The sequence below is a fragment of the Diadema antillarum genome, unplaced genomic scaffold, assembly GCF_040938485.1.
Source record: "Diadema antillarum isolate AM-2024a unplaced genomic scaffold, OU_Dant_1.0 scf00000212, whole genome shotgun sequence".
Taxonomy (NCBI): domain Eukaryota; kingdom Metazoa; phylum Echinodermata; class Echinoidea; order Diadematoida; family Diadematidae; genus Diadema; species Diadema antillarum.
The window spans coordinates 1,108,326-1,180,414 of record NW_027271101.1 but is presented as its reverse complement, the minus strand read 5'-3'; the positions used below and the strand labels follow the sequence as shown (position 1 = coordinate 1,180,414).

General features: G+C 38.1%; 3 protein-coding genes and 1 non-coding gene across 4 annotated transcripts in view; all 4 read left to right on the top strand.

Moving 5' to 3' along the window:
- Window positions 1–1,190, top strand: part of LOC139724396 (uncharacterized) — a 2,257-nt gene extending 1,067 nt beyond the window's left edge. The window contains exon 3 of the mRNA XM_071635540.1: window positions 1,109–1,190. Within this exon, the coding sequence (XP_071491641.1) occupies window positions 1,109–1,190 (82 nt within the window). The remainder of the gene's footprint in view (window positions 1–1,108) is intronic.
- Window positions 1,191–12,363: 11,173 nt separating this feature from the next.
- On the top strand, window positions 12,364–39,199 carry LOC139724394 (alkaline phosphatase-like). Its single transcript, XM_071635539.1, has 9 exons — window positions 12,364–12,552; window positions 27,314–27,574; window positions 30,596–30,770; window positions 31,729–31,898; window positions 33,194–33,395; window positions 36,321–36,461; window positions 36,768–36,959; window positions 37,838–37,975; window positions 39,012–39,199. Exons 1-9 carry the CDS (start codon window positions 12,364–12,366, stop codon window positions 39,197–39,199), a joined length of 1,656 nt encoding a protein of 551 aa, XP_071491640.1.
- A 4,748-nt stretch (window positions 39,200–43,947) lies between these two features.
- Window positions 43,948–63,292, top strand: LOC139724405 (alkaline phosphatase-like). Its single transcript, XM_071635550.1, has 9 exons — window positions 43,948–44,217; window positions 47,730–47,953; window positions 51,154–51,328; window positions 52,453–52,625; window positions 59,238–59,433; window positions 60,519–60,653; window positions 61,128–61,319; window positions 62,067–62,207; window positions 62,821–63,292. Exons 1-9 carry the CDS (start codon window positions 44,154–44,156, stop codon window positions 63,111–63,113), a joined length of 1,593 nt encoding a protein of 530 aa, XP_071491651.1. The 5' UTR covers window positions 43,948–44,153; the 3' UTR covers window positions 63,114–63,292.
- Window positions 63,293–71,393: 8,101 nt separating this feature from the next.
- Window positions 71,394–71,467, top strand: Trnar-ucu (transfer RNA arginine (anticodon UCU)). The gene has a single exon. It is a non-coding gene; the product is annotated as a tRNA-Arg (tRNA).
- Window positions 71,468–72,089: the final 622 nt, after the last annotated feature.

The window sequence follows — 72,089 nt, the reverse complement described above, 5'->3', positions numbered from 1 at the left end:
CTCCACCCACAAACATAACCCTGACTATTATTCTAATCTTCACATTAAAAACTATACCTAAAACCCCAATCACAGCCCTTATCTATGATACTCACGTCAAACCCAGCCATGTTCAGAGAGGTTGCACTGCCCTTCATCAATAAGATGCAACCTCCTGCTGGGTTCCACATGCTGGAGAAAGGGACCAATATTTTTACTTGCACAGACACTCTCGCTTTTATTGTACATAAGAGAGACATGTACAACCTTGTCACTTTGGCACCTCCATTGGTACATGACACGATTTTCATCCAGGTATAGCTTCCTTGGAGCTGCGAATGGGATTACTGCAACAAGTAACAAGTAACCCTATAACCGTAAGTTCTTGGAGAAAATAGACAAATTGTTGCAGGAGCGAATGTCGTGTCACCTTCTCACGTGTACATTTGCAAGGGTAGGGCTACACAACGGTTACTTACTCTCTAAAAAAAATCGAGTGAAAATATTCACTCTTAAAAGAGTGAATACATAAAAGAGTGAATTTAGAGTGAAATTGGAGTGAATGTTGAGTGAAAATGTTCGTTTTCACTCGTTTTGGAGTGACCTCAGGCATCTCTCCAAAATCTTCGAGTGATCCTTGAGGTCACTCCAAAATGAGTGAAAATGAACATTTACACTCATAATTCACTCCAATTTCACTCTAAATTCACTCTTTTTTGTATTCACTCTTTTAAGAGTGAATATTTTCACTCGATTTTTTTTTAGAGAGTAAGTCTATGCATGTATTGGTGTTAATTAAACGAAGTTACTGTAGAGATCGCACGTGTTCAATTTCGATTTCAATTTTAATTTCGTGTTCAAGAGCAATTTTACCTCAATGTTCTCTTTAAGTTGCAAAAATTACGGAATGTTAAGTATTTGAGTTCTAGAAGCGCACAGATGAAATTTAAACAAACTTGACCTGGCTTGCCAAGACTTGATTTAGCAGCAATTAATATTTCGCAGTAGGAATCGACGGCCAAAGTGTGTAGTAATACTCATGCTATTAAAAGCAAACATAAAAGCATTCACATATAAAACAAAGATACCATAATCATGTATGATTATTATGTTCCCTCTATCTTTCCAGACTTGTTGAACTTATCTTCGGATTCATCTTGCTCTACATCTCATACCAGCGACCCGGGTCCTCTCCAGCGACGAGGACATGATCACAATTCCTTTCTAGATTCATGATTTTAATGAACAAGGGTATGCATGCAGAGGATTCTTCCAATAAACTGAGGTTCTGAGCAGGGATAACCTCGTTAAGTCGCAGAAGGAGTGCATGTCATTGCTGTTTTCGTTGTCACTTCCCATGTGTGGCAATGTCTTCTTTGCAAACATTCATCTTTCCGAACCTTTTTGCAGTTGATCTTTGTTGCATCTATTGACGTTGCTTTGTTTCGATGCGTGTTTTCGCTTCATCTTCTTTTTGTCTCCCTTCGGCTCTGTCTGTAACTCACGGTACTGATTCTACCCTAAAGGAATCGAATCAAGTTTTTTTTTTTTCAATCTGCTAATATTACTTGCAGAATTAAGTGATGAAAATACACGTAGCTTTATCATTTTCATATTCCTATGTATCATTTCCAAAAATCCTATATTGACTTTTCAATGCAATGCAAGAAACGAGAAATGAACAATTCATATTCAGCCTCTGATGTGTCAAAATAGTTCAAAGCTCGAGATATCTGTTTTGTTCAGATGCTAAGTTATCAATATCTGTTATGTGTTAAATGATGTCTAATTGAGAGGAAATAAAATTTGCTGTTTCGGTTTTGTTGAACTATGACTTTAACATGTTGTTACGTAGGGAATTTTGTGGAGTGCTAATTTCGTGCAATCAAGCGTGCTTTCAACAATTTATATACCAAACATTTTTTTTTCTTTCAATGACTGATTTGTAGAAAAATCAATTTAAGTAGCACTTTAAAGTAGCACTGCCTGCTGCGCTTCCATCTGGAAGCAGAATGAACTCTAAGACGTTTTAGTGTGAATTATAATTATGCCCTTTCTATAACCCTTGACTAGTTATAAGCACACCATAGGCCTAAAGAGAAAATGATAATCAAACCAAAGGATTTCTTCTTTAAATTCCATGAAAGAGTTGTACGCCTCCATGTTTGACATATATCATAATTATAGTCAGTATAAATAGTCGTGATGAAGACAATCCCTTCTGATCTTGGTTTAGAACTTAAAACAAAGTTTGAAGTGAAACAAGTACACTACGGTCATAATCACTCGACCCAGACAGTCACTGCGATGTGTTTACATGGAGTGATATACGAAACTTTGTGCATTTCCAAAGACTCCTATTTTAGACTGCTTCTAAAAGTCGACTTTAACATCTTCACATCTGTTTTTCTCAAGTCAGCGTTCTTGTTTTTCCAACTGTCCAAGGTTTGGAGATGAAGCAACTTTTGACCCTGTGAAGTCTATATCCCAAATAACCATCCATTCTTACATTTCTTCAAAGAACCAAGAACTTAATTACTGTGCTTGGAAACGAGAATAGATCAGAATCTGTTTTTGCTATATAAAATATCATATTTCGCCATCATGTCTAACAACTTTTTACACACCAGTTTGGATGCAAACGATTCTCATATATCTTTATCATTATTCCTGTAAGACCATCATTACCATCCTCGTCTTAGCAGATATTACTGGTATAATTTCATAATTGATTTATTGACTATCACCTTCATGTCCTTGTAATTGTTCTTGGCAATATCGTTGTACCATCATTGTTGTCAGCATGATGATTTTGTGGTAATGACAAGAATGAAAATATTGATGAATAGTGGCAGTGATAACTATATTTATCATCACTGGAGTAATCATCTCCTTTTTTCATTATTTATTTTACGTAATTTACCATTCATATATTGCAAATTATACAGGTATATAAAGTGATCTAATCCCTGATGACTTCAACATTCGTCTTTGGTTCTAATAACTTTCAGACCATTCATTGCACATTATATCATAGGACAAAATTTTGCCAGGGATAAAAAGAACTAGATGTGTACTATTGATGTTTGATACTCATGAAAACGGCATCTACAATGTATATATTGTTTTGCATTGTATTTTAAATTATTGTATTGTGTATCAGCAGATTTCTTTTTTTTTTTCTGAACACTTGCTGTCGTTGTAGATACTTATGTGTTATGCTGACTCCATCTGGATAAATACAAAACACTGTAGCAATAAGATTCCTTGTATATTAGTTGTTTATTTATTACTTTGTTTGTATCGATAGCAGGAATAAAACCAAGCCAGTCGAAACACTGTGGTTTGATTTGATTTGATTTATTTGATTTGATTTCTGCATCTTTCACAAAATAAGTGTAACATTACAAGGAAATCTTCCAGTTATTATACACTGAAAGTTATTATGTGTATAATCATACAATACAAGACACTATTAATGGTACGATTGCAAAATTATCAATTATTAGATCGAATTATGCCACAGAAATAGTTTCCACCGTACCAAGTGCCTAAAGTTGACTGTCGCAGACGTTGCCCCACTTTATTTACTAAAGAACGCCAATGTCTCAGTCCTCTCAGGGTGCAATCTCGCACTATGTTTAAGGGATTCAGGCAGACAACCAGTGTGGCAGGTTTGTCTGATTTCGACAAAGCCAAGACAGTTACTTTATTTCAGAGGTTTTTCCCTAGAAGTTATACTTATTCATAACCACACATATACAAATCATGTTGTTATGTCATCATCTTACAAGTCGACACTATTCTTTACGCAAAAGGAAGACCTATTACTAACCTGGTTTGAGGCGATCAGTTTGTATTTCCCCCTGAAATTCATCGATGTCAGGTCAGTATACATGGACTATAGTAATCACATGGAAGGTAAATAATCATGCAGTTGTGCTTTATTCTGATTTATTTAAAGGGATAGTACAGTTTTGGTTGAGATGAGAATTAGGCTTTTCAATTTCCACAAGATACCAAGAAAACACTTATGATATAGTACAGAGCCTGCCATTTTAAGAGGAATTCAAAGTTTATTTGATGAAAATCGGGTTTGGAATAACTGAAACATCCAAAAACAAAGTAAAACAAAGCAATCATTACAAAGTGTGGGTCCCACACTTTACTAGAATCATTCTTTTTTGGATATCTCAGCCATTTCAAAACCAATTTTTATCAAATAAACGTTGAATTCCTCATAAAATTGCATGCTCTTTCATATTTTCTCTCTATCTCACCTAAAAATGTTAGAAACCGGAAATTTGGGTCTCAACCACAACTGTACGATCCCTTTAATGTCATAAACACATGGATCACTGTAGAATTGCAAGGTGATGATATAACTTCATTCGCTTTTCATATGACATTGTGCTTACGGGTAATATCAATTTTTTGAGAGCATCAACAACCATTCAATCTCAGTTTCAATTCAATTCAAGTAAAATTCTGTTTACATTATCACATTTCCAATATCATTGTGTCCAATATCTCGTTTCAGGTCTTATTTTGATGAAACATCTTCCATTTTTCATGTTTTCCCTTAAGATGAAAGAAAAAGAGAAGATCTTCTGAACCAAAGCCACAATGATTTGAGTTCTGAAGGTCAGTCCGCCCCATATTTTGCTGCCAGATTCAATCACTGAAAGACGAAGACTTAATAGCTTTCCACTCTATTGCACGCGTTGAACTGCACGGTGATTAGATAATGGGTTGACGTCAACAGGTACGGTCAATATTGGTAAATGATGCAGGCTACCCTTACACCGCGACCTCAATTAAGTCAGTAATATCATACTCCTCTACCCCATCTGATGCTTCGCAAAACCTGTAGGGCTGCTAGGATACCATGTGATTATATTTATTCTATCACTGGTGGACACTTTTTCTTTTTAGCAAATTGATCAAAATGCGTCCATGGCAAGGTGAAGGCGAATGGACGATTTATTTTCATGGGATTCAGTTTGAACGAGGCTAAAAAAAAAATCAGAGAAGGTTAATCAGTGCTTGCATTGAATACGATCAATCTCTTATTGATAAGGCCATATGTATTACGGTAAGTAGACCTAATCTATAATTAAGATATGCATCAATCAATTTCTATCTCCTTCTTTGTTCTTTCTTAGGGGGAGTCAACGAATGAAGAGTGCCCATCAATTCATTTTTTTTTTCGCACACAAACGTACGCATACACACACACATACGCACACACACGCACTCATGTCTGTGCAAGCAAAGCCATTCTACGTGGTCAAGGCTGTCAACAAGGTATATTATGGAGTGAAAAACGTAAAACACAAAGTCAAATAACGCACTGTATAAATACTGGCAAAATATGCAAAGGGGCACACATAATTTTTGACATTTCTTTTGAGACAATACAATTGCCTAACTGTGCATGGTAGAATTTTATCCTCAAATGAGTTCTTCCCAACGTCCATACTGATTTAAAGGAGACCTCCGGAAGATTTTCAGACTTTTACATTTGAACAACTATAAATTAGTTATACCGAGTACAGTTTCAGAATTTATAATGATTAGGTTGGTGAATAACAATGTTTTCAAAATTTACAACAAATTGCAGTGAACGAGGATGATGACATGGCAGCCTCACAATAAGAATGCACGAGTTGGGGCTCAAGGAAGCAGAACAAAAGAAGAAGGCATGCATAGATTCTTCGCAGGTGAACTTGTTGAGCAAATGGTATTGTAATGGAATTACACTGCTACATTCCTGAAATATGTGAGGCTCTATGTCATCAACACTGTTCAGTGTAATTTGTTCAAGATTTCCAGAGTATTGTTTCTCTGCTCAAGGAGCACAATAAATTTGACAAGTCTATACGTGGAGCTGTCAAATTATGAAAATCGTTGGGAATGCCCCTTAAGGGATTAAAAAACAGCACACTGATCACTGGAGACGAATTAGGATGTAAAGTGGAAATTCAATTGCGCTTTCAAGCATTCAATCTTATTTCAATTTCAATTTTATTTTCGTATTTCTCGATGGAAAATACATAAAATATAACAAAATGTAATAATACAGAATGTCCAGCTTGGATATATACAAAAAAAGAAAGAAATAGAAATACAAACATAGTACATAGCGATCGATGTGTCATTTTCAATCAAAGTAAAAGAATGCTATAGAGAAACACGTTGGAGCCTACTAAAAGTAAAGCTTGTTGAGTGTAGACCCCAACAAAAGCCTAGTGTGGAGAACAAGATGAGGAGCACGGGTACAACTAAAGACCAAACTAAAGTATAAACAAGAGAGAATGACTATTAATACTCGGGGGTACAGAAGATTCTTCTCACATAATTTCATGTGTATGATAAAATGAGAACAAGTAACCACACACTGCACAATAGCAGTTGCTTGAATAGCAAATTTGGCATGGGAGTGATAATGTGAATGCGACATAATTTTAGGGTTTAAACATTCCGGCTTCCATTGACACGGGGAAAGAGTCACAAAATGGAAGACATGAATCAACAATTCTTATATGTGATATACCAGCCTGCTGCAATGCGGCATGAAAAAGGAAAGAAAGAAGGGGAAGCTGCATATGACGCTATGCGACGCGACAGAAGGTTTTTACTAGAAGTGGAGGAAAACACCAATGTGCAGAAATTTGAGAGAGCATGCAACTTACCCGGAGGTGTTAATCTAACACCATAAATGAGCAGGGGAAATTTAACACCAGCTCGGTGTTTCATATTTAACACTGGACTTTTTGCAGTGTTGGTGTGGGTGTGTATATGAGACTAAACAACAAATAATAGAAAAAGGTGCATGAATCTGAGTATATGCAGAATGTGTGTGTGAATGGGTAGAAGGGAAGGATGAGTGTGTGTGTAGGGGGGGGGGGGGGGGGCGAGGAGATGACAACGAAATCCAAAGCTATATAGCGATGAGGGAGTGGGGAGTAAAAGTTAATGTAGTATGTGTGTGGGTGTGTGTGCGTGTATGTGTTTGTTTATACACACGCCACCTGTGCACGTGAAACCACATAAATGTATACGATATCCTACTACCAGGTAACGGTCAAACATCGGTACAACAAACAAAATTATTTCTGAAAGCAAGAGATTATCAAGCAAATGGGTGAAGATATGAGACATGAGTTTTCCTTCAATTTGTCTGCCCTCTGCAGAAATGAAATTTATGAGTTATCTACATTTTATTTAAGAGATTATTATCAAGAATATTTCTGTTGACCAAAATCCCCTGCATGCTTCCCAACAAACAGCACACGAAACACCGCGTGTGATTAACATAATTCAAATAACTGTCAGCCAGGAAAATACTAATCCTCGATCATCACTCTTTTGGGCTACGCCACTGTTTTTGATCTTGTTCCAAAATGAATACTGCTTCATAACTTTTGAACAGATTGTCCGATTTTGCTCAAACTCTCACTGATGTGTTCTACTAATATTGCAGCATTCACTCAACCCACATGTCTTTGAAGGTGAACTTGTCCTTTAAGCAGGAGAAACAAGGTGCAGACAAAGAAAAAAAAATAATACAGCAGATTTGTATTACAGTATCATTATTGAACAAATATGTGACGGAATAAGATCTGAATATACTTTTACGATACTCAACAATAACAGATACATGACCACAAAAGATAAAAATCACGTACATAAGCGAATAAGAATTTTAGTACAAATATAAATTTTACGCATGAGTGAACACATTCGTGTCTGTCTTCCAAGGCACAAAAGTAAAATAAGAATTTCACATGTAGTGATTCATTTGCAAATGCCCTTCAAGATAGCAATGATAACAAAAGACAAATTCAACATAATGAAAGACATAAATGAATAACAAAAATAGGTTTTCGTACTATTGTATCTCTTTACATCCTCAAACAAGAACAAAGTCGGAAACTTCAAAAGAAGGAAAGTAAGAATTTTCTGTCAACTCAAATTCAAATGTCATACGGAGTAAGATGGAAATGGCGTAAAATGGACAGTTTTATTTCATTCTATGATTTAAGGATTGAAGAATTCATGAGATAAATTCAAGGACCAGTTATCATTTTCAATGTGCTTAACTCAAAATAACATTTCAAATTTATACAATTTTTGTCAATATTGCCTCTTCTGTAATGTCAGCTGTACTTGGATTTGACAGAAGATTCTTCTTTTTCTCCGTTATTTTTCTGTTTTTTTAATCTTTGGGGCCACAAAGACATTATAGAGATCATTGGGTGAATTCATTTTCCAAATTAATTTGTGCAGTGTACATCTATAACCATCATTCAAACCACAGCTCAGATTGTTTCCACGCTGGAACTCTCATGCAAAAGAACTAACTGAACAGAAAATATTTTTTTTTCTTTTTCATCATTTTCCTCCTTATATCCCGTGAAAACTTTCAGTACAGTGAATAGAGTATGTACTTACGTAATCAGTCTAACCTGTGTATGTCGACCACTCACTTGACACACAAAAGATGGTCTTTACAGTCAGGTGGCCACTACAGATACTTAATTCCATCATATGGAATAATAATGAATATTTGCCGCAGTCATCATTCTGTCTCGTAAATGTAATATTTCAGAGAACTTGACATTTTTCAAAACCTAATTGTATTATTAGAAAATAAATGAGAGAGAAAAACTGAGTATATGTATCACTTTTAGTTTCACTGTAGATTAATGGCTGGCCTGAAATACGCACGGCCTTGATTTGATATGATAGTACCGGTAATCAATTAATGCTTGTAATCAATTAATACCGGTAGTCAATTAATACAGGGCTCAATTTGGAGTCTGTTACTTAAATACACATATTCAGTTATTGTCCATGGGGTAACAAGTATGTGTTTTGCTGACTGCGTTAGAAAGATACCCAGTATACGAGATATTTAAGAACATATTACCTTGGGAGTGTGTAATGGGTTCCGTAAACGGTAAAGCAGGATGGGATTTTACGGCATAGATTATTGGTTTCCAATGCAGTAATCCGAGAAAAAACAAAAACGTATTTTTGTTTTCTAAAGGATGAAGCTCCACAGCATTCCTTCAAACATGTTTTACATTTTTATATATTTCTATTTTCAACAAAGAATATATGAGTGTACAAAACATAATATATCATGTTAAAACATGAAATATAGCTATCTTAATTTATCGAACTATTATACAGACACACGATAAATTGTGAAGCCTATAGATGCATAATATTTACTGAAACATGTGTAATGTCATGTCATGCCATGTTAGCTTAGAACTGACTAGGACCAGCTTTGATACGTTGTACTTTTCGAGAGGGAATTTATTTTGTATATAAGACAGTTGACAAGGTTTAAAACGTGTGCATTAAACATGATAATGTTTCTCACAAAATTCTTCTACGTAAATATCACTATTAAAAAGCAAAGTATAAGACTCTCGCCTATTCATTATTACTAAGAATGCAGCAGTTGACAAACATTTGCCTTTTAAAAACTTTTATCTTAATATTACAAGATTGATCAGAACTATAAAAAAATCAACAACAACATTGAACTGGACAGAAGAGCGGTTGTAGATCAGTAGATAAGACTAGGGATATTAATCACGAGGTCGCTGGTTCGAATCCCCTGGATACAGCGGATGTTACCCCAGGCAAGACAATCCATCAGTACAGTAAAGCGGAAAGCCCTTCCACCTCCACCGCCCCCCCCCCCCCCCAATGTTCTTGTCCTACGCTGGCCACAAACGAAACACAAAGTAGAGTAATAGATTGATATCAATATGTTTCCTACATGGACGTAACATTGTCCGTTAGATAAATGATGCAGGAAGACGCTCATCATGAATAATATGCTGAAGACTTTATAAGTAAGGTAGATTTTTCATTCACGTCCAATTTGCATTTCACATTTTCAGCGTGATTTATACAGGTCATTTGTCATGTCATGTCGTGTTAGCTTCAGAACTGACTCGACTGAGCTGTGATACATTAAACTATTAGAGATGGAAATTTACACACCTCAGACAGTAACTATATTGACAAGGTTTAAAACGTGTGAAATGAGCATTATATGTTTCTCTAACTATTCTACCACGTATAAGCATCAGTAAGCAAAGTATAAGACTCTCGCCTATACATTATTACTATAAATGCAGTTGACAAACATTTTTAATACTTTTATCTGAATCTTTAAAAAATAGATCAGAACTAAAATAAAAACAATAACAGTGAACTTGGCAGTGGAGTAGTTGTAGCTCAGTGGATAATACAGGCATAATTTACCATTTGCAGATGAAACAAAAACCCAGCTTTAGTGCTTCAAAATAGTTCTAAAATGTGAGTTAGGGATAGAAACAACCAATGCATAAATTTGAATGACTATGATTAATGTTAATATATTGTTTAATATATACAAAATGTGAGCAATAGTTATAATGAAAATGCTTCCAGACTAACTTAAACCGTCTATATAGTGATGGTTAAGTTTTAAAAGATAGCGATATCTCCTAACAGTTTATTGTTTAGGCTTTATTGCAGATTTTTTACGAGGTAGGATGCTTTGTGATACAACTGACCTACACATCAAATGTAACACTCAAACATTTCTCAAATCATATCTCCCAATGGTAGACTGTACCTTTAATCAAGAGTTTTCTTTGACCGAGTCCCCTTGATACAGCGGGTGTTACCCTAGGCAAGGTAATCCATCAGTAAAGCCAAGCGGAAAACCCTTCCAACTCCCCCCCCCCCCCACCCATATTCTTGTCTTACGCGTGCCACAAACGAAACACAAAGTAGAGTAATAGATCGCTATCCAATGTTTTCTGTATGGATATAACAGTCATTGTCCGTTAGATAAATGATGCGGGAATTTTCAGTCCTCAATACATCATATTCAATGTGTTCAAAAGAGATTAACAATCCCTTTATGATCTTGTTGGCCCAACAATGTGTGAATTGGCTGGATGAGACTCTTTGTCTGCCGACATTGTAAGTTCTCATCTCCTGCTTGTAATGTGCGCCTTGAAGTTTTCTCCTGTCTCTCTCGAGCGGACAACACCAAGTGGTATATCTTTCTAATTTTTTAGAATTTGTAAACTCGTCCTGAATATTATGGTGAAGACTTTATAAATGAAGCAGAATTTTTCATTCACGTAATTCTAATTGCATTTCATATTTTCTGCGTGATACAGGTCATTGTATAACTAGAATTAATTCTCTAGATTCTCAGATTATTCATTTTTATCTCACCTCATCTTCAAGTAGTAATACACGAAGAGTTTGATCGAAAAAAACGGATTAAGCGCCATTTATAAACATTCTAAAGCAAGTCCATCATCGGATAGAGCAAAACAATCTTTCCGATGATACCTTTACTTCTTTTAAAACGCCTAATATAATTATTCCAGAAGTTATGATTAATGATATCCTATATTTTCGTTTTATTTTCCTTGTTTTTTTAAGCAGTTTTGATCGCAAATAATATCTCAGATGGCAAAAAGGAGCACATTCGCTTTGCAATTACACTTTTTATGTAAACAGTAAGATCAGATAAACAGACGAAGGATTCATGAAATATAAGAAATCATGTCTAAAGGGAAAGTTTTGTGTAGATTTTCCTTTGCAGCAACGAAACAGCTTCACATTCTTAAAATGAAATTTTTAAAATCATGTAGTAAACTTTGCACCAAACTATTGTACAGTTTTGATTACTTTTTTTCTAGTGTTCGTGGGTTTTTTTGCAAATAGAATAGAGGAATCAATAACATATCAAAATATCAGATGTCAAATATAAAATTATTACACATCACATCAAAGAGTTTTTGTGTAATCGCCTTTCCAGGTCTTTTCCCTCGCTGCTTGAGACAAGATGGCGGATGCAGTTGGCTACCAAGGCAGCGGTGAGATTTTTGTCAGCCATGCTAATTTGACGAAATCTAATAATTCCAGTCTCGCCCCCAGTGATATATGTTTGGCTGGAGCGTATTGCGCTGTATTTGTTCTTGGGGTTGCAGGGAACACCGTGACGTTACTGGCTATCGCACTGTCGAGGAAACTCCAGACTAGAACCTCCATCCTCATCATCAGCCTCAGCCTGAGTGATCTACTGGTGTCCACTGTTCAGCCGATTCAGGTCAACATGTTGCTAAGAAGAATTAACTTGCCACTTCATGATGCGATTTGCCAACTGACAGCTGCTCTTGACATAATTTCTATCGGGAGCAGCATCATTACCGTCGCCTTGATCGCTGTCAATCGCTGCGTGCTCATTATCAAGCCACTACAGACATTTAACCGCATCTTTTCGGCCAGACACCTCGTTGCTATGTCCCTTTCCTGGAGGGACCCGCTCTGCACCGAGTACTCAGCGTGATGCCCTACGTGTCCCTGCCCCTGGTGCTCGACAGTTGCCTGAACCCATTCATCTACGGCTGGAAGCATCCTCACTTCAGGGTGGTCATCGCCTGCATGTTGCGGTGGCGTTGGCGTGATATCCCGGAGCCCTCCCGACTGCTGGCACGATTCCTCGCCCGTAACAATGGTGGCATACAGACGTCTCAGGCAAATAGCGTGGCAACGGGATGCGAATCACAGAGCCAAAATGCCACCATTGAGACCAACAATTGATAAAATGCATGTGTCTCCAAAGTATATGTATATTGTCTTTAATAGTTGTATTTTTTCATGGTATTGAACAGGGAGTTTTGCTGTATCATTGATATTGAGTCTAACTGTTATTGAACAACTAAGCAGAATTCATCTTATATCGGTAAAACTTAAGCACTATGAAGCACTTTCAAAGGCGATACTCTGTTAAACTGGTTATTATATCCCGGATAGTTTCCGTTTCAGTTTCAGTAGGTTTTATTTCTCCACTTGTAAGTAACAGAAAATAAGTATAACAATATCAAACATATTATTCTCAGGTCATGAAAATATAAATAAGATTTCACATAACAAGTATGTAATCACGTGAAATAATACATTAATTTGATTACACATCTTTAAGAGCACATGTGGGGGAGACCGTTATCAACAAGCGAATGGCTTGACTTGGACAACGGTCTCTGAACCTATATGCCTTGTAACTAAAGGACTGAATATTGTGGAGAGTGTGTCAGATTCAGCCGAGTTTCATAATATGTGGTTTTGAATAAGAGATTGTTGGCCTACTTAAAGTGGATCAGTGGAAGTTAGAGTGGATCATTATTGTCCAAAATAGAATGGTGATTTGACACGGCGGAAGATATCACTGGTCTTTATCATTAAGACCAGGCGTCCACTCGGGCGCGGACAAGACGCGGAAAGTAAATTTAGTAATTCCACACTCATTCGGCATCCTCTCCGCACGTTCTTGAAATAGTCCGTTCACTGTTCTAAACATGTTCGGGCGTTTCCGCGCCTTCGGAAACGTCCGAAGTATTCCGGAGTATTTCGCGCTCTTCCGGAGTGATTCCTAGGATACTCCTAGGAATGTCCCAGGACAAGCCGAAACCCGAACAACCGACAACCCGAAGGCTGCGATTAGCATATTCCGGGGTATTTCGCGCTCTCCCGGAGTGATTCCTATGATACTCTGGTTATGTCCCAGGACAAACCGATTCGCACAATATTTCTACGTCTGATGCGGACAGCATGCCGAAATGACAGAATTTGCTTCCGCTTCCGCAACCCTTCCTATAGGCTTGTCCTAGTGGACGTCAGCACTAATGTCATACTGCCATCGCGCCAGCAAACGCCGTATTTCAAGATAAGCGCTGTTTATTCGTTGAAGTAGATTACTCGCTTACTTTTATCAAAAAGTAAAGCTGTCTTTGTTGTTATAAATATGCACTGAAAGGAAATAAAGCACTCATCTCACGTGTGATAGGTTGGCCACATGGTTCGGAATATCAATATATTACGTTCGGCAGTGTTCGGAGCGGCGCTGCTTGTTTTCTACAGAATGACATGTGTCAATATGCCTGTAAATGTGTAAAAACTATTAATCGCTAAGACGTTGAATGAGTTATCATGCAATATTCAGGCTACAATCGTTTCATATTGGATGTGTATTTTCCTCTAGTCGAATGCTAATGTTCTTTTATCCGGAACGCCAGAACGGTCATGTAGAGCAGATTGTATACCATTATGAAACTGTGCACATCACAGTGGATCAATTAAAAACAAACGTCTTTAAATTTTGCTCTCTAAGGTCTGTACTGATGTTCAAACTGATTAAAAAAATGTTTCTAGAAGTATTTTGCAAATCACGTCTGTCTAAATAGATATCATCATGCCATGGGCTTATAACGATCACTTAAAACATACTTTTTTGAATGACGTTCCTGTACATGATTATGTGTAAGTTATCCCTACTGGACGTCGAGCATTTTAAAGCTTTTAACGATCACTCATAACGTACTTTTCTTTCAATGATGTTTCTGTACATAATTATGCGTAAGTTATCCTTACTGGACGTCAAGCTTTTTATAGCTTATGGGGATCCACACAGAATGTATAATAACATTATCATGTACAAACTGTGTGCATGTTTGTGTATAATATATGTATAGGCCTTCATGCATCTTTTTAATAAATCAAATCAAAATCATATCAAACATACACTGCGCGTTACTGTTGTGCGTACTTTGGTGGAAGAAAGCTATCTATGTCTGGATGAAGTGCACATGATGTAGCTACAAAAACAAACAAACACACACACACACACACACACACACACACACACACACACACTTAAAACAACACTCTTGAAACCACAATCCAAGAGTTCCACTGTTCCAGTTCCGTTGTCAAAACAGTAATGCCAATTTCAATACATCTGGCATTGCCTATTGGTAGACTTTACCCATCCCTGGAAAAGAACTTTGACACCAAGTATTCGTCCAGTACGGTCGAAGATTGAAGTTCAAAAGACTGGAGTGGACAATGGATAGTGCAAGGAGGGTTTTCTATGCGTATTGCGTAAGAATGCCATCACAGTTTAGTGTCAAGGCTTTCTATACTTTCACTCCGCATTTTAAGCAGGGCAGGCATTAACTCAAAATGCAATTCAGTATAAAGTGTAACTTATAGCCTTACCCATATACATTAAACGCATACAAAGCAGTGCTCAAAATTTTCTTCTCGAGGTACACCTCACTGTTAACAAAATCAGTTCACATTATTTTGTTCATTGAATACACTTTCATGCCTGACATAACTTTTATATTCCTATAACACTGGTCATTCTCCCATGAACTCTTTGTTGACACCTTACTGTTAACAAAAGTTAAACAAACTCCTTTCACGTTATTTTGTTCGTTGATCATGTACTGGTAATGCCTGACATCTTTTTTTTTTTCTATTTCCTCGCTGTCAACAAAATCAGTTCACATTATTTTGTTCGTTGTACATGTACATGCTGTTCATGCCTGATATAATTTTCTTTTTCCTAACATTGATTCAAATTGTTTTGTTCGTTGAATGAGATTAAGGCTTTGACACATAATTTTTGTTCAAAACTCACATTACGAATAAGGGTATACAAACAATCGGTAGAATGTAATTTACTTTCACTCATTCGAGCATCCTTAAGGACTGTAATAGGGTACGGAAATGCCCAAGTAGACACCAGCACAGCCGTCGTAAGATTGTGTGTGTGTGTGTGTGTGTGGGTGTGTGTGTGGGTGTGGGTGTGCAGTGACGGATCCAGAGGGGGCGCACCGGGCGCGTGCCCCTCTTTATCAATGTTGTTAGAATAAAAGTAATAAAGAGAAAAAAATGAGATAAAACCCGGAAGCAGCACCAGTAATATTGCTTGCACCGCCCCCCCTCCCTTTACGGAATCCCTGGATCCACCCCTGGTGTGTGTGTGTGTGTGTGAGAGTGTCTGCGTGTGTGTGTATGTGTGTGTTAAATGGTTTTGGCATTTTATGAACATATTTGTCGTTGCAAGTAAGACTTAGGGAGTAAAATCATTGGGTTGTTGGGCTGGTGGAAACAGAAGCCGAGTTCACACGTACAAAATAGCGGGATGACGATCGCGCTCCATATCTTGAGATTTTTTGCGAGCGTCCACACGTACCAAATTAGCGGGATAGCGATCGTGCTCGGAATCTCGAGTTTTTTGCAAGCGTCCACACGTACTGAAGTATCCCGCTAATTGCCGATAGAGATAAGGGGGGTTCACACGTACACCAATTAGCGGGATACAAATCTCGAGATGTGCATCGCCATCGGTATCTCGAGTTTTTTGCACGTGTGGACAGAAAAAACCCCGATAATCAGCGGGATAAGCATCGCGATGCTAATCCCAAGAAATCTTGCGCTAGTTCATCAATTAGCTTATCCTGCTAATTATCGGGGTTTTTTTTCTGTCCACACGTGCAAAAAACTCGAGATACCGATCGCGATACAAATCTCGAGATTTGTATCCCGCTAATTGGTGTACGTGTGAACCCCCCTTGACAGTAATGGGGAAAGCTCATTTTTTGAAAACGTATAAGGCTTTGCCTAAACTTAATTATATTCCTTCATCTTTAGTTGTTCCGAAGTTGGTATTTATAATGGATGAGATTTATAAATTTTGTTTTGAATTCATATGGAGTTAAGGACCGAACTAAAAGAGCGACTTGTTTGCAGAATTACGGTGCATCGTGGTGGCATGAGGAATTCTGAATTATTTGTGAAAGCCCAAAGGGTTATGTGGTTAAAATAACAATGCCTATTTCTGTACTATGTTGAAAGGAAGATGGATTGGAAAATATACTTTGAGTTTTGGTTCAGCATAAAAGGGGAGGAGTTAATGTTTCTGTGTAATTATGATGTAAAATAATTGTTTTAAAGGTGCCTCCATTTTACTTAGAAGGTCTGAAGGCATAGCAAGATACGGAGAGAAATAGAATTTTTTTGGAAGGCAAAATCAATCAATTTTTTTTTTTATAATAAAGAGTACATTTTTCAAAGGTAAAATCATTTCTTATGAAGATTTATTTGTCAAGACTCCTGAAGAAGGCGTATTATTTAGGACGTCGACAATTTTCGTTGAATAAACTCATGCTTAATTGGTCAAAATGCATTGCCAGTTTGTCTCTTCATATTTATAATTACACGCACACACACACACACACACACACACACATATATATATATATATATATATATATATATATATGTGTGTGTGTAATATTTAATCATATATATATATATATAATTATACGTATTATGTATATCGATAAAGATGTGTGTGTGTGTGTGCGTGTGTGTGCGTAATATGTCTCTCTCTATTATATATGCATATACATGCCATTTGGACTTTCGTGTTGCTGTGTTTTGATTTGTTTACCCTAGATATTGCCCTGACCATAATGACCATAATGACGGGGCAACCTCGAACGTCAATTACACCGGTCTATCATGATTAGGAAATGACGTACGCTATACCATGCACATGGTGGGACCAAAACGCCATGCAGTACTACAGAATTGTAGTGTGATCCAAGGTTGAGTTAACTGCAATTTTGCAATGATAAGCTCTGGTTCGTTAGTATCAGGTTATTCCTATGTCAGGGGCGGGAGGATATTACCCTTGATGTATTTCAGTTACAAGTCGAAGGAATTTGTATTTTTCATTTCTCAATATGACACTTTTTGTGGAATTCTAGAAACAGTGAAAATTTGATCAGAATCGGACTAAAAGTAATGAAAATTTTAAGGATTCGCTTATTTTTGCATAACAGTTCTAGAACAGTCGATATGAATGTTTATATGATTGAGCTGGTGCTGTCATCACCTCGCAATTTTCCATTGATCGTCTACAAAAAAAGGACAAAAATTCAATTATTCTATCATTTAAGTGTGAAAGGTAATGCTATTCCCCGTTGAACAAAGTATGAACAACTTTGAAACAATGATGAGTCATATACTAAGATTTGAGACTAGGACATTATTGCGTTTGAACGAAAAGCGGGGAAATTTCAAAATGTTATATATAAACTATATGGCAAGTATGGCAAGAAAGGGGATGACATAATCACTTCACTATTTTGTATGAATATTCATATTGACTGTTCAAGAACTGTTCCGTGAAAAATTGGCTTAACTTCATCATTTCATAACTTCCTTAATTTTTATTGTTTTGTTGAGAAACTGACTACCTTTCAACTGATCCAGAATTCCCATTGAACTATAGCTCCACGGGGAAAAAAAGAGGAAAATAATAAGTACAAATCCTCGAAAAAACGACAACACAGATATAACTGTATCACACGACCAGCTCGTTCATTATCACGAAGGTCGCTCGAATCATTTCTTTGGATATGACATTCGAACACGTAAATTTATAGTATTTCAGAATACTCCACAACCCATGCACGTATTTATTCAAGGGAAATAGATAGCGAAATCATGAGGATGGTTTTTCTGTTTGTGTGTTTCCATCCACAACCATCCGGACGCATCACAATGAGAATGTGACAGGATAATTATAGCCATTAGTCTCCTCCCACAAATCCCACAAATATTCAATGTGACTTGCCCAAAACTTCCCCGAATTTCTACTTCTTTCTTTCCTTTTCTTCTATTGCAAAGCGCGTAATGTTCCAGATATCTCTTTATTATCTAATGTTAATCCATATTCATGTGTAAAATTATAAAATTCACACCCTCAATTTCGAATAGGTACATTCATGTTCTCTAGGAATTTTCTTCAACTGCAGACACACAGTTTGTTTTGTATGTATGTATGTATGTATGTATGTATGTTTGTTTGTTTGTGTTTTTATTTGATGTGTGACATACCAGTTATGAACAATTGAGGAGGAGGGTCGGGAGAGTGGCTATTGACATTAAGATAATCAGATAGAAATTATATTTTAATTCTTCGTAAATATTTACTTCTGTGATAGCCTGACCAATGTCTAATCTTATATATCTCATAGCTTTCATTCCAAGGTCAACGTGATATCATGAAATGATTATTCAGCAATTGCTATATCTTTGTTTTCCTCCAACGAGATCAACTCTTAAGGAGCAAATACAATCAAATCTAAGACCAAAGTGCAGCTCTAATTAGAAATTAATAGATCACAATATGTCACCTTATCATGGAATGGTCTGATATTTGATTGCTTGACTATTGGCTTCGCAATCTCGCTGATCAGTTTGGGGGAGAACAACGCGTTTTAACGCCGTCCAACAACAGCTCTGAAGTTGAATTTAATTCATTTTTTTTTCAAAAGAGCTAGTAATCGACGATGAAGTCTCTTCAGTGTTGGAAGATTTTGATGATCGTTGAAATATCATGCATCTTGGCAGTGGCACGTGGCCAAAGTAAGTATTTTTCGAGGGGCTAGGGGCAGCTCATGACGAGCGTAAACGACTTTTAAACGCCATGTTCAGGTATATATAAAGGTAGGCCCTATGTATTCGTGCAAATCGTCAGAACGCCAGATAGATCATTTTCTTTAAATAACATTAACAACGAAATCCGTTTTTCTTGTTCATTTTTTAATTTGTAGACTTATCAGAGGAAGTCTAATTCGAAGGATACGAGAAATCCAAGGAAGCGTGTTGTAAAAAAGAAATTATACTAAAAACATTTAAATATCGTATCTTCAAGCTATTTGCTTATTTGATGACAACCTCCTGCATTCAAATCCAACAATACATACCAATGTAGTCAGATAGCTGTTTTTCCACTGTCTTGAGTAGCTCCCTATCGACTTTTTTTCCATTTCTTCAATCTGTTAACAGTCCATTGTACACGTAAATTTCAGTTATGTTCAGATGTACACATTGCATGCCTTTTTGTGTTTGAAAAAAAAATGACTGTTTATCATTTCATTTGTAATAATGTATTCAGTGCAGAAGATTCTGAACAGCTTGAATCGAATTGTATTGAATGGAACCTAGAACCTCGTTGGTTGTGAAGATGAGCTGTTGTAATGTGTAATCTCTCTGTGATTTTGTGTGTCATTTCTGTGTCAATCGGAGCAATGAAGCGATGTGGCTGCTACGTAATGGAGGTCGATATATCTTTTAGCAAGCATTCAAGTGCAAAACTATATCATTATTATGATGTGTTCATGGAGCCATAACAAAACAACAACAACAACAACAACAACAAAACCCACCGTAATTTCAATGAACACTTCGCATACTCGTTTGATGACTTACAATAAGCCCTGATCACCGGTTAGCAATATGACAATGAAATTGATATAGGGAGATTCCCGTCAGAGCTTCCCTTCTTTTTGGTCCCTTTTTGGTAGTTTTCCTTGAACCTTACAGAAGTCTAGATTTAACTTATTGCAATACCTAACAGTTTTTATTCTGTAACCTAACCCCCCCCCCCCCCGCACGCCGATTCATGCCAAGAGGAAATTCTGTAATGAAAACACTTTGGTGTGAATTAAACCTCTTGTGGTGGAAACGATATTGGTAAATACCCTTCAAAACCCCCTTTTTAGTCGAAAGGTTATGGTAAAAATATTTCCCTAAAGTGATAAGAGGTTTAATCATCCGTTCATCCAGCACGACAATGAAAAATCTATTCCAATGTTTGAGTATCCATTGAATACGTTCTGCTCTGTTACGCATGGACGAATGTACAAGGAGAATGAAAATTATAGTACGCATAGTTGGTTTGTGGCAGTGATGAGAATAGCCTTCTCTGTCATTACGCATGCGTATTAGGGTCTCCACGCTATATAGATAGATGAATCCAACTTCAGAGCACTGTAACTTATGGGCCCAAATTCACGAAGGTGGTACAAATGAAACCATGGTTTAAACCACGGACAAAAACCATGGAGCGCCAAGTGTCGCACGGAATATTTCGTTACGAAATTGGTCATTTCGTTAACGAAATTATCATATCGTGGACGAAATGTTCATTTAGTTACAAAATTTTGTCATTTCGTTACAAAATAATCATTTCATCGACGAAATGACTGATTTCGTAACGACTTATTCCATGCTTCACTTGGCGCTCCATGGTTTTTGTCCATGGTTTAAACCATGGTTTCATTTGTACCACCTTCGTGAATTCGGGCTTTAGTGTCCGTAACTGGGGGGGGGGGGGGGGGGAGGGGGCCTCCCAGAGAAGAATAAAAGCACTTTTGATGAGTTATGAAATGAGTTAGTTGTGTTGTTATGTCGGTGCATACATTGTCATTGTCTTTTGTTAGGCTTACTTAAAGACCACAGTTAGAAATTACCATAAAAAACAGTACCCACACCGAATTGGTCCTGTTTACCTTTGGGAGCAGTGATCTAAAAAAAGTTAAAGATATCATATTTGATGCATATGTGTAGGTCTGTTGTAACACAAAACATCCTACCATTATAAAATTTTCGCAATAAAAGCCTAATATTTAAGGAGATATCAGCATTTTTCTCAATAAACCATACCTGTAGACGGTTAAGTCTGGAAACATTTTTATTATACTCTTGTTCACATTTTGTGTATTTAACAATATTCAACACGATTATATGGATTCATATTTTTACACTGGTTGTTTCTACCCCAAACTCACATTTTAGAACTATTTTAAAGCACTAATGCTTGGTTTTAATTTCATCTACAATTTTAATGGTAAATTATGTCTTTAACGGATCCTAGCGTTTCCAACGGATAGTCAGTTAGCGCGGTGTTTGATGTGTATGAAGAATTAAGAAAGAAAATCCGTTATGCATTTCTATATCATATGTGTATTGGGACCTATACCTGGTGCACTCCAGGAGTTTTGTCAGATTTTTCCCCCTGACAAAACTATTAAAAGCTACAGAAATCCTCGCATCTGATTGGCCGAGAGCAAATAATTATTTGTCCGACAACTTTGTCGTAGGAAAACGCTTCATGAAAATCCTAATTTCCCCTTGTCATGCTTGTGTCATATTCCTGCATGTGTAGTGCGTCCTCATCTTTGAATGTCACTGTCAATGTAGCCGTACCGAAGGTCACAAGTAGCGTTGGTAAAGTCCCCTGAGTAATGAAAAAGGTGCCTTCAGTGGCAAGAAGAAGGGATAAAAAGACATTTACATCAGCCTCTCTTCTCTCTAGATTCAAGGTCGTTAACTTTAACAATTATGGCTCCATTTGAGCGAAGAAATCTTCCTAGTTGAGCAATGATTTGTGTTTGTTTGGATCCACAGCATCATGATTCTAAATACTTCCTTCCTGTTTTCTGTATATTAAAAACAACAAACACAACCCAGAATCCAAGTTGAATGACACAATTCCGCCAGTACCTCATTCTTCCGCTTTCAGAAATAAACTCTTGCATAGTCAAAAAAAAATACCCAGTATGTTTGGCTTCCTGATATTATTTGCATATAACAAATTAATGTCATTGCAAACTCATTTCTATTCTGACACACACACACACACACAAAAAAAAAAATGTTTGTCTTTATTATTGATTTTTTTTTGTGGTGGTGGTGGTGGAATAGGAAGTTGTTTGCCAAATTTTGATAAATCAAATAATATCCCAACAGAAGAAAAAAAAAAAAGAATCTTCCCTCCACTTTACTCGTTTTCCTTCTCAAGCCATTGTATTGAACAGTATGTTATAAACTGTTCTCTAGATGGATTCTTTTTCTATTTTTTTTTCTGTTTTTCGCGTCACTTTCACAATGACACTGTACGATGACACTCTACATGGTTTTTGAAACAATTTAGCTCTGGTTGTTTTTTTTTTAAGAAGCAATAAACATTACAGTAATTGTTTTTGTTTGTTTAATAGATACTTTATTTTCTGCAAATCAATAAATCAATCAGCAAATCAATTATATAAGTCACATAATCATGAACATGTGGGAAATATACAAAGTAATTCAAAACAGAGTCGTTTGACTTGCATAAATAACGATATAAAAGGAAATTAATGATTAATATACAGTATGCATGTCTATGCCGCGGGGATTTACAACAACAATTATAATTAAGAAGCGATTATGCAGAGGGCCGCCATTGTAAGCATAGCTTGAAAAGATGGCCGGCCCGAGGAAAAGTTAGGAACGTATTAGATTCGTAACAATACAATACAATACAAATTCCTGCTGCGAAGATAGCAGGGAAATAAACTCTGATTTGTGATGGTGGTGAATGTGCGTGCATTCAAGTGCTTGAAAGTGCACAAGGGCAGATAGGCTAGATTATAGAATAATAAAATTGGTTTGCTGGAAGAGGGAACGATATGCGATGTTGCTATTGGGAGACCAACATTAATCATGTAAATTATTTGTTTCTAGTTCGTATTTGAAGTATACTGTAATAAAATGTGCTTCTTTAAGTTTGCTTTGAATGAAAACAAGGAGGCACATTGTTTCAACTCCTCGGGAAGAGTGTTCCATGTATCCGGACCGTGATGTCTGATCGACTTTTGAGCAAGTAGAAGCTTTGGATTACTTAAATGAAAATCATGGGAACGACGGGTTGGGTATGAGTGAATATGGTCATTGGTTACTAAGGCATTATGAAAAAATGGTGATAAGTTTCGAGTGTGTTTGTACATAAATATGGCAGTTAGGTATAAATGTTTATCATGGGCCTTGAGAGTTTTTAGGCGATAAAATATGGGATCAGTGTGAGCCAAGAAATTTGAGTGTGTGCATATACGAAGAGCCTTTTTCTGGAGAATAAAAATTGTGTTCAATTTAGTTTTGCTACAGTTGCCCCATACAATATTGCAGTACATTACATATGGTAAGAATGAAGTGTTATATAACATTATTAAAGTTTGATCATTAATTAAGTACTTTATTCTCCTTAAAACACCAGTTGCTTTAGATATTGCTGTTGTAACATTCTGGACATGAGTATTCCAAGTTAGATTGCTATCTAGGGTCACTCCTAGAAACTTGGTTGAATGTTTCTCAGCAATGTTTGTATCATCAATAGAAATACTTTTAGGAAGGGTGGGTTGGGATTGAAGAGTATGAAAGTGTATAAAACATGTCTTATCAATATTCAATGAAAGCTTGTTACTTCTAAACCATTTCGAGATGTTGCTTAATTCCATATTTAGTGTATCAACCAGTGTTGCAATGTCCTTGTGGGAGTAAAAAAATGTTAGTGTCGTCAGCAAATAAGATGAAATTCAAACGAGGAGAGGAATTGATAATGTCATTAATGTAAATCAAAAAAGTAGGGGCCCGAGGATAGATCCCTGAGGGACACCACATGACACGTTAGAATATAATGAGTGACTGGATTTAAATGCAACATATTGTTTGCGATGACTTAGATAACTTCTGAACCACGACAAAGTAATCCCTCTCACGCCATAATTATGTAATTTTTCAAGTAAAATGTCATGATCAATAGTGTCAAATGCCTTACTAAGATCCATAAAAACTCCAATTTTGTGCTCCTTTTTAGTAAGCGCATCAATAATATTGTCGACAGGTTTGATTATAGCATAATCGGTAGAAAATCCTTTTCTAAAACCAAACTGATTCGCATTTAATATTTCATTTTCAATAAACGAGTAGAGACGCTTGTAAACTATTTTTTCTAAAATTTTCAACAGTACAGGTAACAATGAAATGGGTCTATAATTTTTCATCATTGATGGATCTTCTCTTTTATAGATGGGGATAACTTTGGCGATTTTAAAAGAGTCTGGATACTTGTCGTTAAGTAGGGATAGATTGAATATAATGGTTGAGAGGGGCTACATGCTAGGGGGTAGATTATTTTTTTCAACAAATTCACCCTGAAATTATCAGGCCCACAGGATTTAATACATTTCAGAGATCGAACAGTATCAATAATTTCAGATTCATTAATTGGAGTAAAACACAAAGAATTTTGATTACTTTCAGGTAAATATTCCTAATAATTTTTGATATCATTTATGGGAATAGATGCTGCTAAAGAAGGATCAACATTAACAAAAAAATTGTTTAAAATATTTGCAATTTGGTGAGGATTGGTAATGACATTATCATTATGGGTAATACTATCAGGACATTCCTTAGGTTTCTTTTTGAGTATTTCATTAACATTCCGCCAAAGAGCACTTTTATCATCCTTGTTAGATTCGAGTTTATTTGAAATATATGATTTACATGAAACTCGAATTAAGGTAGTTAATTTGTTTCTATATGTTTTATACCTTTTCACGTTTTCAGGAATGGGTTTTCTCAGAGATATTTTATAAAGACGGTTTCGAGTAAGAATGGAATGTATAAGACCTTGGGTAATCCAGGGTTGCCGAGCTCTTTTTCCTTCCATTTCTTTTGGGAGTTAAAGGAATATGTTTATCATAATAATCTAATAGTTTTTGTAAAAAACATTTCATAAGAAGAATTGACATCTTGGAGTTCAAAGACGTCATTCCATTGTTCTTCGAATAAATCTTGATTCAATGAATCAATATTTTGTGGTGTTTCGTTTCTATGCATTTTCAAGTATTGTTTGGGTTGGCGGCGTATTGGGGTTGTTACAGATTTTTCGTAAATCATAAAGATCGGTAGGTGATCGGATATATCTAAATAAAGAATGCTGTTCGTGCAGGTTTCAGTAATAACATTAGACAATATATTATCTATTCATGTTTTACTATGGGTGGTGGTGTTTATTCTGGTGGGTTTATTAATGTGGGGATGCAGTGAGTTGGAAAGTAATATGTCATGGAAATGGGTGGGTTGTAATAAATCTATATTGTAATCTCCCATCAAAAAAAAAAATGATTTTCTCTCTCCAAGAATTTCATTAGCACATTCGTCGAAGTTGTCAAAAAAAGATTGAAAGTCATTTTGTGGAGGACGGTAAATAATACCAACCAACTATAATATTTTTCTCATTATCATTTAAGATTTCAATAAATAAACTTTCTGCCCCCTGAATATGCAAATCAGTTCGAATTTTAAATTCAATTTGATTATTAACATACATGGCAACCCCACCTCCTATGCCACGCTTTCTGTCATTACGAATAAAATTGTAATTTTCAATGCCAAATAGGTCCGGGGAATTGGTGTGCAACCATAATAGTCAAATACTTTGCAACCAAGGTCTTCTTTTTCGAGGTTTTCCTGACAAAGCAACAGCAAACACATACACTGCAAAAAGTCCGGTGTTAAATAGTGAACACCGAGCTGGTGTTAAATTTTCGGTGCTCATTTATGGTGTTAAATTAACACCTCCGGGTGTCATTTCCAAATATAAAACTGTTTTTTGAAGAGTTTCTTAGTAACTGCACTTCTTGTCGATTTTTAATTTAAACAAGACGATCAAGAATTTTACATTAAAATACTAGATTTTTGAAAAAATGTGAAAATAAATTTACACCACAGTAACACCAGCTGGTGTGGTCTCTTATTGAAGCTGGACGGGTGTTAAACCATTGATATTAACACCAACAAATATCAAATCAACACCATGTGGTGTCATTTTTTAATTAACACCAGTACAGTGTCAAAATATCACCAGGTACAGTGTCAAATTAACACTACGAAGTGTCAAGTGAACACTTTTCAACACCATCACAGTGCATTTTCTACACCTGTGGCTGTGGTCCTCTATTAACACTTGATCGGTGTTAAATTTAACACCCATGGTGTTAAATCTAACACCGATGTTTTTACAGTGTAGGACCTAGGTTATGCTTCACTTTAAGATAGACAGTGAGCTTAGCTTACTACAAGGTTTCAGGGAAATTTTCCATGACTTTTTATTATTAGTACACAGCTGAAACAGTTCAATTGGAATGAAACAAAATAATTTAGTAAACATTGTAGTGAGTGCCGCCAAAAATATGCATTGCTGAACTCATTATTGCCCATCAGGGACCATGCGATATACATATTCATGGGAGCCCTCCCGCCCCCCCCCAAAAAAAAATAATAATAATGATAACAATAATACAAACAAACTAACAACTAACTTAATCCTGGTTACGATGTTGATTTTGACCTCCTCATTTTAATTCAATTGAATCATTATTCAATTTGAATATGCTTCATTTACATCCAACTAAAACAAACTGTAATACAAAGTACAAATTTGTCAATTTTCGTTGAATAATTTGAAAGCAATATAGGCCAGAAGGTATAATACATTACGGATGATTATGATATATAACGAGAAAACAATGGAAACTTTACAATGGTAAAAAAGAATAAGTAAAGCGATGTACAAGAGTGATCTACTTAAAAGCGGAGATTGTAAGACATGGAACACTCAGAAAAAACAACAACTAACCAACAACATATCAACAACATGAAATCATATGCAAAATGTAATCTAATTGCGTACCGTTAAAGCATATGATGCTAATGATAATATAGAGCATACTTACATCGTAGACATGCAGTACTGTACTTATTTTAGTGTACAAGAATAAACCTCATCACCAATCTCCCCATCAAAGTGCCCGACTTCTGGAACGCTCAGGCTCGGGCGAGCATCGACCAGGCTCTCGACATCCAGCCCAACACGAACCAGGCCAAGAACGTGATCGTGTTCATCGGCGACGGTCTGGACGTGTCCACCCTGGTGGCGGCCAGGATTCGACAGGGGCAGCTAGTCGGTGGCGACGGGGAGGGGAATATGCTTCCGTGGGACAAGTTCAGCCACAGCGGCCTGACCAAGGTAATGATGAGGCGCTGGAGGAGGATTTAAGGAAGATGAGAAAAAGAAAAGAGGAGGCAGACGGTGGTAAGAGGAGGGAGATTCATTTGATTTGATTTGATTTGATTGAATATGATTTAATCTAATTTTATTTGATTTCATTTTATTTAAATCAATTTAATTTAATTTAACTTAATTTCATTTCGTTTGAATTTACATATCCAAATGATGAAAAAATACAAAGTATAACAGTAGTCATTATTTTAAGTACAGACAGGTGCAAAGGTATATAGGGATAGTAGAATGAATTCGACACAAATACATACACGGGGTAACAAACAGCCATATTATATGAATAATCGAGAGCATCTACACCTGCATATACAAGCAGTACATACACATGGTAAGAGAAGAAAGACTTTATTTCATTTTTTCACTTCATTTCATGTAAATCTACATATTCAAATGATTCGAAATCATTACAAAACTTTAACAATAATCACTTGTACAAGCAGGTGAAAAGGCATAAAGGCACTGATAGGGATAGAACAATAAAGTTGATTCGAATACCTACATGATATAAACATCAAACAACCATATCATTTAAATAATTATGCCTATCTAAACCTACAAATACATGTAATACATACACATGATAAGAGGAGGGTGACTTCATTTCATTTCATATATTTTACATATGCAAATAATATAAATTATTACAAAGTACCATTGTATGATAATAATCATTGTGCCATCAGGTAAAAAGTCATACAGGGATAGTAGAATAAAGTGGCTTTCCTATTCATAATTATCCTTCACAGGTCCCCCCCCCCCATGGTCCTCAACCGGGATCATCACTGACCCTCCTCTAGCCTTTTGTCTGTCCACCCTCCTGCTTTAATCCCCCTCCCTTTATATCTGTTGGGCTCCTTGCCAATGACCTCCAACCCTTCCCATTCTGTTAGGATCGAAAGCTCAGGCCCCTTTCGACTCCATTTTAGTCACCACTATTGGATAAGCAGTGTTCAGCAGCCTTTTTTGTTTTTTTTTTTTGGCTGCACTGAAAATATCGTAAGATAGATTTGATTAATATCTACACTTGTGCATATTACGAGAGATTAAGAGTCCACACCACAGAGAAGCAAAGAAAGACAAGAGGAGGTGTAATAATATACTCACTATGCCTATTAAACTCAAAACAACCTCTCCCCTTTTTACACAGAACGTTTTCATCGACGCATTCCAATACAAACGCTTCGATGATCAGCGAGATGATGATAATGATGATGATGATGATGATGATGATGATGATGATGATGATGATGATGGTGATCATCATCATCATCATCGGTGGCGACGGGGAGGGGAATATGCTTCCGTGGGACAAGTTCAGCCACAGCGGCCTGACCAAGGTAATGATGAGGCGCTGGAGGAGGATTTAAGGAAGATGAGAAAAAGAAAAGAGGAGGCAGACGGTGGTAAGAGGAGGGAGATTCATTTGATTTGATTTGATTTGATTGAATATGATTTAATCTAATTTTATTTGATTTCATTTTATTTAAATCAATTTAATTTAATTTAACTTAATTTCATTTCGTTTGAATTTACATATCCAAATGATGAAAAAATACAAAGTATAACAGTAGTCATTATTTTAAGTACAGACAGGTGCAAAGGTATATAGGGATAGTAGAATGAATTCGACACAAATACATACACGGGGTAACAAACAGCCATATTATATGAATAATCGAGAGCATCTACACCTGCATATACAAGCAGTACATACACATGGTAAGAGAAGAAAGACTTTATTTCATTTTTTCACTTCATTTCATGTAAATCTACATATTCAAATGATTCGAAATCATTACAAAACTTTAACAATAATCACTTGTACAAGCAGGTGAAAAGGCATAAAGGCACTGATAGGGATAGAACAATAAAGTTGATTCGAATACCTACATGATATAAACATCAAACAACCATATCATTTAAATAATTATGCCTATCTAAACCTACAAATACATGTAATACATACACATGATAAGAGGAGGGTGACTTCATTTCATTTCATATATTTTACATATGCAAATAATATAAATTATTACAAAGTACCATTGTATGATAATAATCATTGTGCCATCAGGTAAAAAGTCATACAGGGATAGTAGAATAAAGTGGCTTTCCTATTCATAATTATCCTTCACAGGTCCCCCCCCCCCCCCCCCATGGTCCTCAACCGGGATCATCACTGACCCTCCTCTAGCCTTTTGTCTGTCCACCCTCCTGCTTTAATCCCCCTCCCTTTATATCTGTTGGGCTCCTTGCCAATGACCTCCAACCCTTCCCATTCTGTTAGGATCGAAAGCTCAGGCCCCTTTCGACTCCATTTTAGTCACCACTATTGGATAAGCAGTGTTCAGCAGCCTTTTTTGTTTTTTTTTTTTGGCTGCACTGAAAATATCGTAAGATAGATTTGATTAATATCTACACTTGTGCATATTACGAGAGATTAAGAGTCCACACCACAGAGAAGCAAAGAAAGACAAGAGGAGGTGTAATAATATACTCACTATGCCTATTAAACTCAAAACAACCTCTCCCCTTTTTACACAGAACGTTTCATCGACGCATTCCAATACAAACGCTTCGATGATCAGCGAGATGATGATAATGATGATGATGATGATGGTGATGATGGTGATCATCATCATCATCATCATCATCATCATCATCATCAGTCATCACAACACCATTTGTCAGTCTATTTTGTAAACACACAATCATTATGGTAACCGATCCTTCACATCATCATCTCACTGTTTGGAATTCATTATCCCCATACAATAATTATTATGAATGATTTAATCTTTCCTTGATTTCTTTTTTTTTTTTCAAGAATCCTCTGAAAACCCACCTGTTAAGCCATTAATGATTGCATAGTTTATGTCAAGCGCAATATCGAATTAGTGATGATATTATGTGTTCTATAAATATGAATCATTATCATCACTACATTTCGTGTTCATTGCCCTGCAGACATACTCGACCGATCAGCAAGCTGCCGACTCGGCCAGCACTGCCACCGCCATCTTCGCCGGAGTGAAGACCAAGAACGGCGTGGTCGGTCTCGACGACAACGCCGACCGCGGATCCTGTCAGACGACCGCCGGCAGCGAGGTGTTGTCCAACCTTTATATGGCGCGAAACCAAGGTAAGCAGATCTACTTTTTTAGATATACTTCTGTCGAGGATCGCTGGACCTGTTATGCCTTTCTGTCCGTTGTATTGTCTTCCTGTCAAGTTAGTCTTGTCTCATTCTGTCTTGTCTCTTCGTCTCCCTTTATTTGTTTCGTCGTCCCATTCTCGTTTAACAATGTTTAATGTTTAGTCGCGTGTGTATGTGTGTCTGTCTATTCACTCTCTCTTCTTAGGGGGCTTCCAGACATTTTTTTAGACTTTTTCCCCGACACTTTTTTCTTTTGTGCATCAGCTTATTTTTCTATTTGACATTCTGTAGCGGAGGGGCCCACATTCTACAAGCTTTGTCTTTTTAGTGGGTCCCTCCATTTTTCAAAGTTTGTGTATTGTTATTTCGTCTTTATCACTTCAGTTCTCATGACAACGTATTAGTACTACAAGGTTCCACAATCATATTCTTCTCAGTTTACTTAGTTTTTCTTAAGTAACCTTAATCTCTGTTACCAAGGAAAGTGAAATGTCTATGTTCTTTTCGAAAAATGAAATAAATTTGAATTGAATTGAAGCCCTCATTCAGCTCTGAGGAGAAGCAGTGTCATGATGATAATTATGACTGTTTACATTTATACAGATAATGATAAGAGGTGATGAAATGATAATGAATGCTTATTTTTAGTAGTAATTGCACATATAAGAAAAGCAACAGTAGTAATGATACAACATTGGCCATTATGAATACACAGACGTGCAAAATACAATACCATGCAAAAACATAGATTATATACAGTGTAGGCCTACGTGTCTTTTGTGTGTATTATGTAAATGTGCACGGTTTGCGCTTTTCCACCATGACGTGATTTGAACTCTAATCTAATGCTGTCATCAAATAACGTTTTCTGTGTGTGTTCGTGATATTGCTGACTTAACTCTTGATCAAAGTGCATCGTGTGGTCACCTTATTTCAACCGAAGGAAAAGCTACCGGTTTCGTCACAACAGACAGCGTAACTGGTGCTACGACTGCCGCCCTCTACGCTCACTCACCCGATAGGAATTGGCAATGTGACGCCGACATTCCGCGAACGCAGACCGACTGCGAAGACATCGCCCTTCAACTCATTCAGAATAATGCCGACATCAACGTAAATCAGAAAATCTTGACTCAAATGTTCATGCCCCCTTTAACTGAATGATTGTCTGAATGACAGACTAAAAACATACGTAATTATTAACCATACCCACTATCATACACAGCGGGGAGGAGGGAGGGGTACTGCTCCCAGCAGGAAATTTTCAGACTAAAGTGTGCCTTTAACTCACGAATGCTTGTTTTCAAAACATATTTCTACATGATTTTTTGAAGACGTCTTTCTCGTAGAGGGACTTGTATTCTACATACACTTGCAGCTCCTCCAATGCATTTCCCATTTAACCCATTAGTGACAGAACCGCCCGAAACCGCCTGTCAGTCTTTTTTAATAGTCTTAAGCTTTCATTTTTCTTTTTCATTTTTGCGGTCGGCTACACGTCACTTCCGGTTGACTGGAGTGAAAACAAACAGCTTGCAAGCGCTAAGCCTGCATAATGCGCATACTGCATGCTGTGCATGTGCGACGCCATGCGTTGCTATAATTTATGTGCAACTCTACGCAGACATGGGGACTGTTTTTCATTATTCATTTTGTCATTTGTACCATCATTCATGAGATACATGCACCATGTCTTGCCAGCAATATTCTAATAATCTGGATCCTGTCGATCGATCGGTCCCGGTACGATTTGCCAAGTTGAAGGCAGTCGGACTGGACCTGTGCCCGTATGAAATCGCGGCAGGACTCTGGATCAACGACCCGACAAAATGGCCAGATGTGCACTAGAACCTCTTTGAGTAGGCCCTACCCCGATATCTACGCTTACTTAGTACATGTACCTCATAGAAACTTCAGGTAGGTCTATTAGTACTGTAGTAGGCTTAGAGTAGGGCCTAATTTAGGGTAGGCCTATAGGGCCTAATCCTGCCGCCCGCCGCACAGCTACATACAGCTTGCGCTAGCGCTATCCTCGCGGGGCGCCCCGGCAGAAAACACGTACAGCGTTACCACTCCAGGCTCACGCGACTGTTTGTTTTCACTCCACCGCTATCCATGACCCCGTGACACGCAAAATACCCGGATGTCCGACCATGAGAATAGATTATATAACTATCGAATTTGAAAGAGGTCGAAGGTCAACAAAAAAATGTGTGAATTACTTCCCTAACACACCATTCTCTTGGTAAAGTCTCAATAGGCTTTGAAATAAACATAACTTATGATAATAAAAAATAGACATGCAGTGAGCTATTTTGAATGAAATGGTGCTGTACTTTCAAGGGAACCTTAGGTCATTATAATAATCATATACAGAATCTTCAGTTCCCAAAGGGTTGATTTTGCAGGTGATTCTGGGCGGAGGCAGGCAAGATTTTCTGCCCACGTCCTTGGAGGATCCTGAATATTACGACGTCATGGGCCGGAGGGAGGACCGAGCTGATCTGATTAGCCAATGGCAGGACATGAAGGGCGCCACCAATAGTCGATATGTGTGGGATTACGACAGCTTCCAAGCAGTCGAGCCCTCTTCCACCGATTTCCTCCTTGGTGAGCTCCTCTTCTACGTCTCCTCCTCCTACCCCTACCACTGCTCCTCCTACTAAGCCTCCTTCTCCTTCTCCTCCTCCTCATACTCCACCTCTTCCTCCTTCTCCTCCTCCTCCTCCTCCTCCTACTCGACCTCTTCCTCCTTCTCCTCCTCCTCCTTCTCCTCCTCCTCCTCCTCCTCCTACTCCACCTCTTCCTCCTCCTCCTCCTCCTCCTCCTCATCATCATCATCATCATCATCCTTGTCTTGTGTCTTGCAGTCTAATCTGTCATGTGCAGATTGACAATTATATAGTCAAACATGTCTATAGCGGCCACCCGAGGCCGTTATAGACAGATGGCCAATGTAGAAAGATGACCGCTTAGACAAACTTGACTCTGCATTGCAAGCACAACAAAGAGCTTTGTGACTTTTTGCAATTTGAAATCGGACACAGCCAATTGATGTAAGAAGGTTCAGAAATTTGAAAGTTTTTTATAATCTTCATTAGCTATGATCTTGCAAGCAATTACATGTTCAATTAAGATGAGGACACTGTCATTGGCCCAAACTTCTCTGTTGTTGATTTACGTAAGTAACAAGGTATCAGATTACATTTCCTGAACAATGTTTTAATGCGCAAGATGAATTTTCTAATCTAATCTATTATATTAAGGAAATTTAGGAAAAGTAGGTGCACTGACAAAAAGGAGGGATAATGACATCATCACTTCGTCATCTCATGATAATGTATTAATTGTTTTTGACAAACGTCTTTATTTCGCAAAAAAAAAAAACACATTGAGGTATGTAATTCCACAAAATCATTATCCTATAACTTTTTTTTAAAAAATCCATCGCTTGTAACGAAATTAAAGATCCTTCTAAGGCTTTACTAGTTTCTTGATATTAATGTCAGCATAGAGAGCCACTTTAAAACCAGCTGCTGCGATCTGGCTGCGCAGGCCTGATTAGGAAGAAGGTGGTTAGTTGAGTAAAAAGACGAGAAACTGATTTTATATAATACAAATATAAGTTTCAGAATTACACTCCGAGAAAAAAAAAGTTCAACGTTACATCTTTACCAGTGTCACACTAGAAACACGTTTACGGGTGCAACTTTGCCCCATTTCAGATTGGAAAGCTGTTCCTATTGTGACGCTGGTCCGAAAGGTGCAAATTTGCACCCGTAAAGGTGCTCCCAACGGACACACGTAAGGATGCAAAATTGAACATATTTTTCTTAGAGTATAGTTGATGAAAAGGACAGAGATAAAGATAGTACACAGAACGGGGGGGGGGGGGGGGTGTGACCAGGAGAGAGGGAGAGAAAAAGCTTGTTCGTTCTGAAAAGTTTGTGCCGCCCTCTTGCATGACTATGACGTAAAAGGTATAAAAAGTGACAACAGGGCACCATGGAAAAGTTTACTCTTTTGTTCTCCTTGTATTGTTTTGAGTCTTTGTCAGTGTTTTGGAGTCACAAACTCCCGTAATTAGGTCGCTGTCACATGATAGTGTAACTTTGTGCAATCAGATACTTTGAAGGGGAGTGCCGCAGTATACATAGCGCAATGATTCTGTTAAATAGTTGGGAGTCTTGAGCTGAGGCTAAGGTGCTGATATTGGGCGAAGTCCCGTTTATCATCGACGCAGACATGACTTCGCTCATTGTTTGTTGGCAAAACAAATAAAGAATTATGATCGACTTTAGCTCTTGGTTGGCATAGTACCACGATGGCTTTCAAAGATAGCAATTGTCATGATAGTATTGACTCTGGGTGTAATTGTGAAAACGATAATACACCACACTCAATAAGTGAACCTTGTCCCCATTATTTGAATCGAACAATACAAAAACAACATTTCCTTTGTAGTCGATGTAAAGGAGGAGACAGGCAAGCACTTAAAAAGTCCTTTCTTTTTTTGCGATGAGACCTATCTGGGCCAAATGGGCAGTCAAAGCAAAGTTTCTTGAAATTTATGTTAGTGGAGACCAGCGTTCTAAAACTATTAAAACTGCTCCGACAGCTGTCTGACATGGAAGCCGCTTCAGTTTTGATGAATAGCGATATCATTATATGGGAATGAGCAATCCAAATTGATAACAAACTGTGGCATGTGCAGTACATCGTGTGTGTGTGTGTGTGTGTGTGTGTGTTTTTAAATATACAGCCTTTATACTTGTCGCATCGGAAATGTAGCTCTCTTTTGATCCCATGCGCATTTTTCTTTTGACACTCACGTATCCATGGTAACCCGATCCCAAATGCAATATTGCTTTAGCACACGTCATCGATTGTCTTGAGTTTGGACGTGACTGAGATAAGACAAAAATGAGTGATATAATTCAGATTATATTACAATTACCAATACTAATACAATTTATTGTATATAAGCATACACTGTACTTTACGATGGGCATAGCTCCTCATGTCATACTCCCCCGCGCGCACGCACACCACAACAACCCACTACACTGGCAGGACGACACATTCCGTGACTTTTCATCACGCGCGCAGATTTCCAATATGGCGCCACCTGAACACTTTCTTTTGAAAGAAAAAATAAAAATCACTATTCTTTGATATAGGCAAGGCTTTAAAACTGTAGAGTCGAGTGGTATATTATGTAAACAGTCATCGTAGTGAGAAAGAATTCACAAAGTTTTTCTACTAATTCCATCTCAGATCATCCAAAATCTGAGATTTGGTTGTTCATAGTCTTATATAATATTTTGAACAGAATTCGTTATACTTCACCTGAGTAAGTGCGATTTGCAATAGGCCCCCAATTCCTTGCCTTTTTTTTTTACTTGTGTTGAACGGTATGCATCTCTAGTATATACATGTGATGGTGTTTTGTTAGACAAAATCTATACCTTTTTATATTATCTACCTTCATTTTTCATTTTGTGATTTCACAATCAAACTGATTCATGATATCAGGTCTGTTCGAACCGGGCAGCATGCGGTACGCCTCGGACCGACAATCCGACGGAGCGGGCGAACCCTCTCTGGCTGAGATGACAGAAAAAGCAATCGGCATTTTGCAGAGGGACAGCGATGGGTTCTTTCTTGTGGTAGAGAGTGAGTGCCTGCATCAATTTATACTTTGATATTTTCATATTTTCAAACAGAAGTTCACCCTCCGTCTTGAATGAAAACTCACTCATCATGCTTGTCTGGGTTTAATCTGTCAATATGAATTATTGTGCACATAAAATATCATGCGCCCTAAAAACTCAACACAGTCATTATCACTTTCATCCTGTCATCATCACTTTAATCCCTAATATCTATCATACAAATTATGAAATCACTGTACGAAGGTCTAGTCTCGTTTCAGTCCACTGACTCAATGATCCGGGAATCGTCTGTTCAATGTTTCGACAGGTGCTTTGATTGACAGCAGCCACCACGAGGGGCGGGCTTACGACGCTCTTGGGGAGACGCTGGAGCTTGCTGATGCGGTCACCATGGCAACGCAGATGACTAGCTTCGAGGATACGCTAATCGTCGTCACTTCCGACCACGCCAACACGCTAGGAATTATGGGATATCCTACCAAGAACAACCCGATTCTCGGTGAGCATTCTCATTAAAGCAGCGTTACCTATAAAGAACTTCTAAGTAGTGAACAATCTTGCATTTATATAGGCATCTAAGATAGTGCAACAAAAATGACGTGCACTATTTGCAAATGCCCATTCATGAGAGCAAGCAAACGATTAAAAAGCAATATTTTGAATTCAGGAGCCCAAAGGGTTGGTTGTAAGGAAAGTATAAGCGTCTGATTTTAGTAAGAGAAACAGAGGCAATAGCTATGATGTGGAGATGTATTGTGTTCACCATAACATGTATATATTCAATGTAAAGATATAGAGGTGTTAAAACGAAAGATATAACGAATAACAATGTTGTAGATAACGGCGGCAATGGCAGCTGCATAGCAATAATTATTATAAGGATTATTATTATTATTATTATTATTATTATTATTATTATTATTATCATTATTATTATTATTATTATTATTATTATTATTATTATTATTATCATTATTATAAGGTCTTATTTACCCAGGGTGCAGCCTCTTCAGTGTTGCCACTGCTCTACCAGAGGGCCCTGCTATTATTATTACCCTAGCGTTGCCAGGTACCCATTTATACACCTGGGTCGAGAGGAACACAGTGGGTAAAAACATCTTGTCCAAGGACATGAGCACTGGGCGGGATTCGAACTCGGGTCCTCCGAGCGGGAGTCGGAAGTCTTCATCATCAACATTGCCATAAAGCAATATTGTTTCAAACATGTTTGGAAGCACATAACATAACATAAGAGAATAATATGTAGGATCAAATGTTTGGAAAAACAGTAATCATCACTTGCCCGATCTCATTCATACCGCATGCACGTTACCTCTCAGTCTCGCGTTGCTCATTCCGTGTACATTCCGTTGCTAGGCGTGGTCGACAACCCAGAGTCAACGGACAGGGTTCCTTACACTACCCTGACGTACCTGAACGGACCGGGTGGAGAGGCGGTAAAGAATGCATGGAAGGATGGCTTCGTGAGGCGAGACTACAGCGGCGTGGATACAGGTTCAATAAGTTCAAGATTTCACTAGCATATATACAGTACACCTGTATTCTCTTTAAGAAGTTTGATTGATTGATTGATTGATTGATTGATTGATTGATTGATTGATTGATTGATTGATTGATTGATTTTTTTTTGTTTCTGAACTTCTTTTTCATTCATGAATGTAATGCAAAGCCAATTGAACGAACTAGCTGAGCACAGTGCTATTTGAATCTGACAGTTGAAACAGATAAATGATTAGTTCAAATATCCAACATCATTTCATCACAATAGGAAATGAAAACAAGGAGGTGTTATTCTATGCATATATGCAAACATAAGATTGGAATTACAGAAAATTGTAAACTTGATTCTCAGTGCTTAACAGTCAGAGTGTCGATTTACATTAGATGGTATATTGAAGTAAAGATACACATTCACGCCTGCAAAAAGCAAGATACAGCGGAAGAAAAAGAATTAAGATCATAGGCCTACCTTGAAAAGTCTTCCTGTTGTCATAAAGAGTAATATCACCTGATTCAAGAGCAGGTCTGATAGCATTTTCCGTCTTTTATGGTGACTCATATCACTTAGGGGGAAAAAAAGAAAAACCAAACAAACATACATACACTTACTATTGTCTAGTAAATTCTTCGAAAATACAGCAAAAGACTTTATGTGGTAGCATTGCTATACTGGATCGACACACAATATACATCGTTGAAGGTTCTGACTTTGCGTTCTAACTTTAAAGTGTATCCCCTCTTAAGATGCCTATCGAATTCGTGTGAAATTTTCGCGCGCTTAAATATTCATCAACACCAGTTTTCTGTTGACATGGTATTTGAGGATGAGAAATGTTAATGAGAAAAGGTACGAAAAGACTATCACAGTACAAAGGCGGTCAAAAGTCACTTTAATCAACTCCATCAGATCAAGTTGCATCTGATTATTTTCTATTTTATTTTGTGCAATGTTAATATCATCCATTTGTCAGACAAAAATAAAATGAATTATTTGTTCTATGTACTATCCCAATTATAACCAATACTCCAGAATCACGCGACTGGGTTCAAGACGCCGTCATACCTCTGGCCGCCCAGACTCACGGCGGAGTGGACGTACCGGTGTACGCTCAGGGCCCCTGGTCCCACCTCTTCATGGGCGTGCATGAGCAGAATTACATGGCCCACGTTGTGCGCTACGCGGCTTGCCTGGACAACGGATCGAGCAGTGCTTGCTAAGCCTAGGCCATGGGCTGGGCTGCAACAAGCAGCAATGCTTATTTGGATCTCGACACGACACTTTTTTTTTATTGTTCATGTTCCATATTACACATTTCATACAAGTTTTTTTATTCCATTTGATTAAAAAAAAAAAGAAATGTTTTTAACACAATGTTCTGTTTGAAACAAAATTGCACAAATGTATAAGGACGTATAATTGACGTGTAATATGAGGTACCCACTAAAAAGCAAAGCTTGTAGGATGTAGGTTCCAAAAATATAATATAGACTTTTAGTATAGTATATCAATGTCAAAAATGATGCAACATGTAACATGCAAAAATACAAGATGTCGAGAATATTATAAAATTTACGGAGTGTGCTTTGAGGATAATTCATAATATAGCACGATCCGATTTTCATGATCTGAATTTGACGTTATCAGCCATTTTGAACTCTCGTTTGTGATGCCAACTGAATAATGTCCATATTATGAAAAAACAACAGCAGCGCAGCAGAAGCAGCAGCAACAACCGAATAGCACAAGATTCATTATGTCGTTGACCTTTCATTGAAATGCTCTTAATAATCATAATTTAGCAGTCGTGGGAGTTACTGAAAACTTGCTAATACTTCTTTTTTATTTCTATTTTCTACTTTGCTCTGTTTCTTTCCTTCGTTTAGTCTTAATATTTCGGTATTGAAACAGAATTACGTCATTACTGAATCAAAGACGACTTTCCCCGTCGACAACTTTCAGTGGATGGCATCAATAGGGGGCGCTTTAAACCGTGTATGAAATTATTTGATTTTAGTGCATCGTTCTTCTAACGAAAATGACATTTGGTTATTGATCAACAGACTGCCAAATTACGGATTTGAAACATATAATCCGGAATCGACGACTGACTAGGATGATGCAAACAGTATGGTGGATTGTGGACGTTGTTTCCTGTTATGTAACGAATAGGAACAATTTGTCGCTTATCTCCTTATTTCCTTCTTCTATACTTTTTCAACAGCCACTTGTACGAGCTTTCACTCTTCAAATATACTGTAAATGAAAGAGCTAGGCCATCAGGTAAATTATTTTCGATTGGTCAAGTCAACATAACTTTCATCAAATCTAGTACTCTGAACATTATTTGCATTCTTTTTTTTTGTGGTAGATTTGTTTGATAATTGAAATATTCAGTCTAGATATGTTCGACGTACCATGAAAAGTGTACGAAAGTAAGTTAAGGTGCGATAACCTATAGCTTTTATTCAGCAGCTTTCTCCCAGAAAATTAGAACCCACTGGTGACAAAGGAACAATAATAACAACAAAAACAAACAAACAAGCAATAAGAAATAGATTGTTATAACAAACATCATAATAAAAATCACAATGCAACGCAAGATCTATTGGCATCAACATACGATTAATTATTATGCTTGAGCATGTAGTTTAATCCATTGGTTTGCGTAGACATGCTCTGTCTTTCTGGGTTTTTTTTCTAATCATGTGGCATAAAATTACGGCAATTTTCACCTTCAGCCTTTAAACTCATTATTATGATTCACTTCAAAAAGTGTTCGGTCTCTAATATAAGATTTCATAAATCGCTCGCAAAAGTGATTTTCACGACTTATATGAATATTGTTATTCAGAAATAAAGAACTTTCCCATTTGCAAGCTTGTATTACATTTTTTGTGTGTGCATAATTCTTACAAATTTGAACAAATATATCAGACCTATAGAAATGTTTAAAGTGCATGGGGTAGCCATATATGGCAATCCATTTTTCATTTATTTGACCAGGCATATTTTTGCTCACCCTGTTTTCCCAAGTATATATCTTTTCATTTCAAGTCCTCTATAATTTTACATCATTATTCAGTTTTATATACAAAATCAGTGGTGAACACACCTGCCTTGGTCGTATATTTTACGTTTTGATGGCAGTGACTTCGTATTATACTTACATACACACAAAAAAAAAGTTCGTAGAAAATGTTGCTCCTGGTGTTTTTGTAAGACTCTTCTTCTCTGTAAAATGATTAAAGTGGTCTACTTTTTACAAATCTTGAATATCTACTGCAGCGTGACAGAATGAAGTGTCTTTTTTTAAACCAAAACCGGTAAATATATGTCATTATGATTTCTTTATGAAATGTTAAATCAAAAGAGACTACAAATAAATGAATGAAAAAAAAAACACGCATAATCGTTTACTTCTTATTGTGAATGGGATGTTAAATGTTTTTGTTTTTTTTCGGCGGGAATGTCTCACAGAATTTCTCATGTAGCTAAGGTAAAGGGGAGTTCCTTTTCAAAGAGGTTTGATACAGCAAAAAAAAATCCTCTTATGTAAGATAAATCAGTACAACAATGCGATGAACATAATAACATGTAATAAAGACACAAGTAAATTATTAACAGAGATACAAATAAATGTTATATCATTATGGTAAAGGCAGAAACAAAAATGCTGGAAATGGAGAGGACTGCTAAAAAGTGGAGCTTGTAGTATGCAGTCCCCTCATTAAAAAAAAATATGAAAAACAATCAAATTGCCAAAAAAGACAATTTGCCTAAGAGATAGAAAAAAAAGACAGAGTAATACACACATACTAGGTGTTACAAAAAAATACCCACTTTTGATTCTTAATAGTTCAAAAACTATTAATCAAATAAAACTGTCATTGATATGAGTAATAGCTAAATAGTGTACAATTTAGTTGGAGGTGATTTGAATATGAAAGCCTTTATTAGTTTCATGAAATCAATGATTTATTTCAATGTTAGGTTCCAGATTTTGAGCAAATTTTAACCCTCTGTACAAAACTTCAACTTTACACAGGAACCAATGATGTGTATGAGGGTGTGTGCTTACAATAACCATGAACAATGGACATGGCTACCACCTGTTCAGAGCTCTGCTGGAAGGCACATGAATGCTTTATCAATTATTTATGTGGTTTGCCCTTAGCACTGCTAGTCTGAATTCATGACACAAGGTGAAATGCATGCACATGAAAAAAGTGAGCACATGTTTCCATATGCTTGCATACACCGCATTTCAGAATGAATAAAAGACTAACTGTGAAAGTGGAATTCCTCATGAATATGTAATAGAGCATTCCATTCCTGGCCATTCCAGGACCATCGTCTAGGTATCAGCAACACACTCCTATACACAACAATAACCCGCTGTGCAAAGTTGAAGTTTTGTACAGAGGGTTGAAATTAGAGCAAAATCTGAAACCTAGCTGAAAAATTAATGTTGAATTTAACGAAACTGAATCATGCTTTCATTTTCAAATTACCTTCAACAAAATTGTACACTGTTAAGCTATTGCTCATATCAATGACAGTTTTATCTGATATATATTTTTTAAACTATAAAGAATCAAAAGTGGGAAATGTTTTTTGTAACACCTAGTATATGCACACAAGGACGCACATTTTCAAACACAAACACCATGGCATGCTCTCATCGGCAACTCGGATACTTCTGTAAACATGATTGTCCTTTAATGTCTGTGTGTTGTCTTGGGCGTGTTCAGCCAGTAAGCGTTTTCACATCAGCCCGATAAAAATCCAAGCTCGAGATATTTTCCAATTTCCCAAGTCAGAAAATAGCGCGCTATTTCGAAACATCGGGCTGATGTGAAAACGCCTAGTGTCAACTGCTTGTCTGTTATTGGTTGCGATTTGTTCTTGGATGTTTAAGTCATTCCAAACCCGATTTTCTTCAAATAAACTTTAATTACTCTAAAAATGGTGTGCTCTGTACTATTTCATAAGTGTTTTCTTGGCATCCCGCAAAAACTTAAAAGCCCAATTCTCATCTCCGCCAATACTGCATCATCCCTTTAAAATGCGCAGTGAGTTCGTGATATTCGTGATGTTCGCATGTTTGAAGGGTGGTGCTGCTTGAGAGATAAAAAGGAAGTAATGTGATCCATGCCAACCACGCTTACGCCGGAACGCGAAATGGTGGAAGGAATTATACATTCATTTTTGTAAAAGAGACATAACACTTTGGTAAAGTGATAGATCACCCATTTGCTTTCAGTTCTATTTTTAGACTTGATGTCTTTTCTAATCTTGTGATATCATATATGATACTTGTAAGGGTGAGGATTCCACGTTGTCCACGACATTCTCTGCGACCGTGTGAATGATTGCACGTATATCCGCTTACAAGTTACAGCAAGGGAAATGTGGCGAGTCCAACTATCCTTCTACCAGTTAAGTATACATTATCCTTGCTTGATTTCGCCAGGGAGGTCACCTCCCTGGTTTCGCATTGCACACGGATAAACATGACTACATTTCTAGCAAATTCGGTTCATGGCAGTTCAAAAACATAAAATAACGCCATATACAATTCTGTTCAAATGATACACTGGATACGAAAATATAATGTTGACAAGAACATTTAGTAGAATGTGTGTATACGTTCGCATAATGTTTATTATATATACACAAATACATAGATAGATATATAGATATGTAAATGTATATTCACATGTGTGTGCGTGTGCATGCGTCAGCGCGTGTATACACACGTTTAATATGCCTCCTATGAGTTTATAATGATTGTGATTCAGTGCAATGACGTTTCTTCCTTGCCCATTATACCGATAATCATTAGGTATTTTGTAAATATGGACTATGACCTGACTAACAAGACAGAGAATGATCAGCCGGTTTTTATCGTATCTCAAGTAAGACCAAGATAATACGTATCTGTTAGTATTTCGTAAGTATATGGAGGCGTTGATATACCACCCTCCTCGCATGGATATCACATGAGATTGAGTATATACTCCTCGTGTTGGCAAACTTTGCCACCGCAATCAAGTGGCCAATGACTGTTGAGATTGTAAATACCGAAGAGTTTGCGGAAAACACCAGAGAAAATCATTTTATATAGCACTCGAGTTGTGATTGCTTGGGCGATCTTCAGAACCTGTCAAGATGAAAGCTTATGCGGTGCTGGCGACAATCTTCGTGGCGTTGGTGTGGAGGGTGGGTGGACAAGGTATAGTATATTGTACTCATTAGTGAATAGTGCACGATCTAGAAGGCATTCCAGATTATAATGGACGGCAAAATAGTAGGCCTAGAGTGGTAGTTGTACCAAGGAGGTTCGAGAGATGGAGTTACAACTGACTATAATTGTTCAATCAGCTGTCAGTTTTCTATGGATGGACAAAAGAACTCCACAGGTGCATTTGTGCCTTTGATGTCCGATGCTTGAAGCCGCCATGTTTCTGAGCAATCTTAAGAGTCATTTTTAACACCAACATAATATTGGGTATATGCTGCTCGTTTGTATATCAAATGCAATGGAATTTCACCTGATGATAAAGCATATAAAACAAAAGTCAATTCCGTTCGAAAATATGTGCAAAAGTGTAAATCTGAGCTGTATTTTGTGAAAGTGTTTGAAATTTTACCCTCATGGAAAGCCGGTTTTATCACTTTTTTCCTTATTTCCGCCAAATGAAACTAATATGGTATCATCTTCAAGTATAGTTCTTTATAGATTTATATGTCAGATTAGCGTACAAACACGTACATTCGAGTAATTTTGATATCTATTTCAGCAATATTTGAGCAATTTCTATTCGCGCACCCCCGTGCCTTTACCATTGTCTACCGCCCGTCGTTTGTAAGTAGGGATAGCGAAAAGTATAATTACTATCACCAAGACATATCTTCCTTGGAAAGTGGCTGGTGATTATGCAATGAGACACGAGTCAATAATTGTCTTCGCATCTGAGCGGCAGATCCAGTTTAACACAGTCATACTTCAAATATTTTTGAGTGGCGGCTTCGAGCATGGGATCAAAGCGAATAAGACTGTTGTGACTCCATTTCTCGAACCTCCTTGGTTGTACTTAACCAATGCCGATGTACTTGAAGTGTATAGGCCTATAATACATGTAGTCTAAACGAGCTGTGCATACCACATCATGCATGATTCTTTGAAGGTATAAGGTATATAAACAACATTGTTTCAGGGCTATTGCATGTAATGCGTAATTTCGAAAATAGCGAAAGTGACGAGGTTCCACTCAACCATTCAAAATTCAAATGACTTTACTATCACATCTTATTTGTGTCAATGTGGTCAGTCGACATATTTTCCGTTGTCATATCGGTTTGTTTTACATATGATTTCTGCACTTCTTCCAAGCGCGGAAAAAAGTTACTTACTCTAGTATGTATTGTAACTTTGGATTGTTTAATTTTGTACAATTTTGTTTTCATATTCCGTTTGACAAAAATTATAATTGGATAGCCCATATTCGGCTATACACTATAGCTGGTCTTCTAAAGGGTTGTCGTAAATGAGAAGGACCACTTCACCTGCATGGTTACGCACCCTGCTCTTTGCGATGAATGGACGAAGCGGTATCCACAGATCTTTAAATTACGCACGTGACCACTACTTCATATCCTATCCGACATTGTCCGAGGACAGAATATTTTGTCTCTACTCGATAAGAGGCATGATGATATACACATTACTCAGTACGACTCACTTTCACTCAAGCATGAGCCCGATTCGATTTCAAGGCAAATTACGCTTCCGAATGATAAGCCATGCACCTCGATTCTGAACCATTCGTCGTGTGCCCGGCAGAACGGCACGAACGCAACGCGATTCAAGGAAGGTGTGATCGACACGAGGACGACACGAGGGCATGCGAGGCGCGCGTTATACTTACGCGGATTGCCTGAGCTCGTGTCGTTCTATATCTGCCGAGCACACCTTGCATCAATCGTGTGCGTTCGTGTCGTTCTGTCGGGCACACGACGCATTGTGTGTTTTTCGTTCTTTTTGATTGATGATAACACTGTGCACAGCTGAATCAGACGTGTGAGGGAAGACTGAATAAGCCAGTTTAAAGTTCCACTTTGCGCATGAGCAGAAAAGGGTCATTTGTACAATCCGGAATTTTTGTTGTCTCTTTTTTTTACTTCACTGAGATAAGCATCTATGATGAAATGATTATTCATGTAACCTTTGTAAATGGTGCTTCACATCCGCTTGACAGCAAGCCTGATATTTAGCAATGTTGGTAGAAAGACTTTGTTTATGCATTCAACACAAAACAATGAAATGAATGTCTTCCGAAGTGCCAATTGACAGACATTTCTTGTCACCTGCTCTGCGCAAGTTCATCCATTGTTTGAACGTATGTTTCATCATGCTACTGATGAATGCATGAATGCATCATGCTACTTTGAATACGAGTGAAGCGCATAACCAATTGAGAAAACAGAAGGTATACTTGTACCAATGTGCCCATTGTGCTAACTGTAAACTGGCTTTGGATTGCGTGATGCGGCTTTCAGATTAAGATCTTGAAGAAGATCCTAGGCAAGGAGTATAAATATGCACAGATATTACACACTAATGCTCACATTGTCAAGTAAGCCTATTTTTTGTAAAAGTGAATGCCCGAAGTTCACGTCAATCATGTAAGGAAAGACACACCTTCATACACATAAATTAAGAGAATACAGCATATTAAAGGACAAGTCCACCTTCATATACATGTGGGTTTAGTGAATGCAGCAATATTAGTAGAGGAAAATTGGACAATCCGTTCAAAACTTATGAATTTTTGAAGTTTCTGCTCAGTCACGGCTGGATGAAAAGACCACTATAGCTTGTGATGTCACATGAGTACAACGATATAAAGAAAGAATAAAGAAAATTCAACATATTTCCATTTTTCTCGCATAACAAAAGAACAATCGACTTCTCTCTTTCAGGAGGCAGGGGGAATAATATTATCCTTAACATACGTCAGTAGCAAGTCAAAGAAATGTGCACTTTATTCAATAAGTAAAGTTTTGTGAAATTCTCTTTTTATTTTCCTTATATAGTTGTGCGCATGTGACATCATACACTGTAGTAGTCTTCCCTTCCAGCAGTGACTGCGCAGATACTTAAAATATTCGTAACTTTTGAACGGATTGTCCAATTTTCCTGAAACTTTCACTGATGTGTTCTGCTAATATTGCTGCATTCTCTCAATCCTTATGTATGTGAAGGTGGACTTGTCCTTTAACAGGACATGTCAGTGAAAGTTGGATGAAAATCGGACAATCCTTTCAACAGTTATGATTTTTTTGAATACCAAGTACACACACATACACGTATGTGAGAGAGTCAAAACTCATGCACGTAAAAGTTCCCGCTTTATTCATGCGTCGCAAAGACCAGGGTGCATGGCCCGGACGGGTCAGCCGGTTAAAGGTGGTCTCGCCTCACATTCGACTGGACCCCGTGGAAGACCAGCTAGTGCAGCTGACCAATATGGGTTATCCAGCCATCTTCTCAGATGAAAAAAAAAGGAATGAGGAAGTAATGATATTTTGACTGTTAATATTGTTGTTCGTTATTCATGTGTTTATATATGTATTGTGTTATTTTTTGCTTTGTTTTTGTTTTTGCTTTGTTTGTTTGTTTTTGCTTGGTTTCTTAATGTTCTTGTAAGTAATGTTCACTCTTTACCATTATTCCAATCGCAGACGCAGAATTCTGGAACAACCAGGCACAAGAAAGCATCCGGACCGCCCTGCGGCTTCAGACGCTGAATATCGGGCAGGCGAAGAATATCATCTTCTTCCTCGGTGATGGCATGAGCATTCCCACAATAACGGCCGCCCGCATCCGACAGGGGCAACTGGCCGGGACGACTGGCGAAGAAAACAACCTGGCGTGGGACACTTTCCCTCACGTGGGACTTGTCAAGGTATCATCAGATGCGATTCACATCTTATTTCGAGCTTAGAATTGTTATTTGTCATCGTTTTAGTTTGATTTATGTTATCATTCGGCACGTTGGAAAGCTTGCCCAACAAGGCTTTCGGCTTATTGCTCATTAGCATACGTCATATGCAATACCATCAGAGGGTCTAGCAAAAACTATGAGCTGATGCAGAGGCATACATTGTTACTTTCCCGATTTTTATATTTATAATGTACCGGTATATCTCGGGGAAAAGTTATGTTTTTGCCTCTGAATGCTCATAGCAAAATTGCTAGAACCATCAAAGACATTGTGTATTTTTTTCATCATCCCTCATATTCCAGTAAATGCTTTCGTAGGCTGCATCGCAAAGGCTGAATTGTTTTTTCGTGCTGTGGCATTCATCGTTTTAATTTCGGGTTAGAACTGCGAGAGAGGTAGCTGATCTGTTTCTACGTTTTTTTGCTATCATTTTTTTTTCATTAGATTTCAACATTTCTTCCACATTTAACAGGTGAAAACGGGAACTGTTGTCAGCCATTTCACCACGGTCACAACTGGAGGCAGCCATTTTGTCACTTGAGCTGCTTGCGCGCTGCGCGCACAGCAAAAATGTAAGAAATTTAGATATATAATCGATCACAAAGTTTGCGATAGCAGGGTGATCGTGATTCCGAAATATATTTTCACGCCAAATAGGAGATCATTTTCTACTCCCATAGATTTCTAGCGAAACTGCCCCCTTTTCGTGGTCTGCGCAATCATTATGCAAATATACGTATACCAATTCATATATAAACCATGTATTGTACATGTCTTTTGATCGAAGAAGAACAAGAAAAAAAACCATACTTGACACAAATGTATGGTCATATCATATGAAAATGTCACAAGTAAATGTCAGAAATATGATGGGGCCTACATAACGGCTATAACGCTGGTAAAAACTGTAGGTTCTCGAATTCATAGGCATATAATTATGTGGCCTTGGAGAACGGATATGTTTATCTTGACAAACTAAACTTATACCAGTACTAAAGTCGATATAAAGAATAAACTAATGAACCACATAGATATCGCTGAAACCAGACTGTACGGATCTCATCGTGTTTTAAAGAGAATGTATCGGTACCATTAAAAACTTGGTGCTGCGGACAAGGACAAAAGACTGGGAGTATATATAAAAAAACGTTGAGGGATATGATAACAAATATATGATATTAACCATGTTACATGTACAACAACACACATGAATAATTTGATAAGTTGTTCCAACGACATGCATGGAGTATAATAACCTAAATGAAGCTGAGAGACTAAATTTGATAAGTCATTTGGTTATTTCGGTTGTTAGATTGCAGCTCATGCATGTGCTCTAATCTTCTCGTGTGTCGTGTCTGTGTGTCCATTTCATTTCCTCCTATTCTATATTTCAAATTATACAATCATCTATACCATCTGACGCATTGAAGGAAATTGTCCACATTCCTATTTGAAGTTTAATTCCCTCATCGGCCCGTATTCACGAAGGTGGTACAAATGAAACCATGGCTTAAAGCTTGGACAGAAACCATGTAGCGCCAATATTTCGTTACGAATTGATCATTTCATCGACAAAATGACCTTTTCGTTAATGAAATTATCATTTCGTGGACGAAATGTTCATTTAGTTAGAAAATGTTGTCATTTCCTTACATTCCATGCGACACTTGCCGCTCCATCTTAGCAGCATGGTTTTGTCCATGGTTTAAACCATGGTTTCATTTGTACCACCTTCGTGAATTCGGGCCATCATGTTCACCATGTCTTGTCAGAACTGAACTTTCTGTTACATCATGTGGCTTCTCAGAATCTTATCGTATAATTAATTACTTTTTTTTTTTTGGGGGGGGGGGGGTATCATGTTTTAATTCAATGTTTCAATTCAATGTTTGCAAGGAATCAATTTTTCCATAATTATCCCACCAGACAATCTTCTGAGTTTCATCTACCTCTTCTGAGAACATTATTGGCTCAGAATACATTTATATACACAGGCCCTAGATTCTGGAATTCATTAAGTAGCGAAATAAAAAATTCTCCTTCTTTGTATTCCTTTAAGCGTAAGTTGAAATCCTTTCTGTTAAACCCTCTCTGATGTTCGTTTTTGTTAATCAAGTTCCAACAACCACAGAGTTTATCATCCAACCATCAATCAATTGATTTCTGAATTCATTAATTTATGAAATAGCCATTATAATTTCTACACAGCTGTATGCAACCACCGGCTGTTTAAAGAATTTCTTCAATTCCCTCTTCAATTCTCTCTTTCGTTTCTTTGATCAGCGTGTAGGCATTCTCCTTCTTTCTTCCTTCCTTCATTTCATTTTCCACCTTTCTGTCTAGTCGTGTCATGTTATTGTGTGTCTCCCGTTTGTTTCCGTCTTGTGTAAATCATACTTGTGTCCAGCATATACAAATAAGTATTTAGTTAGAGTTTCTTGAGTGGTTCACAATCTACAAGCTTGCTTTTTAGTGGACCTCTCAGTTCTCCTTTTTTTCAATTGAAACAAAGACTTATATTATTTTGCGTATACATAAAATGTTACTTTATTATTGTATCATTTGATATCATTTGTAAGTTGTGTGTATACGATTGTGATAATAACCTAATTCATACTGTGTTGTTTTGTTGGAAAAAGGAGAATGAAATAAAATGAAATGAAATGAAATGTTTTTATTTTCTTATTCAGTTGTTTGGTCTAAATAGTAAAAGGTTTCACATATATTTCCTTACATCCAACACTTAAGAAGCTTTTATGTAAACCCCATCATTTTTGTCATCACTTTGCGAAATTCTGATCACCAATACTATAAACTGCTGTTAACCATTACACACATTTTCATGTTGGAATAGTTTGAAATATTAAGGTGGATCTTTGTATTTTACAACCTTTGCATGATGGCATTTCTATTTTTGGTTTATATAGTTTAAACTAATTCCAAAACTTTTTGCTTGAAAATATCAGCTAGAATATGGTCGGCATCATTGTACCTTTAAACAAGTCATCATTATGCGTACATATTATAAACAGGTGTTGTATTGATACAGGAATACCATAAAGATGTCAGATATAATGATATACATGCCATATTTTCTTCAAATGAATTACATCGTTCCTTATCCATTTTCTTGTGGTTTCTTACGCCGTGTTGGTGCATAGACCTACAACACAGACGCACAGACACCGGACTCGGCCGGCACCGCAACGGCTTTCTTCTGCGGAGTGAAAACCAAGTCCGGCATAATCGGTCTCGACGATGGTGCGGAGTATGACGACTGTACCACCGCACCAGGGACGGAAGTTGACTCGGTTCTGCAGCTAGCTCATCGCACTGGTAATGATAAGCAAAACTTAGCCCATGCCAATTATTTCCCGGGCCACACAGCATTTGCCCAGGAAGGATGTGTGCACGTCACGAGTTCGACACCCACGAGTCACACATCCCACGAGTTACACAGACACGAATCATACAACACACGAATCATACAGACCATGAGCTCGACACTAGGCAAATGAGGCCCATGAGTTCGACACTAGGCAAAAAAGAAAAGAAAAAAAAATGCTAATGAGTTGGACACTTAGCAAAGAGGGCCCATGATACCGAACATAATGTCCCGTCGTCTAAAATACTGTTGGTCTCGTGGGCCTTTTCTATCTAGTGTCGACCTCGTGGACCTTGTTTGCTCACACCGCTGTGTCGCGACTCATGGGCATTGGACTGCATGACTTGTGGGCTGTACGCCTCAAGGACCTTTTTTCAATGTCAAGCAAGTGGGCCGTATGACTCGTGGATGCCGGTTTCGTGGGATCGGACCCAGGAAAAAGGGGTTACAGGTCGTTATTCCGAAGGTTCATTATTCCGAAGGTTCTTTGGTCCGAAGGGTCGTTATTCCGAAGGTTCGTTATTCCAAAGGTTCGTTAGTCCAAAATGTGATGAGGTTTGTTTTTCCGAAGGCTCATTAATCCGAAAATGAAACAAACCTCGTTGTTCCGAAGGTTCATAACGGATCCTATATCACTTCGGATCAACGAACCTTCGGAATAACGAACCCTATTTCATTTTCGGATTAACGAGCCGTGAGAATAGCGAACCCTATTTCATTTTCGGATTAACGAGCCGTGAGAATAGCGAACCCTATTTCATTTTCGGATAAACGAACCTTCGGAATAACGAACCTTCGGAATAACGCCACAAATGTTCGGATTAACGAACCCCTTTTTATTTTCCGATTAACGAACCTCTAGGTATCGTGTATATGTATGTGCGTCAATGAAAGGGGGAAATATCTCCCGAAGTAATCACTGTCAAAAAGAAACAAAAAGGATTTGGCTGCCTTATTCTTCTTGAAATGTTATTGAAGGTTTTTGCAGACTCGTTAAGACCTGCAAAACCAGATAACATGATTGTGTTTTGTACGTCGAAATTGAAGTTTTATACTTCCTTTGTAACGTCCGCAGGAAAGGCTACAGGTGTTATCTCAACTGCACGGGTAACCCACGCGACGCCCTCTGCGCTCTACGCGCACTCACCCAACCGCAACTGGGAGAACAGCAAGGATATTAACAGCACGTTGTGCCCCGACTCTAAGGACATCGCCGCGCAGCTTGTTGACGACAACGCCTTCATAAAGGTATGGCTTGACCAGGGAATAATATAAAGGAGCTTTAGATTTGCGGCGCGGACGTTTGAGACGACGCTTGAACTGGACGTTCTCCTCTCCGCTGCGTTGTGCTGAAAAGTAGCTTAAAGGCCGTGTCACACCTTTCCGGGCAAGCTACGCGGGCTTGTGGCGAGGAGGTAGTTTCCAGCACGTAGAAGATTTTCCGCCGTCGAACAAGAATGTTTGCAATTTTCGCACTTGTTTCGTACCTACTAGATGCGTGCTATACTTAGCTTCTATTTGTGACCTGCGTGAGAGCTTTGAAACCAATCCGTTTTCTGTTACGAGTGACTTATGGGTACTGAGAAGTACCTGCATTGAAGTTGCCTGCGAGGTGCTGCCGGTAAGGGTCTCCTACTGGTGTTCTGCGTGTACTTCTGCGACCGAACCCCCACGACTCACTCGGAACAAGTTTAGAGCATGCTTATGGCCTTGTCATACCGTATCCGGGGGAGTTTTGCGGCTTGACTTGCGGGGAAACAAATTTGCTACCCGGAGCTCTTCGCAGTTGATCCGCACCTGACAATACTTAGCGCGTATCTCGCCTGCAGTTGCCCGGAGGTACTCACGCAAGTCCGATTTAAGCGCAACCAAGTTTTGAGCATGACCAGAACTTTTTCCGGGTGAGCAGAACGCCAATAGGAGGCCCTTAGCGGCAGCACTTCGCAGGCAACTCCCACGCAGGTACTTCGCAGTCCCCGTATGCAGCCAAGATAATGACATTCCGTGGGATTTTGTCATTTCTTCAGAGGAATTCCTTCACTGAGTTGTCAGCTCCCACGCGACTGGTACAAAGGTCACACAGTATACTAGTACTTGTAAGTACAAGTGGAATTTAAGTAGAACACGTCCAGCAAGTTAAGGCCGTGTCACACCTTTCCGGGCAAGCCTTGCGTGCGACTTGCAAAGAACAATTTTGACTACCCGGAGGTCCCCGTAGATGATCCGCACAAGACAGTACCTAGCATGTATCTCAACCGTTGTCGCCCGGAGGTGCGCACGCATATTTTTTTACCCGCAACCGTGTTCATCAGGCCCTGTCACACCTTTCCGGGCAAGCTACTCGGGCTTGTTACGTGTAGGGATTTTCTAGCATACTGGACATTCCTGAGGGCGGAAAAGGATTTGAGCGAGTCAGCATGTGTCTTACTTGCTGGCGTTCTGCGTGTAACTCTTGTTCGCCATTCTTGTTCGCCCGCTGAAAATCTTCTACGTGCTGGAAACTACCTCCTCGCCACAAGCCCGCGTAGCTTGCCCGGAACGTTGTGACACGGCCTTTAGACACATGCACTGACCCGCCCAAATCCTTGTTCGCCCTCAGAAATTGTCCGGTATGCTGGAAAATCCCTACACGCAACAAGCCTGCGTAGCTTGCCCGGAAAGGTGTGACAGGGCCTTTACATGGTTGCGGGTAAAAAGATTTGCGTGCGCACCTCCGGGTGACTACGGGTGAGATACGTGCTAGGTACTGTCATGTGCGGCTCATTCCGGGGACTTCCGGGTAGTAAAAATTGTTCTTTGCAAGCCGCACGCAAGGCTTGCCCAGAAAGGTGTGACACGGCCTTTAGATTTAATACACTAGGACGCAACGTATAAAAAATAAAATGGCGCCCCCATAATAATGATCGGTGCATCAATTAGCTCTCTACGTCGTGAATTGAGCGGACGTAAAATAGCACAGAACACGTACAGTGAAAACTCGGGAGACGCAAGCTATATAGATTGACTTCAATCTGGATTTGGATCTGGATGAATACGCTGAAAAACTCTGGATAGAGTATCACTCAGCACTGTGGTGTGATGTGCAGATAATCACAACGGAGGTGACGCTGGAGCGCTTCTTAAAATGTATCAAATTTATGAATCTGTTTAATATTACTCTCCAGATTCCTTCGCTGTTCTATGGAAGAAGGAGTTGGCGAGAGCAGTTGAAGAACCGTGTGAAGTAGAATAATCATCAGGATGATGACTTCGGGTTGTCATACCTCTCGGTGCTCGAGCAGGGCTGATATTATTATAATCCTCGAGCTTTAAATCAATGTTGCCGTGCTTTATTTTATGAAATAGCCTTAAAAGCTTGCGTCGTTCTGGGAGTGGATGAAGTTTGAGATCCTTTATCATTCCGGAGACAGAAGACTGCCATTTATAATCATTACAGATGAATCTGGCTGCTCTATTTTGTACTGCTTGAATCTTTGAGATGTTACGTTGAGTGAAAGGGTCCCACACTGTACAGCAATACTCCAAGTGGGAACGCACTAGGCTCTCATATGCTTGGAGTTTAACATTTCTCGGTGCATTGTGTAGATTACGACGGAGGAAGCCAATATCATGATGCTTGTTCTAGCTGTGGTTGTATCAATGTGTCTATTCCATTTTAAGTTGTCTGATAAGACATCTCCAGGGGCGTCACCAGCTTTTTTTCAAGGGGGGTGCGTTTTGACACTAAATGTTTACGAGATTTTTTGGACAGACATTTTGAATGTAGGAAGCTCTCAATCCCTAGACTTTTACTGTTTTTGAGGGAAACCAAGCGGGAAAAGGGCACCGGCGTAGCTAGGATTTCATCTTTGGGGGGAGGGGGGGGGGGTAGTATGCGAGGGAGCGAGCAAGGGTGGGGGGAGGGTGTGGAAGTGCCAGAGGGGGTTGTACCCCCTATAAATGGATTATGGAATGACGATGTGAAACGACAAATTACTGGCAGCTATGGAGAATGGCGTAACGACTACATGCGAGCGAGGGGAGCGAGCGAGCTTGAAAATTTTGACATTTTACAGTCCCAAAACTGCCATTTGTAGCCATATTTTTTTTTTTGCTTTGTTAATTAAGGGAGGGGGGGGGGGGGGACGCACCGGGCGCAACTGCTGGCAATTACTGGCAGCAACATCAGGAGAATTGCATAATGATTGAATGCGAGCGAGCAAAGAGAGCGAGCTTGGAAATTTTGACATTTTACAGTCCCAAAAACTGCCATTTGGAGCCATGTTTTTTCGCTTTGGAAATAAAGGAAATAAAGGAGGGGTGGGGCGCAACGGGCGCAACTGCCAGTAATTACTGGTAGCAACATCAGGAGAATTGCATAACAGTTACATGCGAGCGAGCGAGCGAGCGAGCTTGAAAATTTTGACATTTTACAGTCCCAAAACTGCCATTTGTAGCCATATTTTTTCACTTTTGAAATAAAGGAGGGGTGGGGGGCGCAACTGCCGGTAATTACTGGCAGCAACATCAGGAGAATTGCATAACAATTAAATGCGAGCGAGCGAGCGAGCGAGCAAGCGAGCTTGAAAATTTTGACATTTTACAGTCCAAAAACTGCCATTTGTAGCCATATTTTTTTGCTTTGGAAATTGGGGGGGGGGGGGGGGCGCACCGGGCGCAACTGCTGGCAATTACTGGCAGCAACATCACATGAATTGCATAACAATTAAATGCGAGCGAGCGAAGAGAGCGAGCTTGAAAATTTTACATTTTACAGTCCAAAAACTGCCGTTCTTTAAATATAGCGATATTTTTTTCGCTTTGGAAATTAAGGGGGCGGGGCGCACCGGGCGCAACTGCAGGCAATTACTGGCAGCAACATCAGAAGAATGGCATAAAGATTAAATGCGAGCGAACGGAGCGAGCGAGCTTGAAAGTTTTGACGTTTTACAGTCCCCAAACGGCCGTTTGTAGCTATATTTTTTCGCTTTGGAAATTAAGGGGGGCGCACCAGGCGCAACTGCCGGCAATTACTGGCAGCAACTTCAGGAGAATGGCATTACGACTAAATGTGAGCGAGAGGAGCGAGCGAGCTTGAAAATTTTGACATTTTACTGTCCAAAAACTGCCGTTTGCAGCTATTTTATTTTATTTCTTCGCTTTGGAAATTAAGGGGGGGGGGCGCCCGGTGCGCCCCTCCCCCTGGATCCGCCACTGGTAGTCAAGGGCGTGGGTTTATGTTCATGACTGGGGGAGGTATGACCAGCGAGGTGGCGTCGAAGTGACCAAGCGGGGAAAGAATGTCCAAAATCTGCACTTTAGAGCATCCCCTAAACTAATTGTGCGTGTTTGTTTGTGTGTGTGTATTATATACATGGAAAAGTTAGGAATTAGCCCAGGTCAAGTCTTTTTATTGGGAATGAAGACATTTTTATATAGACTAGTATGTAAAGCAACACTGCAAAATCAATGATCTAGCTTTGATATAACGAAGCGTAAGGTACAAAGGAGTATACATTCTACATCACATTGCGCAACATTGTAGCGACTCTTCGTTCGGATGTATAACTGCGCACATCCTGCTTATATGCAGAATGCCAACCAGGAATCACAATCTTTTGTCGGGTCCGGGCTTTGTGAACAAGGTTTTACACTATATACCTATTTAATTATGGTTAAAAGAAATCATTAAAAAAATATCTTATTTCTGGATCACCCTTTCATTCAAAAGCAGTTTACTAACACTTGAACTACTATTTCGGTAAATCTTTTTTTTTTTTTTTTTTTTTTTTTTTTTTAACCAGCGGATTGGGAGGGGGCGCACCCCCCCCCCCCCTCCGTAGTTACGCCACTGCTTTTGGGTGAAATAATTGGACAGATTTCTTAAATTCTAACAAAAAAGCAAGAAAATCTTTTCATCGCGGGAATTATGATTATGTGGGGTGGGGCAAATGGTGCGCTTGCCTTCCAATATTTTTATGGGGGCAACATTTTGTTTTCTTTCAAAAGCAAGAAAATCTTCTCATTTCGGGAATTATTAATTGGGGGGGGGGGAAGCAAAACTAAAATATGCTTGCCCCTCCATTTTTTTTCTTTTTTTAATGAGGCTAAGGCTCGCTCTTGGGCTGGCAATATGGATTGGTCAGAAGTAACGTACATAGACCCTACATACTTGTAAGTAGCCCACGTACATGCAAACGTGTATAAGTGCTCCGTATCGTACGGATGTACAGTACGGTCGATAAATAGTAAACACTGTAGAATAGTAATATATATGTATAAAATCAGTGCTGCCAGAACCAGGGGTGCGAATTGTTTTTGCCGACGATTTTGTGTGTGTGTGTGTGTGTGTGTGTGTGTCCCTGGTGCAGACTGATTTTTTTTTTTAAGGATCTGAAGGGGGGTGCGTTCGCACCCAATGCACCCCCCCCCCCCTGGTGACGCCCATGAACTCTTAGGTATTTGTGACTGGACACTGACTCTAACTGGTGACCGGATAAGGTGTACGTGTGATGAATGGGTCGAAACTTCCTTGTGAAGTGAATAACGTTGCATTTATCCGGCTTGTATTTCATTTGCCATGGCAAATATGCGATGGGAATTGGATGAGAACATAAGGCTATTATTACATCATCTAGCCTAGATCTTTTTCTACGATTCAGAATTGAGTGTAAAAATCATAGTGAAGGGCATGGGGGATTTGGGTGATGTATTTCCCGAAACCAAAGGAATTCGAATTAAAACCCTTCAAGCACAAAAGCGAAAAAGTGCTTATAATCACACGGGAAAAACGGGAGCTGACGATATTCAGAAATGTTATACTGGAAAAGATTGTCTTTCATGTTTTTGAATGATTACCATTCATAGGAGCACTCTTGTGCTTTGTTATCAAGTATGCATGGGGGTAGTATACAAGTCATTATCTTTTATAATTACTGTAGGCCCTATACAGACTCCACTGAGTAATCATTGGGTATTGTCGGACTGAAAGTTCTGTGTGCGGTACCGTACATGGAAGAGAGATTTATGGCAAGTTTAATGAGTGTTTGGGCATTTAAATTGGCTCTTGAGAACACGTCCTAAAGTGGCCTCTTCCTTCTATCTACATTATTTTTCTTTGCATAAATGGTTTGCTTGATCATTGTTGATGGTCTCGCTTTTGACCATGATTAAATGTTCGCTACAATGCGCACTTAAACGCTTTCCGTGTTACTGAGTCAAATGCGAACAAATTTCAGACACATGCATCCCTATATGGACAAAATGTTAATGCGGCACACAGACAGTTAATCGGTGATGTGAGTAATTGCGGAAGAAAAATGAGAGGTTCAGGATATACAAGCTTGAAATGAAAGGGTAGGTAACATTGAGTCGTGTCGCTTATAGACTGGAACCCCGCCATTCTTTCAAAGACACCCCATCCCCTCGTTTTGCCGAAGGGCTGCGTAATAATTGTTTTTCTTGTTATCATTAGAAATGGCCACATGAAAACCATAGAGAGAGAGAGAGAGAGAAAGCAAAGAAGAAAAATAAACAACAACCACAACGACGGGGAGGGGTTTGACAAAGTGGTGGGGTTACAGTCAACGCGATGCCATGCGTATACGGTAAAAGCCAGAATGACATTGCGTAGTGGTAAATTCTTCGAAGACACAAAGAGGGAATAATTTCACTAACACTGGGCTGCACCTATCATTTAAGATAGTCTTCTGTCCTGAAACATATTTTGGATATGGACTCCCTTCATAGCTTTTCCCATAAAACCACCCCAGTCGCAATCGAGCTTTGCTTGATGATGAGCAGAAAAGGTGCAGATTTAGAGATACACGTATCCAAGTCCACCAATTAATTGATATACACTCCCTCCCCATACGCTCATAGGTCATCATGGGCGGCGGTCGGCAGGAATTTCAGGCCAACAATATAACCGACGACGAATACCCTAATGCGAGAGGGCAGCGCACCGACGGCCGAGATCTCATCGCTGAATGGCAAGCGGGGAAGACCAACGCCCAATATGTGTGGAATAAGGACCAGTTTGACGAAGTCGATCACGAAACTACGGACTTTCTTCTAGGTGGGCGTTACCCACCTCATTTACTTCATAAACCCATAACACTGTGTAACCATGGTAATCCTGTCTATGGTACGGACTATTAATAGACAATGTGTATTTCCCTAGATTTTCTCTACTAATCGGCATTCAAAGCATTCAAAGGGTTTAAGTTCAAGTTAATTTTCGCACAAACTTGTAAACTGATTAATGTGTTAGTTTATTTACTGTTTTTATTTCTGCATTTTCTTGCAGTGTGATCATGGGAATGATGTACGAACGGGCGTTTTGATTAAAGGATATGGTATAGTTTTTGTAGAGATGTTTGATTCAAATTGTAACTATTTCAGAGATGATGAGAAACCATGCAATGAAATATAGAAGAGCTTGCGATTCTAGGAGGAATTCAAAGTTTATTTCATGAAAATCGCTTTTTAAATGACTGAGATATCAGGAAAAATGTAAAACGAAGTGGTCCTTACAAAAGTTGGGTCCCATCTTTATTAGGACGTCTTTGTTTTTGATCTATACCGTTAGATTGCCGGGAATTTTTTCGTTATGCAATGTTGTGAGGTCACTTACCCAGCTTGGTCAAGCACACGTTCAACTCTCACTTGGATGGTTAAGTTTTGGTTAAGATGGGAATTCGATTTTCCACTTTTTTGAGAAAATGATCGAGAAACCTCTCATAGATATGAAGAAACATACAAGGAGGGGAAGTTCGTTTGATGAAAACTGGTTTAGAAATGGCTGAGATTTCCAAAAACATAGACACATGTGTAATACTGTAACGCGTATGATCATTTCCTGCTTGTTATAACAATGTACGAGTACTAGTGCTTGTTGTTTGCTATACATGTGTGTGCATGTTTGTGTGTGTGTGATGATGATGTCTGTAGTCATTTGCATATTGATTTTGTAGCGTGCTATATGAATATATCTGTCCTTTAAAACGGAAGATTATTGTGCCTTTTTCGCATCTATGTTAAATTTTCCTTATCTACTTTTATCAGTGTCGATTTGGTTGAGCCTGATAGCAATAATAGCAGTGATCACCATTCATCTTTTTTATTCTACCATTTATTCGATTTCTCTGAAATTTCACTTAGGTCTCTTTGAGAGAAGCCACATGAACTACGCAAGCGACGCCGAAGCCGGAAATGATCCAAGTCTGGCTTCTATGACAGAAAAGGCGATTAGAATACTACAGAAAGAGCCCAATGGATTCTTCCTGGCAGTAGAAGGTATATATTGGAGACACACTTTGCATTCATTTCGGCAATGTTCGGTATGCATGTGCCATCACAGTCATGTTACATCGCGTCAGTCGATAGGTTTCGGCAGATTCCGAAACGCGCATGCACGAAGAGGACCGAAACACAATCGTAAAATCTCGGAACGATTCGTAGCAAGAAGAAATGAGAGGAGGGGGGGGGGGGACGCCAATCTTGACGACAATGACACTGAGTCATTGAGCATTAATCAGCGACGAGATTCATGGATTCATTCATAAATGAATAATTATAAATGAATAAATAAATACGCAGGTAGATATATAGATACTTAGATAAGTAATTAGATAAGTAGATAAATTAATAAATAGATCAATATGTGAATAAATAATTATGAACAAATAAATAGTAGGAGAAATAAATAATTGAATTCTAGTAATCAAGTTATCATTCACCGTAATAGTTCTTGTTCCGATTGCCATAAAGGTGGACGAGTCGACCACAGTCACCACGCCGGCCGGGCCTTCGACGCCCTCGGAGACACCATAGCATTGTCCGACGCCGTGGAGATGGCCCTTGAACTGACCGACGACACGGACACCCTCATCATAGTTACGGCAGACCATAGCCATACCATGGCGTTCTCTGGCTACCCCGTACGAGGCAACCCCATTCTCGGTAAGTACAGTATGTCCCAAAAAAATTACAATGAGATTTTCGCATTGATAGCATTCAATATGATTATACTGTCTAAATGCTTCTTAAAGGTCGAAAAATATAACATCTTAGCTCTATTTTACAGAAAACCCCATCTAATTTGGTTAAGCAGTCACAGAGAAATGTGGATTGTTGTAAAGCATGTCATTAGTTTGATTCTTCCAAATTTAGCACTTCGATGCTCTTGTGTGTGAATACAACGGACAAAACTTGGAGGAAGATCAGATTCCAGGCATCCTCTACAAAATTCCTCATACGTCATTTAGTTTCTCTTTGACCACTTAAGCAATTCGAATGGGGGGGTTCTGTAAGATGTGGGCAATGAGTAAATTTATAGTTTTATACCCTGAATTTATATTTAGATTGATTCGCTATTTTTAAAGATATCATTATGGAGCTCCCGTTGTATTTCTTTTTTTTATCTCACCAAAAAATGTTAGAAACCTGAAATTAGGTCTCAACCAAAACTATACGATCCCTTTAAGCACGCGCAGAAGCAAATTTCGCATACTCCACACTCAACTAGCGGCTGCGACGTGCTTGAGAAAGTTTCCTAATGTCATCCACTCCAGAAATCAGGCAATTGATATAACAATTGTGTTCGAGTGAATGATAGCTTCGTCAATGCGTAACGCTGATACACAAAGATATCTTTTTTTCTCTTTTGCTGACTTTTTTTTTCTTTCGCTGCTTTTTGACGTCTTGCAGGTCTTGTGGATGAAGATTACGATGCAGCTGACGGCTATCCATACACGACTTTGGGTTACCTGAATGGACCCGGTGGTTCGAGAACTGTTGTCAGCTTTAACTTTACAGGTCACAGGCGTGACCACACGGAGACCGACACTGGTAAGCTGTACACTCTACCTATCTCTTGTATGTATTTTTTTTATATGATTACAATACGCTATTATCATGATAATTCCCTGCCTTTACAAATAGGGACGCGAGCCAATAGACCATTCATTTCTTATTCAAACCCTTAAAACAATGGTTGTTCTGACGAATTAGAAAGCGTGCGCGAGGCTTGCCAGATATGTTAATAGAATAATATTATATTATTATATTATTGTTACAATATTATTGTTAATCGAAGTTTGGGCTTACTGAAAGACGGATATTCAACCGAGACAGGCCTTTTCTGTAAAGAGGTCCCTTCCTATTGAGTTAAATACCTTGTAAAATATGAACCATGCTTCTCTTTGTTATCACAAAATCAATAATCAAGAATATAAGTAGTATTTATTAGATTATATAACTTGTAGTGACATTGAGCTTGCCACGTGTAAGCGATGTGTTACCTTCAAAATTTGTCCGTGCTGCTGTCGAAAACTGACATCATAAATACATGTGAATTTCCAACTGTCGTATATGTCGTGTTTTACATTAGTTGTTCTTTGTTTCCTTGTGCATAATTTTGTTGTTGATGTATGTGTATTTTTTCCGGTGTTTATCTCAACAGAGGATTCAAACTTTCTCCAGGACGCCCTCGTACCGCTGTCGTCGGAGACCCACGGCGGAGATGACGTGGCAATCTACGCCATCGGCCCAATGGCCCACCTCTTTCACGGCGTGCACGAGCAGAACTACATCGCCCACGTGATGACTTTTGCCGGTTGCTATGACGACACACTGGATAACGTCTGCAACAGCGACGTGGAGCAGTGCCCTGGTGGTGCTGGCATGTTATCAGCGACTAAAGTCCCAGTCATTATCGCAGCTATCGTATCTGTTTTGATGACGTACTTCCTGTAGAAGAGCGAAATTCCCAGTGCACTTCTGCATCACTCTATAAGTCAACTTTAAGGAATCAAGCAAAGTCGGGTGAACTGAATGAAAGTGGTCTCATCAGAATTTGGCCTTGGTGGCAACCAAGTTTGCAGTGCCTGCTGGATGTCACCACCTCAATATCTCTCCCTTTGTTTTGTACACAAGTATCGTAATACACTTGTAGTTATCATTTTCGTCGATAGATGGGTCTAGGGCAATTACCCCCAGCCTGGGCAATTACCCCAGACCCTTCCCCTGACCCTAGTCCAAATCCTGAACCTAATCCTGATCCGAACCCTAACCCAAACTCTATACCCTAAACCTAACCCTAACTCTAATATTTACACTAACCAGTATTTAGCCGGGGGGTAATTGCCCTTACCTGGAGGGTAATTGCCCTGATAGACAGGTTACTGCAACCGTCTTTCCTTCTCGTATTCCTTTGAATTTTGATGCGGAGGATATAGATTAAATATGATAATATTAATGTGGACTTCATGTCGAAAATATGTGGACATTAATGGAGATTCATACAGGCAGGAGGGCATTTCATTAAGTGTTATGTCTGTTATTTTCAATGTCAAATTTGCTGTTAATCAATCACACGTAAGGATTTCAGTAGCTTTCAACAGCTGTCAGTGACTGACTAATTTCACGAAACGATGCCAAGATGAAGATCAATGGGAGTATTGTGAGGTGACGACGTCACTCGCCACCATCTAAATGTGTGTTTGCTCTTAATATATCTGCATTGTAGAATTTGACATTCGACAGCTTTGTTATTGACGGTCTTATTTTCAAAGAAATTTCAACCCTTTTGTTCTTAGTGTAAATATACTTTATTTCTCAGAGCCACTTAAGCTAATCACGATATGGAATTGCACATTGCACAAATAAAGAAATCCATTCCTTGTAGTGACAGATTAAAATCAAAACAATTGCGTTCGTTTAGTAGGCCTATTCAAACAAAATAGTCCAATTGATAGTATATGTGACCCTACGCCACAAGAAACGGACCTACTAGAATGAACACTGTGCAGAATATTCACACTTGTTTCGTTCAGATCATGATCCTTCGAGGATAAGCTAACTTCAAAGTTAAGCTGTATGGGGCGCCAATGGTTGCACGGTCGATTTCGTTCCGAAATTCGTCATTTCGTCGACAATATCGACCATGCGACACTTGGCGCCCCATAGAGCTTATTCTTGAAGGTATCCTCTAGGTTAGTAAATCACTGTCTTAACTACTCTAGGTCCAAACTATAATGCAGGGTAACTGCGTCTTTAAGGATTACTCTTAAGTACTAACGGAAAAGAGAGAGTGGGAGAGGAAGTGAGAGAAAGAGAGTGAGTATACCCAAAGACGTTGCGTAGAAAGTTTATTTTGTACGGAGTGTAGTTATGTCAGTGTAATTTTTAAAGAGCTTTATCGCAAAATTGTTTAAGTTGGAATATTTGCTTATATTTGATAACATATCAAGTCTGCTAGGGAAAAAAACAACAATAAGAGAATAATAACAAATGCGGAATAATTTCAATCACAACTTCAAGAATATTCATGGTCATGTTGCACTTGCGGCATCACTGAAGAGGTTTGAATTTCGTCTATCTATTGATGGACTCGCTTTAGAATGTTAAAAAGTGGCGCTTAGCCTATCTTGCGATCAAACTCCTCAGTTTATTGGACAATGAATAGTAAAACGAAGAACAAATAAGGAGCAGCAGAGGGTGAAAATACACAAGATTCCGATTTATAGTTTGCTGTTGTTTTTTCTAAATAGTGAATAGTTGATGCAGTTATACGCTTTGTTATTCTAGAAAACACTCGAATAGGACCTACTTACAGTTTGTTCGATGCGTAAGAAACAACCAGTCCGTATGCAAGGTATAAACCATAATCTATAAAGTGTGGAAGAACACCAAGGTGTGATGTCATAGCCATTTATCGCCATGATGGAAACTGGGTCTATTCATTAGCCGGGTTCACACGTGCAAAAAATTCGGGATGACGATCGCGATGCAAATCTCGAGATTTGTATCCCGCTAATTGGTGTACGTGTGAACCCGGCTAATAAGCGCCCTCTTCTGGCCGGAATATCTGTAAACACTATTGTTGCTAACCATGCTCACACCTGTTTTCAACTCAAGCCATAACAAAAGACTGTGACATCATCACTTCGGTACTCTATAGAGTAATTTACATTAATTTGTATAATGACCTTTAGCCTTTGATTAGCATTGTCACCGGGCATGCAGCTCCGCGTGGGTGCCGAGACTGGCGTACAATAACGTTCCAAACTCACACAGATCACCTGTTCGATGGAATGTAACGTAACATGCATTACAAAAATGAAACAATAGAATACTGGTACCGAAGTGATGTCTTTTGTTCTATATAGCTTTGGTTGGAACCATCAGGTGCGCGCATCTAACCACAGAAGGTTGTATTCAACCAGATTCCATGGCGATAAATAGCAATAATGTCTAGTAGAGATTCGATCTCTCTTGAGGTACTATGCAATTTTCGCTTCCCGACGAATATTGTGATCACTCAAAACACCTCAGTAAAATCGACACTCTTTACTTATATTTTGTGTCAATCTGGGCATTAATGGATAATTTTACACGTGAAAGGAGAATAAGTAAAAATACAACACGTGAATGAATGAATGAATGGATAATTGAAATCATGGCATCTAATTTGATTACAACTCAGCATCGAATATAAAACATTCCAGACGTCATCTGTGGTCATTGATAGGGTTTTTTATCATTATGTAATTTTGAAATGGCGTCATCATACTCACCTTGATTTGATTGTTCGCGAATACAACGCGTGCAATTACCATTGGCTTACAGTATTTGAAATCGCACGGAAGAATTTAGGCTGTGTCTCTTTTGGATTTTTTTTCTTGATTATCAATTTTTGATACATTTTGGTGCATGTACTACATGCATAGACTTGTGTGTGATTTGATTGTGCCATACATGAAATAAAGTATTCTTCTAACGTAAAATTTTGTCCGAGCATAACTCCGTCAGTTCATGGGTCCTTTGATCTAACAAGAACAAAATAGTGTGGGGAGAGTCTGAAAGCTGCGTCAGTTGCTTCGTTTGATGAAACTATTCCAAAGATTCGTTATCCGAAGGCTCGTTAATCCGAAAATGAATAAAAATATGTTATTGGATCAGAAGGTTTGTCAATCCAAAAAAGAAATAAGTTTTCGTAATTCCGACGTAATTCCGAAGGTACGTGTTCTTTTCATTCTCGGATTCGTTCGAACCTTCGGAATAGCGAAACTCATTTCATTCGCAACAAATTAATGTTCAGGTCATGTACCCTCTTTCATTTTAGCATTAGTGGACATGCAGGTATGTTAAGTGTAGAAAGTTTGTGTTTTGGAATAACGAACCTCCTTTCATTTTCGAATTAAGGATTCTTCGGAATAACGACAATTATCCGATAAAATAAAACAATATTTTGACTCAAGTAGAATGATTACCAACAAAGTATAATATAGGACTACTTTAGGGACTTTAAATCATATACCTGGAATATCATAGTTTTTCAATTTTTCAATTTCAATTTATTTTCGTATTTCTCGATGGAAAATACATGGTATATAACAAAATATAATACAGAATGTCCAGCTTGGATATATACATGAAGAAATAGGAATACAAAAGTAATACATAACGGTCGATGTGTCATTTTCAATCAAAGTAAAAGATGCGAAGAGAAATACGATGGAACCTACTAAAAAGCAAAGCTTGTTGAGTGTAGGTCCCAACAAAAGCCTAGTAAGGGGAACAGGATGAGGAGCACGGGTACAATTAAGACCAAAAGTAATGATAAACAAAAGAGAATGACTATTACTCGGGGCTCAGAAGATTCTTCTCACATGCATTTATGTGTGTGGTAAAATGAGAACAAGTAACCACATGCTGCACACTATAGCAGTTGCTCTCATAGCAATTTAGACATGGGAGTGATAATGACGTGAATACTTAAGTACTATTAGGGTTTAAACATTCCGGCTTCCATAGACACGGGGAAAGATTTAAAAAATGGAGAACATGAATCAATTGCAATTCCTATATGTGATATACCAGCCAGCTGCAATGATGCATAAAAGAAAGGAAAGAAAGAAAGGAGGGGAAACTATGCGACACGACCATGGTCTTACTAGAAGTGGAAGGAAAAACACCGATGGGAAGGAATTTGAGAGAGCATGCAACTAAAATGTATATGCATGAGTCTGTTCACATGGCAACAACCGAGTAGTATAACAGAGCAGCCATCAGCATAATAAAAAGGAATTTTAGTGCACTTGTGTGTTGTAGCTATTCAATACATGCTGTCTGAGTTTACGCTTAAAGGATGATAATGACAAGCAGCTTTTAACCTCTGTTGGGAGATCATTCCAATATTTAGGACCTGTATACATAATTGTGTTTTTAGCGAAAACTGTTCGTGGAAGGTGATAAGCGTCACTCTGGCGAGTTGGATAGTGGTGGACAGAATTGTTTCTTATGAACATCTGTAAAAAGACACCAGGAAGATCTTTTGAGGAAAGTTTATACATAAAAATACCTAAATTATAACCAAACAAATCTATCAGTTTTAAAATCTTATTTTTCTGAAATAAGGCGTTAGTGTGAGATAAATACCCAGCATGGTTAATAATTCTGATCGCTCGCTTTTGAAGAAGAAAAAGTGAATCCAGTAAGTATTTAGATGCGTTACCCCACGCAAGAATTCCATAATTAAGATATGGGGAAATCATGGTTGAATATACAATCTGCAAGATATGGTTGGGCAAAAAATGTTTCAGTTTGTTTAGGATTCCTGTATTTCGTGACAAAATTTTGCTTAAAAAATTAAAGTGAGTTTTCCAGGAAAGGTCACTATCGATGTAAAGTCCTAAAAACTTTGTACTATCTACTCGGGTTAGGTTAATATCATTAATCTTAACATCATCAGGAATAACTTGCAAAGAATTGCTAAATAACATATAATGTGTTTTATCAACATTTAATGATAACTTGTTAGCGTAAATCCAGGACTGAACAGATTTCAATTCATTATTCATTATACTTACGAGGGTATTGGGATTGCGGTGAGATAGAAATAAATTTGTATCATCAGCGAAACAAATAAAAGAAAGAATCTGTGACGAATTTTGGAGATCGTTGATGTACAGGATGAATAAAAGTGGGCCAAGAAGAGAACCCTGGGGGACACCGCAAGAAGTTGACGTCATACCTGACTCATAGCCATTTATGTAAACAAATTGTTTTCTGTTTGTGAGATAGTCTTTAAACCACTCTAAAGCCCTCCCACGGATACCGTAATGGCTTAACTTATAATGCAAAATTTGATGGTCAATGGTATCAAAAGCCTTCGAAAAATCGAGAAAAACACCGATGGTGTGGGAAGCATCATCTAAAGCATGAGCTACTTTATCAATGAAGGCTAATAATGCGTGAGTTGTGCTATGCTGTTTTCTGAATCCAAATTGGAAATTAGAAAGAATATTGCAATTAACAAGAAATCTAAGAGTTCGTTTATAAACAAGCCTTTCAAGAATTTTTGAGACTGAAGTTAAGAGAGATATCGGGCGATAATTGCTCACAAATTCTTTTGGACCCTTTTTGTATATGGGAACAACTCGAGCGATTTTCATGTTATCTGGGACTTTGCCACTAGATAAAGATTGATTGAAAATATAAGTGAGTGGAGAAATTATTTCATTTATTATATTCTTCAGAAGAAAAGCCGAAATACCATCATTGCCTATACTTTTCTTAATATTTAGGTTATCAACAATTTCTTTGATTTCTTCTTCAACAATAGGAATGAAAAACATGGTTTGTACATTCCTGTCTTTTAAAAAAGAATGAAAAGTTGTCTGGGTATTTGGTATTTTGCTAGCAAGATCAGGTCCTAAGTTAACAAAGTAATCATTAAATACATCGGCCATTTCCTGTGGATCATCAACTTGATGACCGTCATTCAAAATATGAGTAGGGGAATTTGTAACAGTGCTAGATTTCAAAGCTGTGTTTATCACCCTCCACGTACTCTTCATGTCGAACTTGCATTTTTCAAACTGATTTGCAAAATACAGTTGCTTGGCTAAGCGCAACGAAGAAGTAAGTACATTGCGGTAACGAATGTAACGGGATTTGGTTACATCATTCGGAGATTTTCGGTATCTGTAAAACAATTTATTTTTCCTATTGATAGACCTAAGTAGGGACTTTGAAACCCATGGTTGTTTTGGTACTCTCTTATAATTTGATCTGAATCGTCTAAATAAGGGTATATAAACATTACACATATTTATAAGGATGTTCATAAAAACATCAAAGGACGAATTTACATTTCTTTGGTTATAAACAGAGGACCAATCAACTGACCTCAATCCCTCTCTAAGTCTATCAAGATTACATTCGGACATATCACGAGAACCTGAATTAAGGGTTGGCATTTTCCTAATAGAAAACTGTGGTACAAGCGCATATATCGGGAAATGATCGGTGATATCAGAAACTACAACAGAAGTAACATCAGTCAAAACATTATTAACGAATATATTATCAATGAGAGTAGAAGTAGCATCAGATATCCGAGTAGGTTTCCTGATAAGAGGAATGAAGGATTTTGACAACATGAAATTAAGAAAATCTTGACTGCATAAAGCGTCATTACAATTTAAAAGATTTATATTAAAATCACCCATAATGAAGCATGTCTTAGTATCAAAATAATCATTGGAGAGAAGATTGTGAAACCGCTCAGTGAATTCATTAAGGTTGGAATGCGGAGGTCTATAAATTTCCCCAAAAATGATATTCCCCTTAGTAGGGGTCATGACCTCAATAAAAATACTCTCAAGGCATTCAGACATGATACAATATTCATTTAACAGTTTATGGTTTAAATTGTGCGTGACGTAAAAACCAACACCACCACCTCTTTTAGTAATCCTGTTGTTGGTAACTAATTTAAAACCGTCTATGGTAAATAGAGAAGAAGGTGACGTTTCCTTGAGCCAAGTTTCACTGAAACCAATTATGCTGTGTTTAAATTGTAATTCGTTGAGAAATACAAGTAATTTATCAAAATTTTTATTAAGGCTTCTTATATTGAAATGTGAAACAAAAAGCTCATTAGAGTGTGAATGGGAAAGTGTAATCATTTCTTTTTCCAAGTGATAGTGAGAAAGTTGGCCTTCATTTCGAGCAGACGCATCATTAGCGTCAAAATCAAGCTTCAGATCTTGGGTTTCTGTAACAAAAGTAACAAAATCGGAGTCTTCACCTTCTTCTCTATCATAAGAATGTAAGAGGGAATTCAGTGCAGCTGGCTGATAATCGTTTACATCACTATCTATATCAGAAGAAGAAATAGCGTTTATGAACTCATCCATATTCAGAAGTGCACAAACACGAGTTGAATAATGAGTTGTTTACCGGAAATACATGTTCATGACTTAGATTACCGTATGTCCCTTGGAAACGAGTTACAAAAACAACATTCAGTTGGTAAGCATATGCATACCACACTGCGTTCACATGAGGTAATGACCTTGCAGTTGGTAATAACTGGAATGCACAGCGAATAATGAAACCGTGTTCTCTAGGGATGGACAAATACAAAATGTCGAGGGACAGACGGATAATAAAGGAAAATTCCGTGTGACACACAGGTGAGAAGAAAGCGTCATGAGTGATCTGTGTCACAAACAGTGACACAGATCAGTGATCCCCCCCCCCCAAGAAAAAAAAAAAAATCTGTCCATGTACATATGCTATATAGAGCATTAAATCCATGTGGTACAGGGAGTATAAATGCATAAACAGTATGCTTGTGTTAAACTTCAGAGGATACTTTATTAAGAATAAGATCATGTCACTCCATACAAAGTAATGAACGTTGTTTAGGCCAAACAAGAAAATGTGACAAAAACACTTTGCACGCACACACGATAACCATTTTGTTCTGAAAGCTAATGGTGCGATTGTTCTTGTGTTTGTGACAAATTTTGCTTAACAAAACACACACATACACACACGTGAGCAATTTTTTTTTTCCTAATCGTATGCTTGGTCCTTTCCGAAAAATACAAAAACAGGAGCAGCGTCAATAAACACAATCACAGACCGATTGCGCAACACTAGACAATAATTGCATTTTCGCATCTACCATCACGCAGCTACGGAGTCAAAACTATGAAATACTAAATAATTTCGCAATCAGTCCCCGTGGCGTAATGGATCAGCGCATTGGACTTCTAATTCAAAGGTTCCGGGTTCGAGTCCCGGCGGGGATGATCTTATCCTTTTGTTGTCACTTTTGAAAATGTTTCGATTGAAAAACCGTCTACACTGACAGACTGATGCAATATTTTGCAAGTACATGTATAGGGCTCTTCACACAAGTACAGTATGCAGTTAGAGTGCTCTGCGACAGTGCCAACAGATGGCGTGCTTTATTCGATAGGCCTCTTTTAGACTGCTTCTGGTTCAGAATAGAAATTTTCGCTCAATTTCAGTGAACTTAGCTTATTTCTGATTTTGTAGATAGGAGCATTTTAAATTATGGAGTCGTAATATCTACAAAAAAAAAACAGTGCAGTTTTAGGCCTATTTTCAGAAATTTTGATGAGAATAAAGAAAAATAGTCACTCATTCTTGGAAATATTTTGAAACTCCAAAATTCGTGTTCAGCCCATGTTTACGATTCAATTCAATTCAATTCAATTCAATAGTTTATTTATTATATATTGTATATATTGTATACATTGTATATTGTATATATATATACAATAGTTTATTTATTATTACGATTATCTTTTACATTATACTTTTACTATTCCATTTGTCTGAAATTTGTACATTTACCTGTTTAAGTCATCTTGAACACCAAGATAATTTTGTCTTCTGTCATTTCTT

Bases quoted from the DNA above. Each gene is read 5' to 3' on its own strand.
- LOC139724405 (XM_071635550.1), top strand. From the start codon at position 44,154: ATGAAAGCTTATGCGGTGCTGGCGACAATCTTCGTGGCGTTGGTGTGG. The intron at 61,320-62,066 runs GTAAGTACAGTA...GACGTCTTGCAG, and splicing joins ACGAGGCAACCCCATTCTCG to GTCTTGTGGATGAAGATTAC. The intron at 62,208-62,820 runs GTAAGCTGTACA...TTATCTCAACAG, and splicing joins CCACACGGAGACCGACACTG to AGGATTCAAACTTTCTCCAG.
- LOC139724394 (XM_071635539.1), top strand. From the start codon at position 12,364: ATGCCCTACGTGTCCCTGCCCCTGGTGCTCGACAGTTGCCTGAACCCA. The intron at 12,553-27,313 runs GCAAATAGCGTG...TACTTATTTTAG, and splicing joins GTGGCATACAGACGTCTCAG to TGTACAAGAATAAACCTCAT. The intron at 36,960-37,837 runs GTGAGCATTCTC...TTCCGTTGCTAG, and splicing joins CAAGAACAACCCGATTCTCG to GCGTGGTCGACAACCCAGAG.